At 41.1% G+C, this 72,089-nt stretch overlaps 5 protein-coding genes across 5 annotated transcripts in view; 1 reads left to right on the forward strand and 4 right to left on the reverse strand.

The window, feature by feature from the left end:
- Window positions 1–1,146: 1,146 nt before the first annotated feature.
- LOC139664324 (secretory carrier-associated membrane protein 2-like) lies at window positions 1,147–12,020 on the reverse strand (the record flags this gene model as incomplete). The annotated part of the gene is made up of 5 exons (XM_071543112.1): window positions 11,880–12,020; window positions 5,389–5,466; window positions 4,558–4,644; window positions 2,818–2,929; window positions 1,147–1,275 (listed from the first exon to the last, which is right to left on the reverse strand). Coding segments are annotated over exons 1-5 (463 nt in total), but the record flags the coding sequence as incomplete, so codon positions are not given.
- A 937-nt stretch (window positions 12,021–12,957) lies between these two features.
- mpi (mannose phosphate isomerase) lies at window positions 12,958–23,172 on the forward strand. The gene is made up of 8 exons (XM_071543114.1): window positions 12,958–12,982; window positions 13,479–13,606; window positions 16,841–17,041; window positions 17,789–17,930; window positions 18,647–18,826; window positions 19,860–20,033; window positions 21,212–21,420; window positions 22,727–23,172. Exons 1-8 carry the CDS (start codon window positions 12,967–12,969, stop codon window positions 22,943–22,945), a joined length of 1,269 nt encoding a protein of 422 aa, XP_071399215.1. The 5' UTR covers window positions 12,958–12,966; the 3' UTR covers window positions 22,946–23,172.
- A 3,133-nt stretch (window positions 23,173–26,305) lies between these two features.
- Window positions 26,306–29,276, reverse strand: plex9.2 (PML-like exon 9.2). Its single transcript, XM_071543115.1, has 2 exons — window positions 29,204–29,276; window positions 26,306–27,161 (listed from the first exon to the last, which is right to left on the reverse strand). The coding sequence occupies exons 1-2, from the start codon at window positions 29,274–29,276 to the stop codon at window positions 26,476–26,478; spliced, it is 759 nt and encodes a 252-aa protein (XP_071399216.1). The 3' UTR covers window positions 26,306–26,475.
- A 26,812-nt stretch (window positions 29,277–56,088) lies between these two features.
- Window positions 56,089–60,858, reverse strand: LOC139664328 (DNA polymerase III PolC-type-like). Its single transcript, XM_071543117.1, has 3 exons — window positions 60,792–60,858; window positions 60,442–60,493; window positions 56,089–57,835 (listed from the first exon to the last, which is right to left on the reverse strand). The coding sequence occupies exons 2-3, from the start codon at window positions 60,491–60,493 to the stop codon at window positions 57,297–57,299; spliced, it is 591 nt and encodes a 196-aa protein (XP_071399218.1). The 5' UTR covers window positions 60,792–60,858; the 3' UTR covers window positions 56,089–57,296.
- A 4,034-nt stretch (window positions 60,859–64,892) lies between these two features.
- Window positions 64,893–72,089, reverse strand: part of LOC139664327 (unconventional myosin-IXAa-like) — a gene marked incomplete at its 5' end in the record, with an annotated part of 78,501 nt that continues 71,304 nt past the window's right edge. The window contains 5 exons of the mRNA XM_071543116.1: window positions 64,893–68,148; window positions 68,713–68,855; window positions 69,910–70,175; window positions 70,515–70,535; window positions 71,812–71,865. Coding sequence (XP_071399217.1) covers window positions 67,766–68,148; window positions 68,713–68,855; window positions 69,910–70,175; window positions 70,515–70,535; window positions 71,812–71,865 — 867 coding nt within the window. The remainder of the gene's footprint in view (window positions 68,149–68,712; window positions 68,856–69,909; window positions 70,176–70,514; window positions 70,536–71,811; window positions 71,866–72,089) is intronic.

A 72,089-nucleotide genomic window follows, 5' to 3' on the forward strand; every position in this document is an offset into this window, starting at 1 on the left:
TCCACCTCAACATAATACAATACACTCACTGCCACCAAAACACTGCACCTAACATCAGACACTATTCAAAGAAACCATCATTAGCCGGCAAGAGTATGTTCTGCCCGCAGTGTCTGTAGGCCGCCACAAGGTGGCAAGTTTCCCTTTAGCAGCAGTATGCACCATGACACCAGTATATCAGTAATCACAAATTAAAATGTGCTCACAAACACCCACATGCACAACAGGACTGGTTAAGAAACAATATATGTCAGCACTAAACCATGTTTTGCTATATCAGAGCATCAAAAGACATCAAAAAGGTTGTAAATGTTGTATTCTGATAATGAGATCTCAGATTTTCTACAACATCGAGGCCATTTTTATTCAGGAAGTCAAATGAGCATGTTCTGATTCTATCTAGAAAAGTGAAAACAGTATGTACAAATGTTAGAGAAAAACACCCACTGCATAGAGAAATGTGTTTTCAAAGTATTTCAAATTTCAAACGGTATTCAGCCCTGGCACTAGGGCTGGGCAATATATCAATATTATATCGATATCGTGATATGAGACTAGATATCGTCTTAGATTTTGGATATTGTAATATCGTGATATGGCATAAGTTTTGTCTTTTCCTTGTTTTAAAGGCTGCATTACAGTAAAGTGATGTCATTTTCTGAACTTACCAGACTGTTCTAGCTGTTCTATTATTTGCCTTTACCCACTTAGTCATTATATCCACATTACTGATGATTATTTATCAAAAATCTCATTGTGTAAATATTTTGTGAAAGCACCAATAGTCATCCCTACAGTACTGTCGCAATATCGATATCGAGGTATTTGGTCAAAAATATTGTGATATTTGATTTTGTCCATATCGCCCAGCCCTACTTACAACTGAACATTTAGCCCACTTCTAGAAAATACCGAGATATATATCGTGTATCGCCATTCAGCCTAAAAATACCGAGATTTGATTTTTGGTCCATATCGCCCAGCCCTACCTGGCACATACATTCACACCCAACATCTGACTATAAACATCCACGGGCAGAACACCATCTAAGTGTGCTTACTTAAACATACACAGCCAAAGTTAGTGCTTATTCATCCACAGGCAGTGATTTCTTTGCAGCTAGTACATGATCTTAGTGCACTTACACATCCAGAGATAGTACATCATCTTGCAGACCCTCTGGTACTCCAGGGGGATTTCCTCAGAGAAGTCCTGGTAGAAACATGGCTTGATGGGGAAGCTCTTGGGAAGTGGAGGCCAGTTGTTCTCTTTGCCTGTCGAAACAGAGACAACAGAGACAACAGCAACCCCGTTAGCTGAAGAGCTCATTTCCAAAACGAGATATCCACCACTTCAGAAAAGCGACAACAATTCTGGCAAAATTATTGTGGATAATAGGAAAACTCGTGATTGAATGTTACTGAAGTTATCAGCTAGTTTAACTTTATCTTGTCTTTGAACAGTTTCTCAAGAGGGGATCAAAACTGCATTCATCAAGAGTGTGGGAGTCGACACAGCACTCCTACTCTGGCAGGCTTAATAATAACTGATCTGATTTCTCACACATTACCATTCAGAAATATTACATTGAGGGGAACATAGAGAAATATATAGTGTGCCCTTTTTCCTCAGCTGCACCTTATTTAATAAAAGATGTTAGAAGCAATTTAGTCTACAGACTATTCTTTCTTCATTCTTTCTTTTGAGAGGGAACCACTGCTACAAATCTTGAAATATATACTATGCAATATAAAAATACAAGTAGGCTTTCAGCTAGACATGAATGGTAGATTTTCCATGCTGCAGGTTAAATACTGTTCGCTTCAAAACAGCGCAAACTCAACTGTAGCCAATTTTAGATATGCTATCTTGTGTAAGAGATATATTCAAGGAGGTCAAGTACTATATATACTGACAATAATGGACTACCTATACAGCATTGCTTGCACAGTGCATGTGTCTTCCTAATATAATATGTTCTGATTATGAGAGCTTTCAAGTTTCACATGTGCCTACATATTGTCAGGTTTTCTCTACATATGGTTCCTCCATCCTCCAAAAGTTTTATTTATTTATTTTATTTAACCTTTATTTATCCAGGTTAGCCTCATTTGAGATTAAGAACCTCCTTTTCAAGAGGGACCTGGCCAAGAAAAGTATGCATCGTGTCTGCATACTTTTGTCCATGTTGTGTAAATGGAGGTGTGACATATAGTTTTTCCAGCGCATGTCTTCATGTCTACACACTACTGTACATACCCAGCAAACATTTTGATGTTGAACAGACACTGACACGGGCTGCACCAATGCTGAAAACTCGTATACATAAATACAGCAGCAAAATAGAAGTTGAGGTTTCTTGCTGATATTGGTTCAAAAAAGTTTCCAATGGTGTTTTAATATAATTTTTTACTGTGCCATAATATTATATTGTGAAAACATTTGGATTGACGTTGAACTTGGCCACCTCCTGCATGTCGCTGTCTGTAAAATGCTTGCTTGGTATACAGTATATGGCCCCCTGTAGACCGGTTAACATGAACACAAGCACTTTTTTGGCACAGTCTGTATATAGGCTGTAATATTTCCACATAGTGACTCTCTCATACTCTCATATTCCTGTCTTTCTCAGTATGTTGTGCTGCTACTGATACTACAGCAGCTATTTTGGATCCTGTGAATGCTGGAATCCATCATACTAGAGGAGAGGAGAGGAGAGGCTCTGTCACATGGACACAACAACAAATACTGTAGACAAATGTGAGCCAGCAGCAGCACAGATCAGTCATTGTAAAGAAGGGAGTGTTTCTACAGACCTCCGGGGCCTCTGCTGTGCAGCTCCTGCTCTCTGCGCTCCAGCTCAGCAGCTTTCCTCTCCAGCTCCTCCTGCTGCCTCAGCAGGTTGGCCTGGGCTGCAGCTGCTGTCGCCTGAACAGGGAGAGGCACAAACACTTTATTCACCAAGTGTAAAGAACGTACCGGAATTTGTCTTGGTGAAATTGGTGCAGAGAGATAGACAACTGTCAGACTTTCACAGTACTGACACATGGGCACAGGGACAACAGGACCTAACATTCAGTGCAAGGAGACAGCGAAAGATGTATGATAAATATACAAATCAGCTGACATATATGATCAATATCCACCAGTCACTATGACTGGGAATTACGTGAGAGGCTACATGTAGAGGAGTCAACAGCCATTCTGAGCGTGTTCAAAAATGCATATCTGCATGTTTCAAAGTCCATGATATGAAAGGACAAAAATGTATATTTATGATCTTCACATTTTGATTTGCTGTCAGACTTGACAGAAAAACGGAGCACATGGTTAAACTGTGGGCCATTCATGAATATTTATGAGGTTACCAGTGGACCGAGGAGGACTCATTATAATGTTGTGTAAACTGAGAAGACGTTGCTTGCGTAGCCACCTAGCATCCTCAAGTAACACATTTAACCCCTCGCTATCTGAGAAGAGACTACAGCGAGGCAGAACGCATGGCTCGCTCTACAGTCACGCCTAGCTTATATAGCACTGCTGATCTTTACCGCAAATAATTTGATAGATCATTATCAGGTTTGGGGATGGGTGCACTTTTTTTTCCAGATCATATCGACAAAGCTCTGGTTTCTGGTACCGGAGGTGAAATGAAGACTTCCTGTATACGTTAGATCTCACTGTATTCACTACTCTTATGTCTAAAAAAAACAAGTAAACATGTCATCCCCCACGAATGATGCAGGCACCCCTTGGGCCAATCAGAAACAAGATGAATCATCCCTTCAAGTTTAGTCAAAATTGGACCGGGTAACATTTGAGTTGAACATTTTGACCTCCACCTATAGCACCCCATAGACCTTTCTCAGCAGCATGGCTGACGTTCTTCCACAGGGAACAGATCGGTTCTCACCATTGCCAGCAATGTTAAAAAGCGAACTTTCTGTCTGTGATCACTGATTTTGTGTTTCAATATAGTGTATAACACAATACAGGTGTTGTTACTGACATGCCTTTCTGTTTCTGTTGTCAGACTGCAACACTATAAAAAAGTGATGTGATCAAGGGTCACAAAATGCTAACAGCACAGAAATTACCGTTAGCCTTTATTAGCCAGTTAGCATTTTGTGACCCCCCATCAAATCACTTTTTTATACTCGAGCAGTTGTCTGAAACTGAAAGATATGTCAGTGACAACACCTGTATTGTGTATACTATGTTGAAACACAGAATAAGTGATCACAGACTGAGTCGGAGGAAACAGAAAGTTTGCTTTTTAACATTGCTGGCAATGGTGAGAACCGATCTGGGGAAGAACCTCAGTCATGTTTGTAAAAAAGGGCTATTAGGAGCATTGTTTTCTATCTCAGGTGGAAGTGGGAGTAAATAGATATCTAGTTAAAAGTATAAATGACGTAATTAAAAGTGAAAGTGCTACTGTCACTCAATCTACTTAAACATGGTAACTTGAGTTGCTGTAACTAGTTACTTTCCCCCACAGCAGATAAGTTACAGACTGGCACAGCGAGAGGATCCAGCAGGCTGGCATCGCTCACCTGGGGACTGGGCTCTGTAGACGGCTGTAACACCGCAGGCTGGTAGGGAGTGGTGGAGGCTGGGGTGGTGTGAGCAGCTAGGCTGTCCTGAAAAATAATACAACATAAAACAGTGATAATAAAGGTGAGGAGAGGAGGAAGAGCAGGAGGAAGAGGAGGAGGAAGAGGGGGAGGAGGAGACCAAGAAAACAAGACGGGAAAAGAAGATGAAAGGAGGAGGGGAAGAAGAAGACCAAGACAAACAAGAAGAGAAGGAAGAAGACGACCAAGAAAACCAAGACACACAAGAAAAAGAGAAAGGAGGATGAGGAGAAGACCAAGGAAACAAGAAGAGGGGAAAAGAAGAAGAAAGAGGAGGAGGGGAAGAAGAGCAAGACAAGGAAAGGCATAGAAGAATAAGACAGATAGATAAATAAGAGAATAAGAGAAGGAGAGGAAGGAGGAGGGATCAAGACCAAGAACAGGGGAGAAGAAGATGAAAGACGAGGAGGGGAAAAAGCAGACCAAGACAAACAAGAACAAGCGGAAGAAGGAAGGAGGAAGGAAGAGGAGGAGGAGGAGGAGGAGAAGAAAAAGAGGGTATAGAAGAATAAGACGAAGGAGTAGGAGAGGAAAGAGGAAAAAAGGATCAAGAGCAAGACAAACAAGAAGAAGGAGGAGGATGAGAAGGAGAAGGAGAAGAAGGCGCAGAGGGACAAGAGGAAGAAAACCAAAACCAAGAAGAAGAAGGAGAAGACAAATCTTCATATCACACTTTTCAAAGGTTTGTTACAAATTGTTCACAAAAACAATAAAACAACAAAATAGTGACGCAGACTCCAGCTGTCTTACCGTGGGATGGGCAGGGAAGGGGTTGAACTGTTCGACCGGCTCTATGTTAGAGTTGGTCACCTGGATGACAGAAGAGTCCTGGAACACAACAAAACAAAACATCACTCAGTAAATCATCATACAGCCAGCTTATCTGTATATAGATAGGCTCCCAAGTGCTGAGGTTCCAACTTTGTTTCAACAATGGCATTTCAAGTCTATTTCATTGATTACCTTTACATGGACAACAATAATCTGACTACCGGCCTCATTCTAAATAAGACAATATTCCTGTTTACATGCTATGGAGCAAAGTCTGATTAATAGGACAAAAGAGAAGTCACTGGAGCACACGGACAGTTTAAGCTTTTACTGAAGGTGCAGTTAGACTTGCAAATACAATCCTGAGCATGGTGACAGTTTCAGCCTCTGGACTTGTTTTTTCTTGTGTCAGTCATCTTTTTTTGTAAACAGGTTTGCAACCGCTGGAAAGTGGAGCATGTGTTGTCAAGCAGTTGAATTGCCGCTTGTGTCTCAAAAAGCTGTGAATACTCCGATAGTCATAGTTCAATTAAGGTGTAGGTCTATAAAATGCTGACTATGACCTTATTCGAGTTGAGGTAATCAGAAAACGCTGTTGACATGGCAATTTCTTATTCAGACTATTGTATTAATCGAGTTCATATTAGATTAGTAGTCATTGTTCAATATTGGAGCTTGTCTTTTGTGGTTGAAAATGTCTCTTGTCACTTGGCTAGAACCAAGACTAGTAGAGATGCAGCGTTTTGTCTGAAGACTCTTGGGGTCACGGGAGATTGAACCTTGACCTTCCAGTTACAGGACGGTCTCTCTGACCACTCGGCCTGAGGAGGAGATTTGGTCCAAGGCTAGCAAGAGGTTCTAGCGGTCCAAACTCCTACACCACACCATCGAAGGGCATTCTACATTTTCGAATATTACTAACAATTTTTTTGTAATATTTCTAGAAGCAGAAGACAACTCTGCCTTACAAAGCTACAAAGCTAAAGGAGAGTGTCTACATAAGATTAAGACAGAGTGAAACTGAGAAAAATTACTTCATTATCTTCATCTTCATTATTTCCTGTTCTGATAAAAGTATTCGTGGTACAGAAGTGGATATTGTTTAGTAGCACCTATGGGTCTGTTTTTTGTTAAAATGAAATCTAAACTTTGAAAAACACATCTTTCTGCTGTTTACCTTTGTAGGGCAGAACTGTCCCTTGAGAACTTTAATTTCCTGAGCTGAAACATTGTGTATAAAAAAGGTAGTCTTAAAAACAACAGGCCAGACTCAGAAATTTGTGCTTTGTGCTTTGGCCGAGTCTCAGTGTAAAGTACAAAAACTTCCAGACGTTGTTGCAATAACCTCCAAGAAGGTCATGATGAATCATTACCTGAGAAGAACTCAGTTCTTAACAGGAGTTAAGGACTTAGGCAAAGAGCATTGGCAAATATTAATTGACTCTAGTGCTTTGACTCATTCAATGTGTGAAGACAAAGGAAAGGTCTGGATTGTTCTGGGAAATTCCTTCTTGGCCTGTTAATGCTGTTTTTCAGCTCGAAAAAGTTCTACAGAGGTTAATAGTGTAAAAACCATCATATAATGCAATGATTGTGTGAAATTATGTGAAATTGTGTTATAAAATACATTTTGGTCTATTCCTGTAAAGTGACTCATTTGTAAAATTCCCCGACTTTCACAGATAATTTATAAAATTCCCTGACTTTCCCTGTACTGGCAATACACAAGCACTTTAGTACTTTGCACTTTAATTCCTAAAGTTTCTTTTTAAGCCGTCGTGTTGTCAATGTCAAATGTATAGTCAGATGTCTTTTTTATGTCTTTAAGATGTCTTTATGTGAGGCAACTGTCTAGCATCGTGTCAAACACTCATGTGTTGTGATGTTTTTGTGATGTTTTAGTAGCACTGTGCCCAAGACAAATTTCCCCTCTGGGACAATAAAGTTTAGTCTAATCTACTGTCCGGAATACAAACATTTCATGATATTCCAGAAATGTCATGACCAGTGGGAAAATGTAGGCCTAATTATTTTACATATCTATATCTGAGTATTTTTTCAAGGCTAGGTTTAAGAGGTAAATATTTAAAGTTTTGTAAGACAGCATTACACTACAGTTTCCATATATCATTGCATCTACTCTGTTGTTTCCAATGGGAGGGCAGCAAAGGGAATCTTATGAGTTGAGAGACTTGACTCTGCTTAATAGAACCCGCCTTGATACCACAGAAACAGCAATGTTGACACAACTGAAACACAAGTCACCATATAGCCTATGAGTCATGCTTACAAAAGGCTGACCCTTCCAGTATTTAGGTCGATTTCTCCTTTAAAGGTGACGAGGCATGAGAAAAGGAGTTCACTACCAGAACGTCACATGATAGCACAATACGTCACTCACTCTTAACCTCTCCACTCTTCATGTGACTCAAAATGTGACCTCGCCGCCTATTACTCATCAGCTCTCGACACACCTGTAAGCATTCCCACCAGGAAAGAGACGGCTATGAAGAGTTTCACTTTAGGAGAAACAAAAACAGAGGTTCACTGCTCAGTAGCTCAAAAATACAATGGATCACATCCTCTAAAAAGTTTTGTAAGGATAGTCGTGAGATAGACAATACCTGGTAACACTTTACAATAAGGGTCACTAAGTTAAGGGTTAGTTAATGCTTAATAAGCATTAAATAACCCTTAATTAACAGTTAACTAATGTGTCTGGTAATCATTTACTAATGGTGTTCATGTTAACTAAGGTATTAATGTATACATTATTTAATAGTCATCTTTATTAAACTATTAAATAATATAAATTAATACCTTAGTTAACATGAACACCATTAGTAAATTACACATTAGTTAACTGTTATTTAAGGGTTAGTTAATGCTTATTAAGCATTAACTAACCCTTAACTTAGTGACCCTTATTGTAAATTGTTACCCAGTACCTTCCATAATATTCAATAGTGCCTTCTGACAGCAATCATCTTGCTAGAGCAGGTTTTAAATGGCAGATATCTCATTTTAGAAGGAAGTCTTTGTAGATCGTCACCAACTATGGAGATATTCAAATTAGCCTGAAATGCAAAATGTGTTTACGGCGCATTGTGAAAGCGGAAACAAAACATTCTGCTGAATTGCAACCGAAGCGCTGCTTGTATCTTTTGATGACACAGCAGCATAGACAGCAATGGATGAAGAATATGTCTATTCATAACAACAAGCAAAACGACAAGCCTCTCTGAAATAAGCACAGGGTGGAGACAAGCCAAGGTAAGACATCAACACCGAGGGAGTGTGGAGACACACAGCGTGTTAATCACACTGTCTACTCTCCAAACTGATGGTAAGGGCCTATATTACCGTAGTCAGGCTTCCTGCACTGACCTAGGATCACTTCTCCTGGCAATCCTAGTAATTATAACCTGAGTGTAAAATCAGACTCAGGATCAGCATAGCTTGATGTACCGACCCAGACAGTCAATTGTACCAGGAAACAGGACTTGCTGTGACAATCATTAATCGTCTAGATGTGGGTGGTGCACCTATTTCATAACTGCAGTTGGATATTGCTACTACATGGACTTAAGCCACTCTTCACCTTGCTTACACAGCTCTACAGTGCTACAATTTCAGAAGCACATGCTCCTGAAAATACATTCATGCTACCTGTCGGTAATTGGAAAAAAGGCTTCGAGAGTTTTCAGAGTCAGGATAGTATTTACAGTATTCAGTATTTACAATTATTTTTTAGATATTATCCTCCTGAATTTCTTGAAATTTTTTAGCAACACATTTGTTCCTTTGTATAAATGTCACCACAGAGCCGTGGCATGCAGTGAAGTGACCTGCACTGCAGTCCGGACGTCATATTCCAGCTGCTGGGAAGCTATTTATTCAGCCACTTCCACACCCAGCAGACAAACAGTGTTCTCCAGTGAGTGACGTCAGGGCCATTGTGCACCTGATATAATACAGCATGTTGCTGCACCACTGAGAAAATGGCAACATTATAAAACGGGCACTAAAATGACAAAAGAATCATTTTTACAGTCATAACTCGCTGCAGATGCTGAATGCTGATATGTAAAATGATATGAATACTTTACTACCATGTGTTTTGTACTGTATGTGAGGTCTGGTTGTCCTTGAACCATGAATGTCAGTGTAGCATGTTCTGTGATACCATGCAAGCTGCCAATATCTCAATGTCTCTGCACCAGTGCTGCCAAGACAAATTCCTGTGCATGTATTGTCACAAACAAATAAAGCAATCCTGATTTCAAAATGTTTCCAACAACAGGTGTGTTGTAGATAACAGGGAGGGATTTTTATGGTTTACCGGCCTAACTCAGTGCTGTAACCTAGATTAACCCTTATCTTGTACGGTCTTGAAAGGCACTATAACCTGTGTGTCCTAAATGCTCAGCAGGCTAAATCGCGTACCATGAACTTGCTATGTTGTGGTCTGTGGGTTAAAATCCAGTTTTAAATGGTTAAATGTTGAGTTGTGTCTATTCATCTCCATCTAGGCTACTTGTTTTCACACAAATTTCCTTATCTTTCTCCACTGCATCCTATCTAATAAATCAGAAATGACTGATAAAAAAACACACCGACTCACAGCTACTGCAGTCAGCTAGGCTAGCTTGTGGCATTACAGCAATAAGGAACAGACAAGGAGTCACATCCTTGAGAAAAAATGCACATGGAGCGTGGCAGGACTTCAACCAAACTCCACAGGGGTTCATGGGTTAGGGAGAAAAAAAAGTCAAAACAAGAAAGTTATACTTCTGATATATACAAGTTTAAAAATCAAGGTTTAGCCATGTCTGAGTTGTATATAAGAGAATGAAACATGATTAAAAAAACACCAGTGTTCAAGGAATTTTTATATACACAACTCAGCCATGCCTGGCATCAAATTTTTATACTTTTACATAGTTTAAGAACAATTTTCCGATTGTGTTTACTTCAGGAAAAGGGAGACTACTGGGGCCGTGGGATGCTAAAATCATGCCTGGGAACATGAAAATATTTAACCACAGTGAGAGACTAAAAAGGACGACTAAAAAAGGAGATAGTCCTCTTTTGTTTAAAAACCCATGTTGTGGCCTGTAGACTGCTACTTTTGTTGATCATTTCTCAAGCACCGAACATTTCCTCTAAGTTTGATGTTACAAAGAAATCTAAAAAGTAAGGGCTTTGCTCACGTGAGGTAAAAGAAGAAACGGTGGATCATGATATTCTGTGTGAAGGAGAGCTTGGCTTTAATGTATGGTTATGTTATGTAACAGGACATAATGCAGCCTGAGCCTAGTGGATGGGGTTAGCAGATGTGGTTTTGTTCAATGGAGAGAATCTGAGGAGTTTGGTCTTACACTCCTAAAATTGATGTATCCGTTTTCAACATGTCTGTGTGTCTAGTTTGAGATAAAACATAACTGTGTCACTTTAAAATAAACAAGAAAAGCAACGTTGTAACATTGTATGTGTGATCTTTCAAACTAGAAAAACGGATGTGAGGACCAGGATACGTCATTTTTGAGAACGCATTTCAAAGCAGAAAAGAGTACTACATTTTGGAAGTAGAGAGTCTTATCTTTCGTCAGTATTACATGTGGTTTTCTTTGACTTCGCCCATACCACAAGAGAGAGCCCAGAGCTGGTACATTTAACTTCAATCAGGCTTAAAAAAATATCTGTGAAACCACTTTTACGTCACTAAAGTATGATGGTATTTCCATGCGCATACAGAAACACTTGTTGCTTTAGATCAGACACTTAACAGTAAAGCAGCAATATGTGTCAGGTGGCCTGCTTCTGGACTTTTCAATATTGGCTGGCAGGTTAGTACACAGGGAGTGTGTATTTACTGGAAAGGCATGTCTCTAGGTTCAAGAAATAATCAGGCACGTAGATAATGAAGTTACACAGCTTATTATAGAGCGAATAGACTACCAGGCTGCATCCTGAGGGTTAGACATGGTCTTCATCAAGAGCAAACCAGCAGCAGCAATGGAGGTAGCTGAAAAATGGCAGTGCCTGTGGCTATAAGATAACCTATAGTCAAGTAGGCTAAGGTCATATCAAATTATGTCCAAAGTGTTAGGAGTCCACACAGTGATTTGGAGTCGTTTACAAAGAAAAATAAATTGTTTTAATGTGGCCGAAAAGGGTTTGACACAGATTCCTAGCTGGCAACATTTTAACTTCCTGCAACTGAGCTAGCTTGATAACCCCGCCCTCGTTTACCGACGAAGCACGCCGATTGGCTGAAAGTCCGTCAATCATGCCACGTTTACCAAATGGCCACCAAGACAGCAGAAGAAGATCCCTCCCCGACATCCACCCAACAAGTTTCCTGGCGTGCTAACTGCCTTTCAGCGAATGATAAGTCAGCAACGGCTTGACTGAAACTTACCCAACTAGGCTGCTGTTGTGAAGGAAGTCAAAAAAGACACACTTACATGGAAAGGGTTGTCGTTGGCTGGATCTGCGAAGGGGTTGCTATCAAATCCCGACATTTTGAAACCGCTGTAGGCTGATCTGTCTCCTCTAAACGGGGAATAAACAATACACTTCTCAGTCGCTTCTGTTGCCTCTCCTGTCCACTTCCTCGAATAAAGTTTACAGCGCAGGCGCACTTCGACAACGGTGTCTACGTCACTTGACACTTTGAAATGGTTCACGAGGTAAAGCGCGCCACCTGTGGATTTGTGCGAATATTACAAATTGCATGCTAATTGCTTGTGTAAAATGCTCCTGTAAAAAGCTTTTAAAGAACGTGAACGATCAATAAATCATAACTAATAATCATTATATTAAAATAATGAATGATAGTCTTCTGCCAGGTTGCTAAGTGACACATAAGTACCAGTGTGTGGTGATTTTCCATTCACATTAAAACAGTTATTTGGTTACAGGTGTGTGTTCATGTGTTATCGGTTACATAATGAGTTTCTCACCCAAAAATGCAATATATCTATCTCCTAAAATATGTTCCCACGTGAAATTCATCAGTCAATACTTCCAAAAACACAGATGATTATACCCCCAATAACACTGTCATTATGTGAGAAAAGATCTAAAGATGACCCATAGCTTTAATAAAAATCCTTTACTCTCATGCTGAGAATCATTCTGTGATCATTATCCAAATAGTGGATATAATTTTGGAATGGAAAACTCCTCAATTTATCTCTACTGTTTCCATCTTTCCATTATTTTATTGATTTTTACACGATCGATTAAAAAGCGGAATAATTTCGTAGCCTATTAGACTGAACTATTCCCGTGGGAGCGACTTAGATATGAATGAATATGAATATGAATATTATATGATATGAATAGTGTCTGAGTTTATAGTAACTTCGTACTTTACGTTTTTTTTTTTTTTTTTTTTTACATAGCTTATATATTTTTACCTATAGTGTGATTCCTATGGTTTTGCTGTGATAATTGATTCAAGTTATTTATTTTTTTTAGGATTTACTAGTTCTTTAATAGCTCTCGTGTCGTGACGTCATCGGCGCTCTGACAGCCGACGTCGCAGCCATGGAGGAAGTAAGAGGTGAGTGAGACTCTCTCCTTCATCCCGTTTCAAATCATTCATTCTGCGGATACGTTTCGAAAACCTATCGGTCCAGTAACAGTTTATTAACATGATACCGGATCGATTTATGAGACCGAATGGCTCGTTATCAGCGAGCATCTACATCATTAGAGCTGATCGATTGTTTGTTTCACGAGGGAGCGGTAGGCTTTTATACGCTTTGAAATGACAATGGTCATCGCTGTGTGTAAATGTGAAGTAATCATGTGTCTTATATGAAGCCTGTCCGCTTGTTTTAAACCGAACAGGCTCAGTCGCTGATGTTTTGCTTTCAATGAACGTCGCAGAGTCAGCTGGCCGGGGGAGTAAGGGATCGTCGCAAAAGTGCGTTGTTTTTACGACAGTGTGTGTAGAGATTGGAGGAGGCCGCGCGATGCAGTATTGTATATTCACTTCTTTTGGTTTTTTAAAAATCTACAAATTCAACTTTTATCGTCTCGTTTCCCGTCCTCAGTGTTTCCGCTGACCTGTGCCGTGCAGAACTACGCCTGGGGGAAGGTGGGGCTGGACAGCGAGGTGGCCAGACTGGTGGTCGGCGGAGACCCGCTGGCTGTCATAGAGGATGGCAAACCCTATGCAGAGGTAAGACAGCTGTCAGTATTGAGGAGAGGGACTGTGACGGGAAGGTTTGCTGAGTCGAATCCCTGGACTGACCCCCGGAGCAAGGCACTTAACCCCCAGTTGCTCCAGTGGAGCTGCTGGGACACTGTGGTTGTAGGCTCTCTCAGCAAATCTTTCCTGAATAAATAAAAAGGTTTTAAAAAGTATTTTTGACTGTAAATTCCAGGTTGTAATCGGATTACTTCATTGTAATGTCAAACAAGGGAAACATGTCTTCCATGAATGATGCAGACACCCGCTTGGACCAATCAGTAAAAATATGCATCATCCCCCTCATGTTTTCTCAAATTGAACCAGTGGATTAGCAGTTATATTATGGCCTTTCAGAGTTTGAAATTTTAACCTTCAGTTATGAGTGTAATGTTTTTAAATGGAAGAGCACAGTGCCAAAATGACCCATCCCTCCAAATTTCTTCAAAATCGCACCACTGGTGTCTGAGATATCAGGTTTGAGTTTAAAAATTGAGTTTAAAAACTTTAACCAACAATTATACCGCTACATTATCATTTTTTAAACACTGGAACACAGTGCGAAGATGCATTGTCCCTCAAAGTTTCATCAACATGGTGCCAGTGTGTCTGATGTAACACGCTTGAATTTAAAATCTTGACACTTAATTATGGGCCTTTAATTGCAGGGTTCTCATTAAGCCAATTAGTGTCAATTTTTTGGGCACTGGAACACAGTACAAAGATGCATCATCCCTCTAAGATTAGTCAAAATCCGCCTAGTGGTGTCTGAGATATCACCTGAAATCCAGTATGATTTTCAAAGGTTGACATGCAGTGTCTGTCCTCAGGATGTTGGCAGACCTCTGTCCCTCCATGCCTGTCATAAGTCCTTCTTTATTTAGCTACAGTGGCTCTGGAGGGTTTTGTCATGAAGGTCAGGAGATCAGTTTGTGGCACTGGTGACATTTTCACAGTAAAGTCACGTTAAAGTCACATGCTATGTTTGGTCATATTCGCTTTCACGCCAACATACAGAAGGTGGTACGGATGCTTGAGGCTATAATGTGACATAATGGCCAGCAAGTCTGTCTGTCAAATGTTCGGCTAACTGAGAAAGATTGTCATGTGAGTGAATGGAAATATGTGACGATCAGTCAGACTGATTTGATCCAGTCATTTTACATTCTTATCAATAATCGTTTTATTACTATAAATGTTAAGTGAGAAGGGGGATTAATCAACTGTGATCCTATCCTGTGTTATTTAGTCTCCAAATTCAATCTGTTATATTCCAGTGGTTTTATTAGATTCTATTTTATTTTATTGTTAGAAATTGACATAAAATAGCAGTGATAAAAAGTTCAAAAAGGTCAGTGTGTGCAGATGTAATTGAAACCTGAGCTTGAAACCTGCTTATTATACTTTAGGTCCTCACCAAAATTAAAATTAAAATCATTATACAACATGAATGACAGGATTTACTGCAGGCATATACAGCAGTGTGAAATTACAGTGGAACAGGATGGAAAGTGCACATGTAATCAGTGTTATTATAAAAAAATCAGTGAAAATATGAGTCTGTCTGTTATTGGAATAGTACCTGGGTGACCAACACAGTACACCGGTTAGAGAGACTGTCCCATACCCTAAAGGTCACAGGTTTGAGCCCCTGCAGCAGCCAATGTGTGTGTGTGAAGTGTCCTTGAGAGACAGTATCCTACATTTACATTGAAGGCATTACACTAACCCTCTTACCCAGATTGATTTACATTGAGTGAGAAGGTTGGGTTTCTCCCTTCTCTCTGAGTGTAAATCACATTGGATAAGAGCGTTAGATAAATGCTGTAAATGTAAATGTGGGATGCTTAGAGGCCTGGGAACAACTTGGACTGCATAGAATAAAGAATAAAGGAATTGCTCGCTCAACCCCAAACTCTTCTTGATGCCTTCAGGGTGCAGACTCTTGTGCATACAGATTCAAAAAAGGAGTCCGCTCTACCGAATGAATTACAAATGTTTATTATAACGCACAGAAGCAGACAAAGAAACAAACGTGTTTCATCGCTAAAGCCTTCATCAGCGTTTCCCTGGGACTGCTACTGCTCCCGCTACCTCCACAACCTTTTTAAAGTTTTATTTACTCAGGGAATAGTTGTACTTTTGCTTTTTTGGCGCCCTCCTGCTTCACACTGTGTATACAGTTACAAACATTCACACACATTCATACAGTCCATTGGGGCAACTGGGATTTAGGTGCCTTGCTCACTGCTACTCATTGCGGAAGGGGTTATAGTGTAGAGCTGCAACAATTAATCGATTAATCGATTAGTTGTCAACTACTAAATTAATCACCAACTGTTTTGATAATCAATTAATCGGTTTGAGTAATTTTTAAAGAAATATAAGTCAACATTCTGATTCCGGCTTCTTAAATGTGAATATTTTCTGGTTTCTTTACTCCTCTATGACAGTAAACTGAATATCTTTGGGTTGTGGACAAAACAAGACATTTGAGGACGTCATCTTGGGCTTTGGGAAAAACTGATCCACATTTTTCACCATTTTCTGACATTTTATAGACCAAACAACTAATCGATTAATCGAGAAAATAATCGACAGATTAATCGTTAGTTGCAGCCCTATTACAGTGTTATTCATTCACTTTCCCCAGTCACATTCCCATTCCCAGTGCAGTAGGAATTTAATCCAGCAACTTTCCAGTCACAAGTCCGCTTCTGTAACCTTTAGGCCACTCCACCCTCCACCCACTGTGACCTCTGTTTAGGGTTCAAAAGCTTTTTATCAGATCTGAATCCAGCATTGAATCTGCTTATTGAATCTGAATCCTTTCGAATCCTTTATCAACCCTTTTTACATACTTTGTTGGGAAAAAGTTAAGTTAAGGTCGTTAAGACGTTCCGCTGGGGGACAAATTCGGGTATTCTGTGTATTTAACTTGGAACCGGTTCCTAAACAGAACCGGGTGACAGAACCCAACCCTACCATGACCAGGAGGAGTGATATGAAAATGAATGATGGTCCTGGATGAATAATATTCCTCCACCTGAAGGTCATGCTGAAGTCATCTCTGCTCTCTCTCTCTCTCTCTCTCTCTCTCTCTCTCTCTCCTCTCTCTCTCTCTCTCTCTCTCTCTCTCTCTCTCTCTCTCTCTCTCTCTCTCTCTCTCTCTCTCTCTCTCTCTCTCTCTCTCTCTCTCTCTCTCTCTCTCTCTCTCTCTCCTAGCTGTGGATGGGTGCCCACCCTAAAGGCGACGCCCAGATCAAAGACAACAGGATCGCCCAGACCACCCTGGGCCAGTGGATCGCCCACTTCCCCGGCTGCCTGGGCTCCAAGGTCAAAGACACCTTCCAGGGTCAGTTGCCCTTCCTGTTCAAGGTGCTGTCCGTCAACACGGCGCTGTCCATACAGGCCCACCCCAACAGGGTGAGTACACACACACACGCGCACACACACACACACACACACACACACATACACGCATGCAGTGTTCAAATTCTGCATAGTACCTGCCGATCAGTAAGTTGACTCAGCATTCTCAATTAGGAAATTGTTTAGTAGGCAATTTTGTTCTCCATCGGTATACTGAAAATGGCAGCATGTTCTACTGTTTTCCAAGTTTGAGTAGATGCTAAAGTAGAGATCAGAAAGGTGTAGAGCAAAATCTACCCATAATACTGTGCAATTTGATTCATGATAAATAGAGCTGAAACATTGGGCTCCAGAAGTAAATTTCCCATTCATTTTTCCCATAGAGAATTTGATTATTACCCATAACATTTTAAAGGTGTCAGGTAGATTTACCATGAGCTGTCAGGTTGGGAAACAACTATATACTGTATGTTCCTGTAGAATCCATCAGTCAATCTGATTTCAAATTCATTATTAAGAAATTGTGTTTTATTCCAGAGTATATATTGTGATATACTGCACTTCAATCCATATGGTTTGAAATGATGAATTCAGTAACAATTGTTTTAGGATTACCATATAGGATGTTGGTATGTTTAACCTACTGTATTTCAGAGTATACAGCACACTTGGTTATGGGTAGTTTTAGCAGTAGGTTTGTGTATGAATTGAACAGAATTTGGTTAGAGCAGCAGCACTACATGCTCTCTGCCTGCCCTCCTCAGTAACCCTCTTCCTCTTCCATCACTGTGGTCCGGTCAGGAGTTGGCTGCTCGTCTCCACGCTCAGTTTCCGGAGCATTACCCCGACAACAACCACAAGCCGGAGATGGCCATCGCTCTCACCCGCTTCCAGGGCCTGTGTGGCTTCAGGCCGGTGGAGGAGATCCTGGGATTCCTTAAATGTGAGTCCCGTAATCCCACTGGGTCATTAGATGGTTTTGGGTTGTCGGGCAGTGATTTAAATGTATGTAATGATCTGTAATGATATATATAATTTTTGAAATGTTGAACAATGAACATCAGGCAGTAAGATGGATTTTCCATGATGGAGGCATTGTGCTTTGAATCAAACCCTTTAAATGTATATGCTATGTTTGATGAGGTAAAGTGTTTTGAATGCTAAAAGTTGGAAGGTCCGACATCCGGGACTTCCAAGTCGGCTGCTAAACAGCGTTGCATTCATGTGCTGTTTTGTTTGAAAATCAAATCTGGAAGACAAACAATAATCACAGATGTCCTGCAGCTAAACAAGCTAATTAGACGAACTTCATTCAGACAAATGTTAGGTTAGTCTGGCTAACTTCAACTAAAATAAACTAAAATTATAGAGAAAACGTCTTTAGTTTTCGTCTTTGTCAATTTATTTCATACATAAGCCTAGTATTTTTAATTTTTGAATCTCGCCCCTGACAAATACCCCATATTATAAAAAAAAAGACTGAAACTAATAAAAACTAAACTAAAACTAAGCATTTTCAAAAAATAAAAACCAAACTAAACTAGCAAACCTGCTTTAAAAACTAATTAAAACTAAACTGAAATTGAAAACAAAAAGTACTATAATAACCTTGGTTTTTGTGTGTGTGTGTGTGTGTGTGTGTGTGTGTGTGTCTCTCAGCTGTCCCAGAGTTCCGTGCTCTGGTGGGGAACGAGGCGGCGGACGAGCTGCGGTGCAGCGTGGGAGACGCGGTCCGTACGAGCCAGGCGCTGAAGAAGTGCTTCACCAGGATGATGAACTGTGAGAAGAAGGTGTTTGTAGACCAGCTCAACATGCTGGTGAAGAGAGTCACCGAAGAGGGTGAGGAGGCCGGGGAACTCTTGGGCTCTTACACAGTAAATTCTTACTTCAAAGAACAGTAAGACCTTAGAGTCAAAACATTGAATGCTGTACTGGCTTAAATGTTGGACTGACTGTAAGAATTGTTGTTTTCACTGACTGAGTGTAAGAGTTTACCATTTTCAGTCTGTGCTTTCCCACTAGTCTTATTGGGATTGTATCTTAGATTATACTGTAGGTTATCCTATCCTTTTCCTATTTTGGCTTTGAAGATTACTTCACATCTAAAGAAGACATCCCATCCATATGTACCTCTACCACACTTTCCTTACCCAGAGAAAGTAGTTAAGGTACTAGCTGGTAGGGGAGAAGGGGATTAGAAGAGACTGACATGCAGATCGGTCAGAAACTGGATTTGAAACCACAACATCTTTACCTTTATGTCACTGCTCCACTGAACAGCACAGATGTTGAATCTTTTGAGAATTTCTAATAAGGAATGTGGAATTTGCTTTCAATGTGTATCACATATTGACGTTCAACTATAAATAGATTGCTCGTGTGGCAATAACCTTTTATGTTGACATATAGTCAAGGATCTAGTGTGTAATGAAGGTTTTCTTAGAGACTGAGCTATCCAGAAGCATATTAAGTAACTTAAGTCCTTGGTTGACAAAATGAAAAATCTTTTACAGAGTGGGGACTCTATATTTTAGAAATATTGAATGATGAACCCCACATAAGGATTTTTTCCAAAATGAGTAGCAGTAGTAGTTAAGTCAGTATCATCATAGATTTACAAGACAGCTGTCAGTTGAAACACTGAAATACTGTGCTGTAACATTAAAAAGACAGTAAAACCAATACAATAAACATCCTCATCAAAACATGATATTCATTAGATTAAAACACATCCAGGTAGTGCATAAAAGCACAGAGCAGCCATCTTGTGGTGGCACTCTCTATTCAAGTTGAAGCGTTTTTAAAAGGAACTGTTTTGAACCTGCTGTACCGACATATTCACTTGTGATCTGTGGATTTATCTCCCATGCAGCCGCGGCAGGGAAGGACACGTTGAGCAGCAACGGCGATCTGTTGCTCCGCCTCCACTCCCAGTACCCCGGCGACATCGGCTGCTTCTCCATCTACTTCCTGAACCACATGGTCCTGGAGCCCGGCCAGGCCATGTTCCTGGGAGCCAACGAGCCCCACGCCTACCTCTGTGGAGGTCAGTGGGCGCTTTGCGTTTACACTGCTGAGATTTAGCTGACGCTCTTATCCAGAGTGACTTACAATGACTACAATAGTAGAATAAGCTTAAATTCCTAGACTGTCAACATTACAAACAGCCAGCCAGTAGTCCAAGGGTCAGAGCCACAGCACCCACACAGTAGATGTGACAAATAGTCCAGTGTATGATAGAGAAGTGGCAGGTAAACAAATAAGAGCCAAGCAGAAAAGGAAAATTTTTTGTTTTGAGTTGAATTCTTTTCCTCCTTTGGAAAAACAAACTGTTATATGATATTCATTAGTCATGGCTAGATATTTAAAAACAAATCAGATTAGCTTCTGTTTTGTAAGCAAACATGCTGAGATGAGTCATAACATCAGTGATGTTACATGATGTTTTACTTTCATGCCAGTGTTATATCATAGAAGATGTCACATTTTTCAAATAGCAGTTATTTCATGTCAGAACACATTTCTTCAGTTGAGTTCTGTCTGCTATGTAGCGATGGGAGTTTAGGGAGTTTAGTCTCTTTAGTCTAGTCCTGCCAGAACCTTCTCTTGTGTTTATCCTCTGCCCCGTCTTCCTTTCAGCCTTCCTAATGTCTAATCCATCCCATTGGTGATGTGCCTTGCATTCCTTGCATTTTGTTTTTGTGGTGTATTTTTCTTATTCCTGTGGATAACTGGCCAAACATAGACAATGTGAAGTCAGATTTTCAGCTACAATGGAGTTGGATAGCAGAAATGTTTACAGCGATCTAAAACCTCAACGGTAAACGTCAGATTTTGGTGTCAGTCCCTCAGAATCAAAGAGCGAGGACTTCTCTCTAGAGCCGCCATTTTGCACCAAGAGACATTCAACAATCATACAGGGAGAAATCCATCGAAAACAAAACATGTTGTGGTTTGCTCTCTCAACGTTCTCTGGAGGTTGTCACAGGGCATTCTGGGAAATGTAGGAAATCATTAACTGAAGTAGAAGTAGATGAGGCAGCTTGAGGGAAAGTGGGTACATCAAAAAATTATAACACTTCATCAGAAATAACTACTGGAATTCACTGGACATCACATTGAGCATCTGAGGGTGGATTTTTCCTTCAAAGAGATAAAAAATGAGAGTTGACCACTTCTCTCCTTTTCCCTCTCCATCCATCCATCCATCTCTCATCCACCTAGACTGTATCGAGTGCATGGCGTGCTCGGACAACACGGTGAGGGCCGGCCTGACACCCAAGTACATCGACGTGAACACGCTGTGTGAGATGCTGAGCTACAGCCCCGCCCCCGCCGGCTCCAAGATCTTCCCGCCCGTCCAGGACGCCTCTGACCCCTGCGTCTCCCTGTACGACCCCCCCGTGCCAGACTTCACTGTCATGAGGATACAGGTAAGAAACGTCAGCTCACTCAATGACAGCAGCAGTCTGACACTTTACGAGTGTCATTCCAAAAAAAACAAAAAACATGACATCTACCACTACAAAATGATTGCTGGTATAAAAGTATAAAACTGACTTTGGATTATTGTTGAAGTTATTAGCAACCTGAACACTGTTGCTTACAAAATAGTAACAGTTTAGATTAGATAATTAGAGACAATATTTTTTTTAGGGCTGAACAATTAATTGAAATTTTATCAAAATCGCAGTATGGCATACTGCAATTTTCGTAGGAGGCGCAATATTTGTTAAAGGCGAAATGTGTGTCAAAATACCATTTTAAATTAAATATTGTCGTGCTGCAGAGATGTCCTGGCCTACACATCATATTCTACAGACTTAAGAAAACATCTTTGTTTGGTACAGATCCCTGCAAAAATCACACCATAATCATTTTAATACATTTTTCAATGAAAATGAGAATAATGATGTAAAAATTATCATTCCCTCTAATATCACAAATCATATCGCAATTGCAATATCAGTCAAAATAATCACAATTAGATATTTTTTCAAAATCATTCAGCCCTAGTTTTTTTAATATATTTAAGCAATGACCATCATAGTGTTTTGTAATGAAATCCTTCATTTATTAATTTGATCAATTTACATTTAGGAAATGTCTGGAGATATGAACAAAAGGATCTGAGAAAGGATAAGGAAAACTGTACTTTTGAATTAATGATGTGCCTGTTTAAAGTTTGTTGTATGAAAGTACAGCTGCACAATCATGACTGAGATACAAAATACCAGCACCACCATTAGTTCTGAGATTTGAGCTCATGAAACAATATTAAGGTTCGAGAAGAGAACATCATTGAAAAGCCAGTTTCAATCAGGAAATTTAAGCATGTACGCAGATTCACATTTATTTATTCCTAATGCCCAAAAAGTTGCATATTGCAACTGTTAAAAGTGAATAAACTCTCACCACCTTGTCTCTCTCAGAGTTCCAGACTCTCCCCTCAGGTACCCGTTTCAAGTACCGAAGATTAAAATAAACAGACACAAGCACTCATTTGTTCCAACAGCTATTAACTTGTTAAATAGATAGGCACTTGCACTTTGCTCTAGTAATACGTTACTGTAATGCACTTTACTTTACCCTAGACTACAACCCACTGCGATGTGTGTTTGATTATGTCTTTTTTTTTTTCTTAACTTTTGCATTGTTCTTTGTGTTGTCTATTACTGCGAATCAATTGCCCTCTGGGATCATAATAAAGTTGAACTTGAACTCCTGCCTCCGTCCCAGGTGCCGCCCTCGGTCAAGCAGTACACCGTGGCTCCGGTCGACTGTGCCGGCATCCTCCTGGTCATCGAAGGCGACGCCGCGGCGACTTCGGCCGCCGCCCTCTCCGACATCACCCTGAGGCGGGGCACCGTCCTCTTCGTCTCGGCCAACGAGAGCGTCTCCCTGCACATCACCTCCCAGTCGGGAATGACCATGTTTCGAGCCTGCTGCCTGCTGTAGCTGTGAGTGTGTGGCTGTGTGTGAAAGCTCATGCTACTCTACCTATAATTAAAGAGGGTTGTTGAGTACACCGGCTTGAATGAATGAGGTGTACGCTGCATTATGGGTTGAGGCTGATTGTTGTGCACTTTTTAGTAGGTAGTATGCAAAAGGAGCTTTCAGACACAGCATGCGAACGCCCGTCTGTGCCCGCTGCCCCGCCCCTCCGACCCAACCCACCCTACGGACTGCAGCTGGATTTGTAACTGGTTTTAACCTTGTTTTTAACCTGTAGTGGTGTAGGTGCAACTTATACCTCCACATTCTTCTTTTCCAGTCTATGATGAAGGTAACACACGCTCACACAAACACACACAATCTATATTTAATCTATTTTTTTAACAGTAATGAAGCAGAAGGGGGGAGGGGGGGGTGGTATGTGTTTACACTGGTGCAGTACACCGCGACTCACTGCGCTGTACATCTAACACCTACTGCTGTTGAGGACTGAGCATGTCTATTACTTTTCCCCCGATGAGCCAGTAGTTGTCTTCCTCCAGGATCACTGGTGGAGCCACCTGATGAATCATTTACTTTATTTGTATATTAGCGGTTGAGAATATATGGTGTAATACTGAGATGCCTGTGCATGTTTGACTTATAGCAGTAATACCAGAAAGGGCCTTCTTGACTGTGATAATGAGCCACAAACAGAGTACCAATCACAATAAAGTCTACCCTCCAGGGTATTATTGCTTTTATACAACGGTTACCAATGCATGTGTACGGTCTGGAAACATATCCTCAAAGTAGTGTACATCAAAGGACTTAACATTAAGGACTGAAAAAATAAATAAATAGGAGCAAGCAAGAAGGATCGCTAACTAGCTCCGTCCCATGAAGCTCGGCTGGCTAGTCACACTCTATAGGAATTATCAGTTGGAATGCATATTGACCAGTCTGACTGCTGGACTGAAACTACCTGTTCGTTAAGATTGAAAATGCACTACTGCTGCTTGTCGCATACTCATATAATTCAATACACACACACACAGGTGTTGTACAGTGTACAACAAAATGCTGCATTCAGTTTAGGGTTTTACAGTGTTGTAGGAACAAATCATACACAGTTATTTCTGTATTTCTGAGTATTTGCAGCCAAATGTTTCAGACTTTGTATGTTATGTTGTTTGTAGGCTATTGACCATCAACACTTGACATTAACTGCTCTGTATAAAATAAATTATCCCGGAAATAGCATTGTATTATAGCGTTTTATATCGCTAATTCTCAGTGATATCATGTGGTGAGTGGTTTGCCTTCACAAAATGGTGACCACTTTGACCAAGTAATTATTACATTTGGTTACAAGATGTTCGTACAATATTGTTACTAGATTATTTCAGTATGGTGCAAACTACTGTGTAAAATGACAGTACATACCAGGGTCGATCTGAACTCATTCAATTCAGGAAGTGGATTTTCTCCATTTTTTTCCTAAAATGGTTTATATAGCTTATCTTGAATCAAATATTTGAGAATGAATGCTCTATCAATCTGTCAACCTACCAATGAATAACTGTTTCACTTTACATTTTGAAGTGGATGAATGACTGATGAATGACCCAACCTTGGTCCAAGCTGTACCTGCTACATAACCATAAGAGCAGGTTGTTGTGGAGTTTTCTGGTGTTTAGCTGTGATTTAGCTTGAATCTCTAACCTTGTCCCTAATTTTGATGCACTAAATGTTGTTGCTAAAAAGTTGAACAATGGAAGAAACTTTACAGATAGAAGGATTTGAAGTTCATTATTAATCTGTAGCTTAAGTTCTTCCTTCATTATCTCTAAAATATAGAGCCTCCAGTTTCCTTTAAAAAGTCATACTTTTTTTTTATTTTGTGATGTCATTTTGTAGGAGGTCACCATTTCAAATGGTATCTCATTTTGAAATGAAACTCTTCATTTAACCATTTCACTTCACTCGTGTTACTGATCTTGTTTTAAGCCACCTTAGTAGTTTAAAGAGGTCCCTTTTCCTCCAGAGGGACTGTTTGCACTAAAGTGTTGTTGATATTTTTATTTTCAGAGTTTGAAATACTTTTGTCTGTTAATTTGTGTGTTTCAAATGCACACAAATCTGAAGGCTGCAACGGTTTTACCTCACTGGTTTTACTTAAACTGTCGTGAGAACGTTTCCTGGAATATTATTCTGCAACGAGGGCATGGATTAGCATTTTTGAATATGATGCTGTAGCATGGATCTGCAGAGAGCATCTGTATGTCAAACTGATTTAATAAAGCCCTGTTCTGTTACTATACTGCCTGCATTCTTTATTTTGTTCTGTCATTAGCCTTCATTGGATAAAACTTCCAATACAAGCAGCCGAAGACACACAGTAGAAATACAATAAATTTATTAGCAGATTTATTTAAAACTCTTGTGTATATAGAGCTTGTCAAAAGATGAGGTGAATTCAGTATAAAATTGTATATAAAGTTCTACAGTTGCCACACAACTTCAAAGCCCTGAGTGGTGAGACTGATTTTAAACAGAGTGTCAAAAGCAGAGATGCGTCTGCACATCCAGTGTAGCTGCTGGAGAGTGGAGCACCAGAAAATTGTTAAAACCCGCCCACTAATAACTGTCTTTTCACCATTTATTACACCAAAAAAAGGCATTTCAGTCTAAGCTTTTTGTGACAAAGAACCATTTTGGCCCGTCAGTGTTTATCGCAATAAATGGTGAAAAGGCAGCAAATGGCGTGTGCTTTTTAACAACCATCTGCCTATCAGAAAGAGCCAAGAAGATTCCTGCACACACATACTGAGAGGATTAAAGATATGAAACCTCAGCACCAACAGATCCTTTAGGGACGGTCTTCAATCTAATCACCATTGTAAAATAATTGAGGGAATTATGCATTCTTATATTGATTTCAGAATCCATATTACGCTTCTTCTGTAAGCTTCTGAAATCAATGTAAGGGTGTGACCAAAGCTTACAGATATGAGTCTGCAGATTGGCTTACAAAATCTTGGTAAATCTAGGTAGCATAAGTGAACTAAAGGCCGTTTCCGCTCCCTTAATGACTACCACTGAAGTGCCCATGAGCAAAGTAATTAACTTAACTGCTACACTGCAACTGCTCAGTGACCATAAGTACAAGACTGTAGTAGTAATGGGCTACTCCCAGATGTGCATGCATTGTTTGTAACCCTCCTTCCCCTTGCAACAACTTCCTCAGGCTGCTGTTGTAACACTCCATGTTTTCTGTTTCACTTTACTGAAGAAACTTTACTGAGGATAAACATGTTGGAAGTGTGTTTTCCCCCACTTTCTACCAACATCCATTGCCAGAATCTCTGAAAGCTTTAGCTCCTTTTGTGCTGGGAAAAACAACAGCCCTCTTCCTCTTTTGTGCCGTGAAGTAATCTGTTTGTGCCGTTCCTCATTCCGGCAGATTTTTAGAAAATCCAAAGATGCGGTGGCTCACAATATAAAATGTTACATGTACACCTTTAATGACACTAAATATTGGCAACAATGTTTCATCTGGCATCAAGTTCTGCGGCACGCTCCCCTTCGGTGCTTTCTGTGACCCTCACTGCCTGTCTGAAGTGCTCCCACAGCGGCCGCTGTCCTGGCAGCTTGCAGGCCGCTGTAGCTTTGGCAGCCGCGGACTTCATGAGCGGCTTGTTTTCCATGGTGTCCAGAGTGAAGCTATGCCTACAGATCAGCTCTGAGGCGGGCTGAAGCACAGTATAGAGCGTCTGCAATGCCCGCACGTCCTCCAAAGCATCGTGGGCCTTGTAGGTCAGACCCAAAACCTCCCTGACCAGGTTCTCCTGTCGGAAACTCTGCAGGCCGTGGTCCTTCAGCATCTCGCGGGATAGCGGCAGAGTGTCTAAGCAGCCCGAGACCGACGACCGAAACTCGGCTCTGAGGTCCAGTTCGTCGAGCGCTCGAGCCAAGAGCGGACAGTCGAAGCGGCGGATGTTGTGGCCGATGAGGAGGGGGCGTCCCAGCATGCGGAGGAAGGCTATGAAGGACACCAGGACCTCTCGGAGGGAGTTGGTGAGGACGAGCCGGCGATGCAGGTACAGTCTCTGTCTGCGGACCCTGAAGCCGGTCACCTTGGCTGCTCCACACTGCATTCTGCACCGAGGGACGGTGTACAGGTTGAGCGAGTGGCCTCCGCTCACCGCAGCCAGCTGGACGATCTCACAAGTCTGACCTGATGGGACGACACAACTGAAGAGATCATCATTCAGAATCTCTTAAATATAGAGCATACCGTGTGTAAACATGTCTGTCATTTTGCCAGCGGAAACGTAAAACTCATCACTTCCCCGGGAAAGACCTACCAGACACCAGGTGTTTAGAGCAGGAAATGTAACGTATGTAAAAGCGTTCATGAACTGGCTAGAGGTTGAATCACTGTTGTGGTAGCCTATATAAATTGGCGTTATAGTAGCCAAATGGGAATGTATTTACCTTCAAAAATTACCTGACTGTTTTTTTATTGTGTGTGCCATCAATAATATTGTAAGAGTGGATGGCACTTTTTTTCAAATGGTGGATGTCAGATTTTGGAAGTAAACTCCTCAGATGTTAACAAAATGACAGCAATGATTCATTTACTGGGACTCACATCAATAAATTTACACCCATATTGCTTTTTCTGTGCTAAACTTTAAATATTGGCCAATAATTGGATTATCCCACACATAGCCAGTGGTCACCCCTTTTAAATTGTGCATCTGCCCAGTTAAGTACCCATTAGATACTGTAGGTTAGATAGTTTAACAACAAACAACACTAAAATTGCTCTGTGTACAACTAGTTAAGATATCCAAGATAGTATGTAACTCTGGCTGAGAGTGAAAACTTACAATTAAACTACAAATGTATCTACACACGAGCCGAGAGCTTTCAGGGCACTTAGTTGTCCGGGGCTTCAGGTCCTCTGTTGGTTTGGTAATCCAGACATGGATCCAATCCATTATGTTTCAAGATCAATATAAGAGCATTAGTGTCTGTTCAGTGGATAAGTAAATTTAATATATAATCTATTGTTCTCAACTAAGTATCTGCCGATACCAACTAGCAATCCACTCCATCCTGTCCCTGATGTCTTTTGTGTTTTAACAGAGATCCCCATTTACCACCAGAGGACTCATTACGTCTTTCCATTCCTTCCTCCCATTCTGGCTTCCATCCACAACCACTCCAGACTAAAGATCTTAATCACTTTAAGGCAGGCATTTCCAAACCGTTTCATGTCAAGGATTCCCAGACTGGTATGGTACAGACCACAGACCCCATTTGATAGAGCGTTTTGTCCCAGGGAACCCATCTGAGTAGTATTTTGCTATCCGTCTCTACTCTTAAGTGGGGAAAGCGAAACCTCTGATCAGAATATCCATTCTTCTACATTCTCTTATCGTGCCAACTCCTAGTGAATGAAGTAACGGTGAAATTGAACTAACCCATATTTTGCTGGGGTTCCCCCGGTACCCTCTCAAGAAACCCATGGGGGGCCCATGATCCCAGTTTGGGAACCGCTGCTTTAATGTACAGGGATTTGTCATGGGGACACTGGTGCAGGAACATACACGACTCTCATGATGGTGCACATAGTACAGGGATAACAAGAACTCATATATTCTACGTCAAGCATCAAATGCAGAACAAAAATAAATGAACGCACCATTATCTGGGACAAACTGGAACAAGCAGGAGTAACATTTGGCTAGGCTTTTTTCTGTGCAGACTAAAACTAAATTGTCCTACCCTAGACAAAGTCTGAACAGGGTGAACATATAGTGTCACATATAGCCGGTTAGCACTATCAAGGTAGTGCCCAAAATGCCAAATCTCAGTTACGGGTGTGTTCGATGATTGATCAGTAAATGAATGTGTGGAGGTGTGTTGAGTTGTGGATGGGTAGACAGAGACGCTTGTCATAGATGGAGTAAAGTTGGTGTGGGGATGACAGGAAAGTGAAGGGGGCCCGGAGCCTCCTCCTGTGCACACTCCTGTCAATAATTCCTAGCTACGCCCCTGTATAGATCACTCTACATACATGTATGCGTTCAGCATTATATGAGATGTGCATTCATGCAGTATGGCCTGCAATTGGTTCCGCGGCATTACAATGGGACACAGTACCACGAGACAGTAGCACTCACAAAACATGCAAACGTTTTCTTGCAACATTACTACACTGCTTGATGTGTCATACATCCTGTTACAGCATGGGACAAATTATCTTACCGAGTCCAGTTGTCTCCAAGTCAAAGAAAACCAATGACTGGTGAGGGTTTGCAACTCCCGACGCTGTTTGCATCACGCCCAGGATCAGGACTAAAAACCTGTTTTAGACTGGGTTTGTTACAGTGAAACAAACTGTCTGGCCGAGTCGCTGGCAGTTCGTATAATTTCTGTCCTGCCGATGATATTATAGGGCATCTATATAATGTAACGCCTCATAGGGCCGATAAACGAGTCTGTTTTCCGCCTGTGTTCCGCGCCAGAAGATATAAAAATAAGACGTCCGGTCCGGTTTTTTCAGAATAAAAGCGCAATTTCTACCAATCCACAACGCTCAAATATTGACTAAAATAAAATAATTTTTGCATAAAAAAATAATAATTAAGCAACAAAATGCTACTACACAATCTGTAGCCTACAATGTTTTTCCATGATAAGAATTGTTGTAATCATTTAGTTGAAAGTTCCCTTCTACATTTAAACAGAGATTTGGCATTTTTGTACTAGGCTATATATAGGCTACACAGATGAAACACTACACAGGTCACCTGTCATTGTAACTACACAAGTTATATATGCCAAAACACTCCTGCAGACCTGTAACATTTAGACCCAAGCTGTTTAAGAAAAATCATGGCAGTCAATTGGCTTTTGCCCTTATTTGTTCAAAGTTGTCTTTAAATGGGGATTTACTCTCGACTACATCAGCTGAGGCAAAAATGTCAGTGTCATGCATAGCAAATTGTTGTACATCCACTTCATCATCCAGTTCTACCTTTGATAGCGTCTGTGTTTTGGACTTCAGTCTGGCAAGTACAGCTTCCATTAGTATTACTTTTGTTACCAAGTACAATGCATGTACACACACACTATTCCCTCGGTTTCTTCCAGTTGTGTGGAATTCAGCAGAATACTGAAGCTGTACATTAGGCTTCATATGCTCATGCTGTCTCTATTGAAGATACGCATACCAGCTTTCAACAACGCTATAGACCTGTCACTGCTGATCTGAATTGGTGTTCTGTTAAAGCCAAATAACTCCCTCCCTTTATTTCTCAGTACCTTGAGGAGTTCTTATTTTTAGCTTCAAACTGCTCTTTTAGCAACCATAGTGCTGTTATCTCATCTTCATTACCTGCACACGTTACATATTATAGACACACTGTCAAAAGTAAGCAATACATTTACACAAACATTTACAAAATTAAAGCATATTAATTTCTTGAGTCATAGTGAATTAACTGCACGGAATCTCTTGGAATGAGCTTTTACACCACACTCGTCTCTCCTCTCCACTTATTCCCTATAGGCAATAACCAGCATGACTAAGATTAACTACAGGTTAAATAATGTTGTGATAATGTTGGTAATGCGTAAGGAACGTCTCCTCTCTCATCTTATTCCTGTGAATTTTAAGCAACGTGAACGTGGGGGCCTCCATTAGACTCCATGGGCTCAGGATTTAGGAGCCACGGTTTTTTCTACTTACCTCTCAGAGCTGGACCCCCTCAACAGACTGTGGTTCTGCCATGCGGCCAATCACATGTGTGAAAATACTTTCAGTAGTTTGATCGAAGTCAAAATGCGACAACATCGGCACTAGCTATCATAGTCGGGCCTAATAGGCTGTTTATATAATTAATATTAAATTAATATTATTATATAGTTATGGATTCTTGCACACTCACCGTATAACCTGCAAAAAATAACATTACACTGCAAAAAAAAAATCCATCTTAATATATTCATTTAATCTATTAAATTAAACAAATTTAAAATATCTGCCAGTAGTTCGGACCGTTTCCAATGCAAAGCGGCTTTCGGGTTGGCCAGCTTTATCTGCCTTTTTCTTGTCTCAAGAAACTTGTCTCTTGTTTCTAGTAAAATTCATGAAGCTATAAGATAAAATGCTATTTTTACTGTGAAGCTGGCTGCCTGCCTGGGCCGCGTCTCCCAGGTCGTCAAAGCGCTCTGACGTCATAATGGGGTCAATATGACGTACCGCTGTGTGTAGACTATTTAAACCCCAGAACTGACAGGAATGGCTCTGTATCACTTTGGACATTGAGAAGACAAGCCTAGTGACCTAAGGAGTCAGTTACACAGGAGCCTACAGTACTATTCAACAGTTGTCTATGATTGCAGTGGAGGAGTCAACGGAGGTGGTGAGTAGCCTATTTCGTCCGTTTTTCTATTACTTTTCATTAACTAGACCTACATAGTACTTTTTATGTACAGTAGCGTATATATATATATACAGTATATTATTGATTTTTGCGAAGGAAAAGCACAAAGTTCACATGGGTCTGTAGATAAATGAGCAGTCAACAGCAGTCAGTACAGTTTAGCAGCCTACTGTTACATTAATACTGAGTCCCAACATTTTTTTAGTTCTGAACAAGGCCAGAGCATATGTAAAATCAAGCCTTTTGTTTCTTGCATCTCCGACATAAGACATCTTTGGGTGCATTTGTGTAGTCTTGCTGGTGTAAAGTAGCCTAAACTCTGTGTAAAATTTTAAATTGTCATGTTTTATATCTCAAATTAGAACTGAAAGAATCAGCTGTATCCCAGAGTATTTCTTAGTATCAGATTAATTACTGAGGGCTTTGGTTCATCAAAACCCTGTTGCTTAGTTTGGATCAAATGCCTTACTTGTAAGTGAAATCATAGTGAGAGATATTATACTTTGTCTGCAATTTATTAAATGAAAGTAACAGACCTTTATTAAAAATGTATTGGACTTCGATAATACCTTTGGGCAAAGACGTGTACCTTCAAATATGAACAAAAGGTGATAGTGGGGAAGCCCCTTTCACAAATTGATGTGATACTTCCCATATTTTCAGGGAGTTAAGAATAATAGGATTGTTTGTAATATTTTTTTAACTCCAAAATAGAGAATATGATTTAATTGGTGTGGGGTCACCTCTTGATTTTTCCAATTTTACCCAAGCATTCTGAGATTGTACTAACCACTGTCCAATTGCTCTTGGCTGGGTTGCCCAGTAATATAGTAATATTTGGCAATCCCAAACCTCCTACTTTTTAAATAAATAGGTCTGGATAGGATATTCATTTCAATTATATCCTGCCTAAAAAAAATTGGGAGGATCTTCCATGTTAAAATGTCACTTTGTATCTGTGATAATAGGGGGAGATAGATATTTATATTTTTTTAAGATGGATTATGCACATTTTCAGTGCAAAAAAGCAGTGGTCTGTGTGTGTGCGTGCATGTGCACTTGTCTGTGCATGCTTGTGTGTGTACATGTGCACACACTCTCCCTGCAGTACTAGTAGCTAATTTGTTTTTTACCAGTAACTAGAGTTACTAGTCATCAATTTTTTGCTGGCAGACTTTAGATTTAACTGTGGGTGGGGCTCCCCAGGTAGACAGTAATATTCTGTTAATTGGTATATTTATGACAGCAGGGATACCCAGTCACAGAGTATCAAAGGTTCATGTAAACAGCTTAACCTGAATAAGACCCTAACCAGAGTATTTCAAACATAGTCAGTGACATTTACATGCAGAGTAACCTAGCTATTGGCAATACTCCAATTAACCTCTCCTTTCTTCTTTGCATCTTTCCTGTTTCCATGATCCAGGAGTGGCAGCAGAAAGACATCATCGCTGCCCCATCCACCTCCTCGCCGTCCAATCGGCAGCCACGCCGCATTGTCGTGGAAACTGCATACCCGGAATCAGGAAGCCCTGTCTATGATGACATTTTCTTTGCCTTCCCTCCTGATCTTAAAGAGGATGATTTTGCCCCATCCATCTCCTCGCCATCCAAACAGCAGTCACACTACATTGTCATGGAATCCACATCCCCTGAATCAGGAAGTATTGGCAATGATGACATTCTCTTTGCCTTCCCTCCTTATCTTGAAGAGGATGATTTTGCCCCATCCACCTCCTCGCCGTCCAATCGGCAGGAATCCGCATCCCCTGAATCAGGAAGCCCTGGCAATGATGACATTTTCTTTGCCTCCCCTCCTGATCTTGAAGGGGATGATTTTGCTGACAGCGCCTCAAATCACACATCATCTTGTTCATCTCTGAGTGACAATACTAGTGTATTTCTGAGTAACAAGGCAGAGATGAATGATGCTGAATTTGAGGCACGCGAGTCAATGAAGGAGATGTCCAACCCGAGCTGCATCTATAATGTGGTGACGGACCTCGTCATGGAGTTATTCAAGGACATCGAAACGGAGTTGGGCAACACACCTGAGAACAGCGGCTCGTGGGAGCCGTTTTCTCTCATTGATGCTGCAATAGTGTCGGTGTGCGTAATGGAAGATGTCTCTGGAGAGTCTGACACAGAAGCAGCCATGGACCGCACAAGGGAGCTCTGTGTGTTCTTCACCAAGACCACCAAGAGGCGGATCCTCAGCTCAGTGTACAAGGAACTCAGGGTTAACCTGCCCCTTGGCAAGAAAGAGATCACCTCTGCCATCAGGGCTGCCGTGTCCATGGAGGTGGAGAGGCTCCTGGCTGAGTGTCCAGCTCCCTCTGTGGACTCCCTCTCTTCCTCTTCATCTGTCTCCGACTTCAGAAGAGCGGAGATATTGTCGGCTTTGTCGGCTGAGTCCTCCACCATTCGGGGGAGGCCAGTGATAATTCATAAGGACACGTTTTGGGAGATTTTTTATAGGGTGCTGTTTCAGTTGCCCCGTTCAGATGCCATCCTGGATTTAGAGGAAATGGTGGATGACGTCACCAAGAGACTGTCTAATGTACAGTGGGCAGACATCACCACAGACTGGAGCCAAGTCAACGCTTGCTTGGAAGAAAAGGATATCGTCAGTCTGCTGCGGTATGTCGGGGTCTCACTGCGTCAGAAATACCCCGTGGACAAGATGAAGAACCTCACGCAGGAGAAGGTGCCAAAGTTCCGCAGCAGGCTGATTAAATATGTGCTGAGAGGCATCAGCCTCCAGACAGCCAACAGACCAAGCTCAGCAGAAACCAGAGGGATCAAGATGAGCAGGATAAGTGTGGGCTGTGAGAACTGTAAGTATTACAGATGTGCTAATTAATATTCATATTAACTTGTGTTGTAATGAAGCATTTTAAAGTGACAACAGTGTGAATGACATCATACTGTGAATGGACTCTTAGTGTTGCTGTCGCGTGAAAACCTTGTACCTCCAAAATGTGAACTTTTCAGGTACAAAGAAAAACAACCTTGTGTTTAGCTTGAGGCTATGCATTTTAAAGGTTATCCAATGAGGGTTTCAAAAGCCCAAGGGTTGTAGAATCTTCTCAATCCATAGAGGACCATGTTGAACTTGATACATGAAAATATCCAAAATTAGAGTTACAGGGTTTTCTCGTGACAACAGCCATAGATAATTAGATAAATGTATGGATGATAAAATACTGATCTGTCTCTATGTATTCATCAGGGAGCGAAGAGAAACCACTGAACAAGAAGAAGAAGAAGAAGACGGGAATAAGAGGTTTCTGCAGCCGAGCGCTGAAAGCCGTAAGGCGTTGCTTCTCCTGCCGCACCAAACCACAGGACGTGGAGGACGACATGGAGAAGACTAGTCCTAGCGATTTTTCCTCGCCAAGGAAGGCACAACAGCGGCTGCTGTTCTCAGTTGGACGTTTAGAGTTCTACACTTTAAAAAGAAAAGGCTGAGACATCTGTCTGTGTGCAATTGACCTTTAAATGATTAATAAACAAATAAATCAGGATGATTTTGCCTCATCCACCTCCTCGCCGTCCAATCGGCAGGAATCTGCATCCCCTGAATCAGGAAGCCCTGGCAATGATGACATTGTCTTTGCCTCCCCTCCTGATCTTGAAGGGGATGATTTTGCTGACGGCGCCTCAAATCACACATCATCTTGTTCATCTCAGAGTGACAATACTAGTGTATTTCTAAGTAACAAGGCAGAGATGAATGATGCTGAATTTGAGGCACGCGAGTCAATGAAGGAGATGTCCAACCCGAGCTGCATCTATAATGTGGTGACGGACCTCGTCATGGAGTTATTCAAGGACATCGAAACGGAGTTGGGCAACACGCCTGAGAACGGCGGCTCGTGGGAGCCGTTTTCTCTCATTGATGCTGCAATAGTGTCGGTGTGCGTAATGGAAGATGTCTCTGGAGAGTCTGACACAGAAGCAGCCATGGACCGCACAAGGGAGCTCTGTGTGTTCTTCACCAAGACCACCAAGAGGCGGATCCTCAGCTCAGTGTACAAGGAACTCAGGGTTAACCTGCCCCTTGGCAAGAAAGAGATCACCTCTGCCATCAGGGCTGCCGTGTCCATGGAGGTGGAGAGGCTCCTGGCTGAGTGTCCAGCTCCCTCTGTGGACTCCTCTTCCTCTTCATCTGTCTCCGACTTCAGAAGAGCGGAGATATTGTCGGCTGAGTCCTCCACCATTCGGGGGAGGCCAGTGACAGAGTTCTACACTTTAAAAAGAAAAGGCTGAGACATCTGTCTGTGTGCAATTGACCTTTAAATGATTAATAAACAAATAAATCAGGATGATTTTGCCCCATCCACCTCCTCGCCGTCCAATCGGCAGGAATCCGCATCCCCTGAATCAGGAAGCCCTGGCAATGATGACATTTTCTTTGCCTCCCCTCCTGATCTTGAAGGGGATGATTTTGCTGACAGCGCCTCAAATCACACATCATCTTGTTCATCTCAGAGTGACAATACTAGTGTATTTCTGAGTAACAAGGCAGAGATGAATGATGCTGAATTTGAGGCACGCGAGTCAATGAAGAGCTGCATCTATAATGTGGTGACGGACCTCGTCATGGAGTTATTCAAGGACATCGAAACGGAGTTGGGCAACACGCCTGAGAACGGCGGCTCGTGGGAGCCGTTTTCTCTCATTGATGCTGCAATAGTGTCGGTGTGCGTAATGGAAGATGTCTCTGGAGAGTCTGACACAGAAGCAGCCATGGACCGCACAAGGGAGCTCCGTGTGTTCTTCACCAAGACCACCAAGAGGTGGATCCTCAGCTCAGTGTACAAGGAACTCAGGGTTAACCTGCCCCTTGGCAAGAAAGAGATCACCTCTGCCATCAGGGCTGCCGTGTCCATGGAGGTGGAGAGGCTCCTGGCTGAGTGTCCAGCTCCCTCTGTGGACTCCTCTTCCTCTTCATCTGTCTCCGACTTCAGAAGAGCGGAGATATTGTCGGCTTTGTCGGCTGAGTCCTCCACCATTCGGGGGAGGCCAGTGACAATTCATAAGGACACGTTTTGGGAGAGTTTTTATAGGGTGCTGTTTCAGTTGCCCTGTTCAGATGCCATCCTGGATTTAGACGAAATGGCGGATGACGTCACCAAGAGACTGTCTAATGTACAGTGGGCAAACATCACCACAAACTGGAGCCAAGTCAACGCTTGCTTGGAAGAAAAGGATATCATCAGTCTGCTGCGGTATGTCGGGGTCTCACTGCGTCAGAAATACCCCGTGGACAAGATGAAGAACCTCACGCAGGAGAAGGTGCCAAAGTTCCGCAGCAGGCTGATTAAATATGTGCTGAGAGGCATCAGCCTCCAGACAGCCAACAGACCAAGCTCAGCAGAAACCAGAGGGATCAAGATGAGCAGGATAAGTGTGGGCTGTGAGAACTGTAAGTATTACAGATGTGCTAATGAATGAACGAATGAATGGACTCTTAGTGTTGCTGTCGCGTGAAAACCTTGTACCTCCAAAATGTGAACTTTTCAGGTACAAAGAAAAACAACCTTGTGTTTAGCTTGAGGCTATGCATTTTAAAGGTTATCCAATGAGGGTTTCAAAAGCCCAAGGGTTGTAGAATCTTCTCAATCCATAGAGGACCATGTTGAACTTGACACATGAAAGTACCCAAAATTAGAGTTACAGGGTTTTCTCGTGACAACAGCCATAGATAATTAGATAAATGTATGGATGATAAAATACTGATCTGTCTCTATGTATTCATCAGGGAGCGAAGAGAAACCACTGAAGAAGAAGAAGAAGAAGAAGAAGAAGAAGAAGAAGAAGAAGAAGAAGAAGAAGAAGACGGGAATAAGAGGTTTCTGCAGCCAAGCGCTGAAAGCCGTAAGGCATTGCTTCTCCTGCCGCACCAAACCACAGGACGTGGAGGACGACATGGAGAAGACTAGTCCTAGCGATTTTTCCTCGCCAAGGAAGGCACAACAGCTGCTGTTCTCAGTTGGACGTTTAGAGTTCTACACTTTAAAAAGAAAAGGCGTGAGATATCTGTGTGTGTGCAATTGACATTTAAATGATTAATAAACAAATAAATCATTTGAATTGGCCATTTGACTGTCTGGTCATCTTTAAGGCTAAAGATAGGCCCAGGGTGGTAGGGTTACTACAGTGGTACAGTATCTTATTTAATTTGAGTTCAAGTTAAATGTATACACAAGCTAAATTTAAAAGAACAGTAAAACATATAGCTCATATCACAAATAATATGATATAATATTGTAACATAGTATAAAACAAGGGGAGAAAAAGAAATTTAGAAAAAACAGTAAAAACAGCTCATATCACATCAAATATGATATAATGTGCTTCATCTGCTTTAAATACTGTTGCTCCACTAAAGGTTAAAAAGAGGTCGACTGACAGAATCTCCCCATGGTTAAACATTAACAGTGTTAATAAGATTAAGAGAATCTGTCGAGCAGCCGAAAGAAAATGGAGGAAAACCCGGCTCACAGTTCACTGTAATATATACAAAGAAGCCATGACTGTCTATAACAAAGCAATACGTCTAGCAAGAAAAGATTACTTTTCCAAGATTATTACAGAGAATGCTGGAAACTCTAGAAAATTATTCTCCACTATTGACCAGCTACTCAACACTGCCCCCACTCGTCTGCAGTTCTCTGCATCAAATTGTGAAGAACTTGCATTGTTCTTCAATAACAAAATAACTTCAATTAGAACCAGCATTGCTGCTGATGTAAACACAGATGACCTCAGCAAACCCTGTAAAAAAGATGTAACCATGGGAAAATTCACTTGTATTACATTAACTGAGCTTTGCAAGACTGTCACCGAGTGTAACTCCTCCACCTCATGTATTGATCCTGTACCTACAGCATTTTTTAAGCGGGTGTTCGACAGTGTTTCAAGTCATGTCCTGAAGATCATAAATACATCCCTTCAAACAGGCATCTTCCCAGATGCCTTCAAAACAGCTGTTGTAAAACCCTTACTAAAGAAACCCAACCTAGATGGTCATGCACTGACCAACTACAGGCCGATATCCAACCTTCCATTCATTAGTAAGATACTTGAAAAGGTAGTTTCAGTGCAAATAAACTCCTTTCTTAAAGAAAATAATATCCTGGAGGAATTTCAATCAGGCTTTAGAACACACCACAGCACTGAGACTGCTCTTACTAAAATAATCAGCGACCTCAGACTAAACTCTAATGAAAATAAGGTCTCAATTCTTGTCCTCTTAGACCTAAGTGCAGCATTTGATACGATTGACCATGATATCTTAATCAATCGTCTTGAAAAGTTGGTTGGTCTTTCTGACTGTGTGTTAAACTGGTTCAAAACTTACATCAAAGGGAGAAAGTTTTACGTCAGTCTTGGAGATCATGTGTCTGAGAAACATGACATCTGCTTTGGGGTTGCACAAGGGAGCTGCCTTGGTCCATTATTATTCTCACTATACATACTGCCACTTGGTGACATCATTAGAGAGCACAATGTATGTTTCCATAGTTATGCGGATGACACGCAACTGTACATCTCTGCTGAACCAAATGATGCTGCAGCTATAAACTCCATTACTACATGTCTTTTGGCAATAAATAAATGGATGAGCAAAATTTTTTTAAAGTTAAATGAGGACAAAACTGAAATCCTACTAGTCGGCCCCAAAACAAAAAGGGAAATGCTGTTTAATAATCTGGGAACACTGACTCTGAGGTTACAAGTCTTGGTGTTATCCTAGATTCAGATCTAAGCTTCAAGTCCTACATTAACAAGGTGACAAAAACATCATTTTTCCACCTTAGAAACATAACTAAAGTACAACCATTTATAAATCAAAAAGATGCTGAAAAATTGATTCATGCCTTTATTTCAAGCCGACTCGATTACTGTAACGCACTTTTTACTGGTCTCCCGAAAAAAACCACTGAGAGACTTCAGCTTATTCAAAACTCTGCAGCTCAGCTATTAACCAGAACCAAGAGGAGAGAGCACATCAGTCCAGTTTTAGCTGCTCTACACTGGCTTCCTGTAACATTTAGAATTGATTTTAAGGTCCTCCTCCTTACATACAAAGCCCTTAATGGGCTAGGACCAAGCTACATTTCTAACTCCCTTGTTCACTACTTGCCTTCAAGAACACTGCGATCATCTGCTGCTGGTTTATTGGAGGTTCCCAGCAACAGCCAAAAGAAAATCGGGGATGCAGCCTTTGTCAATTACGCCCCAAAGCTCTGGAACACACTGCCTATAGATATCAGGGAAGCCAGCTCACTAAGTATTTTTAAAAGCTAAAAACTTATCTCTTCCCTTTAGCCTTTAACTAGCTACGACTTTCCTGATACAGGCCTTAAACTTTTTTTTATATTTATTTATTTTTTACACTTTGCTTTGCACTTATGCACTGCTGCACTTCTTTTAAAATGTTGTGTTTTACTTGATTTTAATTATTCTATGTACTCTATTTCTTAACTTTATTTTTATTATTATTCAGTGGGTTTTATTTTCCATATTATGCTCATTCTATGTCTATTTTCATGTATGTAATTTCTTTGTTGTAAAGCACTTTGAGCTGCATTTCTTGTATGAAAGGTGCTATACAAATAAAGTTTATTATTATTATTATTATTATTAATGTCACAGAAGATAGTATAAAACAAGGATAAAACGATACAAAAGAAATAAAACAGTACATAAGGAAGAAGAATGTTACATGATATATTGGATATTGGACCAGCTAGACTATATAGCAGCATTTCTAAGTTTGCTGCTACCCTATGATTTGAGCCAGTGGAGGGCAGATTGATTTACCCTAAAATAAAAAAAAATCCTTCATCCAGATTTTAACATAATCAACTCCATAACATGTATTTTCATTGGACGAGCTTAGTTCTCAAATAAAATTAAAACCTAATCCAGTGAGACTTCTCACCACAGCCAATATTTACAAAAATAGAAGGTAGTCTTATTCAAACTCAAACTGAAAAGTGACAAAGAAAAAAACTAAATCAACTAACTCAAGCCTATACTCTGCTTGCACACCACCTCGAACTCCACTCATCACCGATGGACCATAACACTGGCTAACTATGTTGTCAGCAGTGTTGGGCAAGTTACTGAAAATTAGTAATTAGTTACAGTTACTAGTTACTTCTCTCAAAAAGTAATTGAATTACTTTACCAATTACTGCATAATAAAAGTAATTAGTTACTAGGGAAAGTCACTTTTGCGTTACTATAAATGTCTGCTTCAATTATCTTATTAATGCACACAGCTATATCATTTTAATGTTGCTGTGGCACAGTGTGGGACAAGACAACTGTCAAATTTTATCTATCATTGTACCCATTATCACTATGATGAAAAGTAAGTAGTGGAACAATAAAACACAAAAGGTATGTTTTGATAGGCACATTTATTGTAGCCTCGACAGGCCTTCAAATCAAGCATTAGTACACTCTTTTGGCAGTGTAAAATTAAATAATTGTTTCTCAGACATTTGTCGTGTTGTTTTGCTAGGTGCTTCAGAAGATTAGAATCGCTAGTCTTTGATGTGGATAAAGTTTTCACACCTGCACATAGACTACAGCTCACCACTATATTTTTGTCCTTTATCTCAAGGAGGGACCGTATTTCCAGGACAGTAAGCTCGCGCCTGAACTGTCGGCCATTGTGTGGGCTAAGTTACCGGACCGGTAGTCTTTTGATTCACTTGCGCCACCGTAAGGTCGGATGATCATAAACGGATAATCCTCTGAAGTTGTACGCTATTTTCACGTAAAGTAAGGAGTAACAAGCCCATTTAAATTTCAGTAATTGTAAGTGCGTTATTTAATTTGAAAAAGTAATTAGTTACATTACTAGTTACCAACAAAAGTAATGGAGTTACTTTGTAACGCGTTATTCCCAACACTGGTTGTCAGCACTGTGGCCAGCATCAGAAAGATGTCTCAATATTTCAGTGGACATGTACTCAGCATCAAGTTGATGCAAGTCAATGAATCCAATCAGATGCTCCTCTGGCATGGAATTACATACAAACCGAATCATTATGGACAAATTCTCAACATTACACCTGTCCCTAGTCCCATCATTTTTCATGCAAAACCCTGCAGAGTCAGCGTTTGCATACCTTTTCCTGACCTCTCCAAGAACCATGTTTGCCAGTGTTTCAATTATCTCATTTTGAATATCCTTAGAGGTGTACTTGACATTTTTAGGTATACCCTTAGCAATATCAGCTAGCTTGTCGTCCTTCTCTAAGGTATATTCAAACAATTTCAAAAAAAGACCCGCAGCAATGTCATCAGCATCGGTGTCCCAGTGGTCACGCTTTAAGGTTTCTGTTGTTCCACGGATCCATAACTCGTTCACACACAGAAACTTAACTACACCACCAATGCTCTTGACATAATATTGGTTCTTTTCAAGCTCTGTTTTACCAGTCGATGGTTTCCCCTGTTGCCTCTCTGCATTTGTGCTCAGACCAGGTGGCTGCAGCCTATACATGACTGTGGCTGGATGCATGCTTCTGTAACCCCCTGTCTCGCTCGAGTGCTGCTTTCCAGTTGTTAAAACCACACGAGGTAAAAACAACATCCCTCTCACTGGCAGTGACATATTTCCAGAGTAGGGGTTTCTGGCACGACTTCACCTACTTCTAAGGTGCATGGAGAAGGGAAAAAGGTCTAAAAAGGTCAAAACTCCAGCAACACTTGTAATATATAGAACAACTTTATTGTTAGACCAACGCGTTTCGGCTTGTGGCCTTCATCAGGATCATCATGAAACACATTACAAACAACATATAAATAGGGCCAGTGACATATTTCCGACAGGGAAAACAGAAGCATGCATCCTGCAGAACAGAGTACTCCAGCCATGGTCGTGTGCGATACCAGGCAGGATTGAATGATCGTAATATAGCACCGAATGCACGCTTTGGGTAGCTGGCTAATATTGGCTGGGATGGTCGCTATTCAAGTCGCTAACCACGTGAGGTGGGGCTGAGGCAGCCAAGAGAGGGAACTGCTTTGGGGCAGTGCTTGTGGAGGGTACAGTACCTCTGATGTGCTAGCAGCAGTATCGCTAGAGGCAGAAGCAGCACTAGGCTTGCTTACAGGCTTAAAAAAACAATACATGCACACACACTATCACACGGTAAAGAAAAACCAAGAAAAAGCAACAGAAGATGCAGAATATATATATTACTTCACAACTTCAACAATATACTTTAATTTCCAACTTGAGAGAGAGATCACTGGCCACGGTCAGAGCTCAAATGAGCTGCAGCTGTGCTTCTCCTTTTATAGTGTCCTGCTTTAGGCTCCTCCCAACCTACATGACATGTCTCTAGGACTTAATTTTATAACTCCTGAACGGTAAGTGATACAGACTTGACCTTAATGTACAGTGTCTCATAATATTCAGGCAATATTCAGAGCAATAGTGACAGTACTGATGCAAAGAATGATGTGGCCCATGCTGCTGGTGGAAATGACTGTCAACCTTTTTCTCAGATGACCAGTGACTCTACATGCGTCATCACCTAGGTTGAGGCAAAGTGGCCTGGGTCTGTCCATGATGCACGCATCTTCAGGGAGTCCAGCTTGTGCTCCAAGTTTGAGCAAGGTAGCCAAAAGCTAAGCCCTGTATTGGAAAACATTAGCCCTTATTTGCTAATTCCTACTTTGCCCTCATGATCTAACAGTATATAATTCCCAATCCTGGCTTAGCAGGGGTACATGTAGTTCCATATAGGAGGTCTTGACCACTATACCATCCTGGGACACTTTAGTAGCATTAATTAAAAACTTAAAAACTTTTTTGACATTGGTCTAACTCACACTGAACTCTTGGATTTTGACAGCATCCACCTCCCTCTGCTCCTTCAGTTTGTGCTTCATCTCTGTAAAGGTCTCTTTCTCCTTCTGCCACTCTGCCTTGTCACTGAGCAAAGACACAAGAGTGCTTAGTGACTGTGTTCAGATGTTCTGGCTATTGTTTCGAGTTTTGCACTTAACTAGGTTATACACTTGGCATAACCTGTGTGAAAACTTCTGGCAGGCCCTGGTTGGTGGCTGGTGTTCTTTATAGAGGACTCCCTGTTGGTGGCAAATGACAGCAATCTTCCCTTTGTATTCCTCCAGCGCTGCAACCTGTTGCTTGCTTGTTTAATTTACATATAAGACATTTAGCTGACTCTTTTATCCAATCATGACTTACAATGTTTGGCCCCAAAAAGAAAAAGACAAAAGACAAAAATGAAAGAAGAGCTATCAATTGCACTGCTTCAGGTATGACAAAAGGTGTAATCGTGATAGACTGAGAAATGGGATCACTACATTTTTTTCAATAATCTGACCCAATAATCTGACCTAGCCTTTCTCGGAAATACTTGTTTTCATCCAGGAGGTCATTGATCCTCATCTCTAGCTGGTTGATCTCTTTGGTCATGACCTCTGCCTCAAGATCTCTCACTATTTGACTTTTACACTCCTTGATCTCAGCGATGGCTGCTTTCAGGTCATCCTTGCCCTGCTGCACAGCAACAGAGCTACGGTTACTAGTCCATCGCAAAGTGACTCTTTCTTCATATTGTAAATTTTCTTGTGAGTCAACTAAAAGCCTTTTTGGGGACATCAAGATGTGATTAGACATGGCATGAAAACAACTGCTTGGTTTGTAGACCCAGAAAGCACATTGATCACACCACAGTCGCATAGTCATTTCACTGTCTCTTTTTAAAGTCAAGATGGACAGGAAAAAAACACAACCGCAAAAGGGAAATTAGGTCTTAATTCGATTTGGCTAAAAAAACAAAACAACTTTGATGTAAGCCAAAAGTAAATAACAAATGGGGAAAGAGATAAACTATGGATGAGGCATTCAAAGATGGCGGCCCATTCATTCCAATGAAAGTTGCTCACCCAGCGCACACGCCGAAAAAGTTTCTAGGACTCTTACTTCCATGGCCAACAGCACCTGCGCAGTAGCGTTTTCATTTATTCAATCACAGAACATTTGCTTTATTTGTATAAATCTTACATCCAATATGAAGCAATTCAGTCTGGATAAAGTTGAGCTAAGCTAACGTTGGTAATAACGGTTAGCATAACAAGACAGAGTCAGCTAACACATCCATGGGTAACGTCAGACAAGTTACCTCAGTTAAAGATAGAAATGTTTGTTAGATCATAGACTAAACTTTGCATTTGTGATTTATGCTCCACTCGTGTTGCTCCACTTGTGTTGAACATTGTCTTGTGTTTCTCACAGGGAGCCAAGTTGCCACACATCGCTAGCCAGGTCCATGTCAAGGGTTTACTCACGCTTAACCAGGTGAGATTTATTTAATTTTGAACTTAATTTAGAGCGTTTTCGATGTGAGATGGTTCACATCGGTCACAGATAGTAATGTTAATGACTTGGTAGCACCTTTTTCACCTCCAGTGGAACCAGTGCTTCACAAATTAAGTACTTTTCACCCTATACTGTCATCATCATCATGATGTATGCTAACTGTTTTCTGTAAGACACTGAGCCGCAGTTACTTACTGCAGTTTCTTCTGTTACAGAAACTCCTGCTCTTCAAGAACCACTGACACTTCTCTGGAAAATGCTCCCAAAGAAATTTACTAATTTATGATGTGTTCTGGCCTTTTCACTAGTGTTTTTCTTAGATCAGATTTCTTAACCCCTTGCTTTTACTGAATCTTACCTTGTACTGACATATTACAGCTGCCCTCTGTGGACCGGGGCTGTCTAAATATCCACCTGTTATAAACTAGTGTTCCAGTTCAAATATGATTCTGTTTTGTTTTTTTTCTCTTGTAATGCTTGATACTCCTGAGAATGTTTCACCCATATAAAATGGAACATGTAGAATGGAACGTATTTTGAAATAAATGTTCACTTTACATATAACAGCTTGTAACACTTTTCTCCATCTTACCTTGGTTATTACATTTTACCAGCATTATGTTTTTCTAGTCACAAATATCAATATTATGTTACTAACAGTGTTTTTATTTATACAAGTCTTACAGAATATACACTGATATATTTTTTGAATGTCTCTTCCTTGTGAGTAATTTCTGACAATATTGACTAAAGTCAGACATCTAGACCACATAGTCCAAGTTAACCAACACGCTGTTGCCTCAATGTAGAGATAGTATTACTTGTAGCCATTATTATTCTGCTGCATGTATTGATTTAATCCATGGGACTGAACTACACCAAAGGTGGGTCACCTCACAACATTTAGTCATGACATAAATATTAGTACTCTGATCAAACACAGTCCTATATAAACAGTGTATGAAGATAGGTTTGCATTACCCAACTTAGATCCAAGGTTTGCTAGTGAAAAAAAAATCTGTTTATCATTGGGAATATTCTAGGTTTGTTTGGTGTCACACCAAGGTTTACTTGAGTTTACAAATGTTATGCTATCTAGACGCAAAATTTCTATAAGCTTGATCTCCCTATGCAGTGCCCAGAAACAAACCTGGTTGGAAGAAGACTCAATTCCATTTACATAATAGACATTATCAGTAACTCAAGCAGGTTAACTCAGATTGGACATCTAAATATAAATTTACAGACAGTAAAAGAAATTAGAATTAGAAAAGAAATTAGAACCATCAAAGCCCAAATATATTAATAATTTTAATTGGAAAAAGAAAAGTACATAGGCATAGTCTGTAAACGCAGAATTTTGAGATGTAAATAAATATACAGTAGTAAGCAGGTGCATAGAACGGCATATGCTACAAGTAGCTGGTTAACGCAATGTTAAAACATTTGCTAGCTTATAAGCGACCTATTTCATTGAGAGAAACAAAAACAAAATAGAAACCATCCGTTATTGTTCTGAAGTCTTGCCTGTTAAACCTAAGTGTCGGCGGACTTGTAGGTTGAGTTTAATGTGATCTAGTTTGATCACATGCAGCTAAAAGCCTCCGCTAACAACCAGCTAACTGTATAGCTTGTCAACAGTGGAAGTAGAAGCGGTGAATGCGCACGGAGCGTTCCCGTGGCCTAGAGGCGCGTTCACGGAGCTCCAGAAAATACAGCTTTATACGGCTCTTGGTGGAGTCATTGGGTGGAGTCAAAAAGACTCCATTTTGACTTTGTGCGATACCCAGAAAAATTTTCCCGGAGTTTTACGTTTCTTTTCCCATGTATCTCTATGGGAAAAAGTATTTTTGGGCCCCATGGCGTCATGTGACTTGCAATACCGAGCTTGGCCACTATGCCAAAATCGGCGCACAGCCCAGAGCTGTTCCTGGGGGCTTGGTTGTGCGGGGATGTGGGCGTGTTTATTTGTGCTTTAGAACGTAACCGCTGTGAAACAATCAGAAAATAACGTTTTATTTCTCTGATTCACCGGCTTTCTCACTACCACTGCTCCCTCTCTTCATTCACTCTCTAGCTCGCTCAACCACTGCTGCTCTCTCTCTCTCAATTCAATTCAATAGGCTTTATTGGCATGACATTTGACATGTGTTGCCAAAGCACAATTACGATTATGAAAGACAATGTTAAGGAATGAAATTAACAAAGAATAATGTGAATAGCAATATTAGTTAATAGAGTAAAATAGATAATGAAATGAAAAAAAATCAGTATATAAGTAATATGGGGGATATAAGGGATAATAATAATATAAGGGATAATAATACGAACGATTTTTCCCTTGACACTTAGTGAAATTTTAAAAATTCTAAATCTACCAGGGTTACGGATACGTAACTTTTAACGGAGACACTTTCTCATAACTCCCAAACCGTGAGTGGTACAGCCACCAAATTTGGTGTGTGTGATCGTCTCTTCCAACTGCCTATGTGTGCCAAGTTTGGCGCCACTAGTGTCTTCCTTTGATATAGCTGCCATGGACTCCCATTCAAAAAAGTTTCGAAAATTTCATAAAGTGTCAACATTTTTATATCTCCGGAACGGAAGGTCAAGGGCATCATGCAAGCCAAAATTCTGGGGGGGCACAATTAGAGCGGGGGGCAAATAATTACACAATTTTCTGCAATTTGACATATTCAAAGACTTTTGGGGGATTATTTTAAAACTTCACTAAATCAGTTTTTGTAGCTCAGTAATCTCCCACTTTATATTAGGGTAAATACTGTATATTTATTTAGAGATTTTCATGTCAATTGTTTGTGCTGTTATGGTTATTGAAAATGACACTCCTTCACTCACTTCTACACTAGCTTCTACACTGCTGCCCCTTTTCTTGAAAAAGAGCTAAATCTTGTCTGCTTCACCCAAAAATTTTAAATTCACATAAAAAGACTATATCCACAATGCAAATTAATATAAAGAACATAAATGATAAAGCCACAGATGAAAGGAACCTGCCAACATGGCAATAGCTGTATTTGCAAACACAAAATAGCCTATCACTATAAATCTCACCTAAGATAACCTACCTCTTGCATCAACCTCCTGACTGAGGACAGGGCTGGGGCTTTCTGTCATTTTTTTTTTAAAGATTTTACTCTGCATCTTGACCTGGAGATATCAAGTGGAATTCAGTGTTTTGCTAACTATAACCTGTGATAGTGGTGGTAAAAACTATCAGCTCACTGCCATAAGATTCACACAGCTCTCCTTTACCAATATTAACTAGGATGCTATGCTATCACAAGTCACGACTAGCTAGCGAGCCAGAAGGCTAAACAACCGGATTGAGGGTTGGCTACTAGTATAGCCAACTATCTTGCTATGCAAACTATGCCTATATTTCTCAAATGCAATTAAGTGTGTATAACTAATTGCATTTCATTTTCACACGTTTGAAAAAGGGATTGATGCTCTACTAACCACTTCAGCAACACACCGTTAAGCTGTAGCCTACGGGCGTTTTTTAAAAATCGGACTCTGGTTCGTTTTCCCCATTGGTGCGATTCGTTTGGGCAGGTGTGAACACAGTAATCGCATAAACAACTGCACCGAGAACCTTTAGAGGAGGTGGTCTCGGTCCGGTCCCAAACGAACTCTGGAGCAGTTTGTTTGTGGTGGGAACGTGATCCGACCTCGATCCGACCCAACTACCAGGTGAACTCAATTTACTCTGCAAGTTTGAGCTAAACGGCTCCTGTAGCCAGGTAGAGCAGGTATAGCCAGTATAGCATTTTCAAGACGTTTCCTCGAAGTGCATTCGGCATTCTGCTGGTACAGTTTTGCCTGGTATGTTGCCAAGATAATTACAACAGTTATGAGCAAATGCCAACTCTGCCGTTGCTGCATGTTGCATAGCAATGTGCACTAGTCCAGAACACGGGATCTTCTTCCTGTATTTACTTTCTTGCTCCCGCCCCGACACATCTGACCAATAAGTGGAGTGAACGTTCCCACAAGGTTTGTACTGATGCATTTTGGTTTGCTTGGATTTTTCTCCGTGTGAAAAGAAACCGAACCAAGGGGAAATAGCTCCAATTCGGACCAGAGCAAATGAACTATAGGTGTGAAAACGCCCTACATCTCCTCCATTGATGAGCAACAGAGTGCTGTGTGCGTGCGTACCTGCTGTTGCGAACCGATTTCATCCTGCAACTTTTGGAAGAAACCAATACCATAGGGAATGGGGGTGTGTTACATGTTTCACTCATAATATAAAATTATCATAATGACATTATAAAAAATAATAGTAATGAAATAAAATAAAAATATAAAAAATCCAGATATCAAAAATCTGGTGGGGCACGTGCCTGGGCATGACACGTCCAGGAGTTGGTTTCAAGTTGCTATCACTTACTGTTTCAGAGTTATGAATTTTAACCTATTTTTGGAACGGATCGTAATTTTCGTAATATCGTAATATATATATATATGTATATGTGTGTGTGTGTGTGTATATATGTGTATAGATATATATATAGATATATATATATATGTATATATGTATATACATATATATATATATCTATCTATATATATATATATCGATACATTGAAGTTTGAGTATAGGGTATAGAGTATAAGACTACCTTCTAGTTTTGTAAATCTTGGCTGTGGTGAGAATGAAATGAAAATAAATTATGGAGTTGATAATGTTAAAACATATGGATGAAGGTATTTTTTTATTTTAGGGTAAGTCAATCCTCCACTGACTCAAATCATAGGGTAGCAGCAAACTTAGAAATGCTGCTAAATAGTCTAGCTGGTCCACTATCCAATATATCATGTAACATTCTTCTTCCTTATAGGGTTGTCACGATACCAATATTTTACCCTGCGATACTATACCAGCCAAAGTATCACGATACTGGGTAGTATCGCAATACCGCGGAGAAATCTATTTTTTGTACAATCACAGGTATTAGGGAATTAGTGGGAGCTTACAGGAGCTTATCCTTTTACTTTGTTATTGTCATCTATAGTGGTTATTTGCATAAAAACACACATTTCAAATGATTAGGAAATAAATTATTGTATTTTTATTTAAATATTTGCTTTGATTAAAAAAAATTCTTGGCATTAGTAGTTTTATATTATAAGCTGCTTAGAACTAGTGTTAGGAAGTTAAACAGGTCATAATTCCCTCTTTAATATCTATTATTTTATATTGCTGTGAAAACATCAACAAATTTCTCCTTCAAACAACTGTATTTATTCAAGTTTCTCGCCAAAAACTAAATTTTACAAGATTACATTTGAACACATCCTGATAACGTTATAATTTACCTTCGCCCAATACTCATTTTTACTGAATAGAGCTTGAACACATCATAATGTAACTCAATGCAACCTAACGATAACAAGGAGCCGACAGCAGCTCAGTGAGGGTCAGCGACTAACGTTACGGTAACCCGACATACAACATTAACGCTAGCAAGCATTTCCTTACAGCTGATGACAGGCACTCTGTTAGCTAGCTAACATTAGCTAGCAACAGCACACGCTTTAAGAAGTTTATTCATTCATTTTTAATGGCAAAAAAACTGCTAGCTAACCTCATTAGCTCTTTGCAATGCCCACATTAGCTCTTTGCAATGTGTTTTGGCACAGTTGGCACTGGTATAGTGTGCAACCCTACTTCCTTATGTACTGTTTTATTTCTTTTATATCGTTTCATCCTTGTTTTATACTATCTTATGTGACATTATATCATATTCGATGTGATATGAGCTGTTTTTACTGTTTTTTCTAAATTTATTTTTCTCCCCTTGTTTTATACTATCTGTTATAATAGCCTTAAAGATGACCAGACAGTCAAATGGCCAATTCAAATGATTTATTTGTTTATTAATCGTTTAAATGTCAATTGCACACAGACAGATGTCTCAGTCTTTTCTTTTTAAAGTGTAGAACTCTAAACGTCCAACTGAGAACAGCAGCCGCTGTTGTGCCTTCCTTGGCGAGGAAAAATCGCTAGGACTAGTCTTCTCCATGTCGTCCTCCACATCCTGTGGTTTGGTGCGGCAGGAGAAGCAACGCCTTACGGCTTTCAGCGCTCGGCTGCAGAAACCTCTTATTCCCGTCTTCTTCTTCTTCTTCTTGTTCAGTGGTTTCTCTTCTCTCCCTGATGAATACATAGAGACAGATCAGTATTTTATCATCCATACATTTATCTAATTATCAATGGCTGTTGTCACAAGAAAACCCTGTAACTCTAATTTTGGGTATTTTCATGTATCAAGTTCAACATGGTCCTCTATGGATTGAGAAGATTCTACAACCCTTGGGCTTTTGAAACCCTCATTGGATAACCTTTAAAATGCATAGCCTCAAGCTAAACACAAGGTTGTTTTTCTTTGTACCTGAAAAGTTCACATTTTGGAGGTACAAGGTTTTCACGCGACAGCAACACTAAGAGTCCATTCACAGTATGATGTCATTCACACTGTTGTCACTTTAAAATGCTTCATTACAACACAAGTTAATATGAATATGAATTAGCACATCTGTAATACTTACAGTTCTCACAGCCCACACTTATCCTGCTCATCTTGATCCCTCTGGTTTCTGCTGAGCTTGGTCTGTTGGCTGTCTGGAGGCTGATGCCTCTCAGCACATATTTAATCAGCCTGCTGCGGAACTTTGGCACCTTCTCCTGCGTGAGGTTCTTCATCTTGTCCACGGGGTATTTCTGACGCAGTGAGACCCCGACATACCGCAGCAGACTGACGATATCCTTTTCTTCCAAGCAAGCGTTGACTTGGCTCCAGTCTGTGGTGATGTCTGCCCACTGTACATTAGACAGTCTCTTGGTGACGTCATCCACCATTTCCTCTAAATCCAGGATGGCATCTGAACGGGGCAACTGAAACAGCACCCTATAAAAAATCTCCCAAAACGTGTCCTTATGAATTATCACTGGCCTCCCCCGAATGGTGGAGGACTCAGCCGACAAAGCATACAATATCTCCGCTCTTCTGAAGTCGGAGACAGATGAAGAGGAAGAGAGGGAGTCCACAGAGGAAGCTGGACACTCAGCCAGGAGCCTCTCCACCTCCATGGACACGGCAGCCCTGATGGCAGAGGTGATCTCTTTCTTGCCAAGGGGCAGGTTAACTCTGAGTTCCTTGTACACTGAGCTGAGGATCCGCCTCTTGGTGGTCTTGGTGAAGAACACACAGAGCTCCCTTGTGCGGTCCATGGCTGCTTCTGTGTCAGACTCTCCAGAGACATCTTCCATTACGCACACCGACACTATTGCAGCATCAATGAGAGAAAACGGCTCCCACGAGCCGCTGTTCTCAGGTGTGTTGCCCAACTCCGTTTCGATGTCCTTGAATAACTCCATGACGAGGTCCGTCACCACATTATAGATGCAGCTCGGGTTGGACATCTCCTTCATTGACTCGCGTGCCTCAAATTCAGCATCATTCATCTCTGCCTTGTTACTCAGAAATACACTAGTATTGTCACTCTGAGATGAACAAGATGATGTGTGATTTGAGGCGCTGTCAGCAAAATCATCCCCTTCAAGATCAGGAGGGGAGGCAAAGAAAATGTCATCATTGCCAGGGCTTCCTGATTCAGGGGATGCGGATTCCTGCCGATTGGACGGCGAGGAGGTGGATGGGGCAAAATCATCCTCTTCAAGATAAGGAGGGAAGGCAAAGAGAATGTCATCATTGCCAATACTTCCTGATTCAGGGGATGTGGATTCCACGACAATGTAGTGTGACTGCTGTTTGGATGGCGAGGAGATGGATGGGGCAAAATCATCCTCTTTAAGATCAGGAGGGAAGGCAAAGAAAATGTCATCATAGACAGGGCTTCCTGATTCCGGGTATGCAGTTTCCACGACAATGCGGCGTGGCTGCCGATTGGACGGCGAGGAGGTGGATGGGGCAGCGATGATGTCTTTCTGCTGCCACTCCTGGATCATGGAAACAGGAAAGATGCAAAGAAGAAAGGAGAGGTTAATTGGAGTATTGCCAATAGCTAGGTTACTCTGCATATAAATGTCACTGACTATGTTTGAAATACTCTGGTTAGGGTCTTATTCAGGTTAAGCTGTTTACATGAACCTTTGATACTCTGTGACTGGGTATCCCTGCTGTCATAAATATACCAATTAACAGAATATTACTGTCTACCTGGGGAGCCCCACCCACAGTTAAATCTAAAGTCTGCCAGCAAAAAATTGATGACTAGTAACTCTAGTTACTGGTAAAAAACAAATTAGCTACTAGTACTGCAGGGAGAGTGTGTGCACATGTACACACACAAGCATGCACAGACAAGTGCACATGCACGCACACACACACAGAGCACTGCTTTTTTGCACTGAAAATGTGCATAATCCATCTTAAAAAAATATAAATATCTATCTCCCCCTATTATCACAGATACATGACATTTTAACATGGAAGATCCTCCCAATTTTTTTTAGGCAGGATATAATTGAAATGAATATCCTATCCAGACCTATTTATTTAAAAAGCAGGAGGTTTGGGATTGCCAAATATTACTATATTACTGGGCAACCCAGCCAAGAGCAATTGGACAGTGGTTAGTACAATCTCAGAATGCTTGGGTAAAATTGGAAAAATCAAGAGGTGACCCCACACCAATTAAATCATATTCTCTATTTTGGAGTTAAAAAAATATTACAAACAATCCTATTATTCTTAACTCCCTGGAAATATGGGAAGTATCACATCAATTTGTGAAAGGGGCTTCCCCACTATCACCTTTTGTTCATATTTGAAGGTACACATCTTTGCCCAAAGGTATTATCGAAGTCCAATACATTTTTAATAAAGGTCTGTTACTTTCATTTAATAAATTGCAGACAAAGTATAATATCTCTCACTATGATTCCACTTACAAGTAAGGCATTTGATCCAAACTAAGCAACAGGGTTTTGATAAACCAAAGCCCTCAGTAATTAATCTGATACTAAGAAATACTCTGGGATACAGCTGATTCTTTCAGTTCTAATTTGAGATATAAAACATGACAATTTAAAATTTTACACAGAGTTTAGGCTACTTTACACCAGCAAGACTACACAAATGCACCCAAAGATGTCTTATGTCGGAGATGCAAGAAACAAAAGGCTTGATTTTACATATGCTCTGGCCTTGTTCAGAACTAAAAAAATGTTGGGACTCAGTATTAATGTAACAGTAGGCTACTAAACTTTACTGACTGCTGTTGACTGCTCATTTATCTACAGACCCATGTGAACTTTGTGCTTTTCCTTTGCAAAAATCAATAATATACTGTATATATATATATACGCTACTGTACATAAAAAGTACTATGTAGGTCTAGTTAATGAAAAGTAATAGAAAAACGGACGAAATAGGCTACTCACCACCTCCGTTGACTCCTCCACTGCAATCATAGACAACTGTTGAATAGTACTGTATGCTCCTGTGTAACTGGCTCCTTAGGTCACTAGGCTTGTCTTCTCAATGTCCAAAGTGACACAGAGCCATTCCTGTCAGTTCTGGGGTTTAAATAGTCTACACACAGCGGTACGTCATATTGACCCCATTATGACGTCAGAGCGCTTTGACGACCTGGGAGACGCGGCCCAGGCAGGCAGCCAGCTTCACAGTAAAAATAGCATTTTATCTTATAGCTTCATGAATTTTACTAGAAACAAGAGACAAGTTTCTTGAGACAAGAAAAAGGCAGATAAAGCTGGCCAACCCGAAAGCCGCTTTGCATTGGAAACGGTCCGAACTACTGGCAGATATTTTAAATTTGTTTTAACTTAATAGATTAAATGAATATATTAAGATGGATTTTTTTTTTTGCAGTGTAATGTTATTTTTTGCAGGTTATACGGTGAGTGTGCAAGAATCCATAACTATATAATAATATTAATTTAATATTAATTATATAAATAGCCTATTAGGCCCGACTATGATAGCTAGTGCCGATGTTGTCGCATTTTGACTTCGATCAAACTATTGAAAGTATTTTCACACGTGATTGGCCGCATGGCAGAACCACAGTCTGTTGAGGGGGTCCAGCTCTGAGAGGTAAGTAGAAAAAAACCGTGGCTCCTAAATCCTGAGCCCATGGAGTCTAATGGAGGCCCCCACGTTCACGTTGCTTAAAATTCACAGGAATAAGATGAGAGAGGAGACGTTCCTTACGCATTACCAACATTATCACAACATTATTTAACCTGTAGTTAATCTTAGTCATGCTGGTTATTGCCTATAGGGAATAAGTGGAGAGGAGAGACGAGTGTGGTGTAAAAGCTCATTCCAAGAAATTCCGTGCAGTTAATTCACTATGACTGAAGAAATTAATATGCTTTAATTTTGTAAATGTTTGTGTAAATGTATTGCTTACTTTTGACAGTGTGTCTATAATATGTAACGTGTGCAGGTAATGAAGATAACAGCACTATGGTTGCTAAAAGAGCAATTTGAAGCTAAAAAATAAGAACTCCTCAAGGTACTGAGAAATAAAGGGAGGGAGTTATTTGGCTTTAACAGAACACCAATTCAGATCAGCAGTGACAGGTCTATAGTGTTGTTGAAAGCTGGTATGCGTATCTTCAATAGAGACAGCATGAGCATATGAAGCCTATTGGCAATGTACAGCTTCAGTATTCTGCTGAATTCCACACAACTGGAAGAAACCGAGGGAGTAGTGTGTGTGTACATGCATTGTACTTGGTAACAAAAGTAATACTAATGGAAGCTGTACTTGCCAGACTGAAGTCCAAAACACAGACGCTATCAAAGGTAGAACTGGATGATGAAGTGGATGTACAACAATTTGCTATGCATGACATTGACATTTTTGCCTCAGCTGATGTAGTCGAGAGTAAATCCCCATTTAAAGACAACTTTGAACAAATAAGGGCAAAAGCCAATTGACTGCCATGATTTTTCTTAAACAGCTTGGGTCTAAATGTTACAGGTCTGCAGGAGTGTTTTGGCATATATAACTTGTGCAGTTACAATGAAAGGTGACCTGTGTAGTGTTTCATCTGTGTAGCCTATATATCGCCTAGTACAAAAATGCCAAATCTCTGTTTAAATGTAGAAGGGAACTTTCAACTAAATGATTACAACAATTCTTATCATGGGAAAACATTGTAGGCTACAGATTGTATAGTAGTGTAGCCGAGCGTTATTGCGCCTGTCCTTCTGCAGGTTATAAAATAAAAACACGGAGGCTCCGTCATCTGAACAAGACACCTGTCAACACTTTATTCCTTCCCAGAGTCAATTACAGTCCACACACACACTCACCACTTCCGTTCTTACCCTACGATATGGACCAAAAATCATATCTCTGTATTTTTAGGCTGAATGGCGATACACGATATATATCTTGGTATTTTCTACAAAGTGGGCTAAATGTTCAGTTGTAAGTCAAAGCCACAGGTGAGATGTCACAAGCACTTTTATTAAAACAAGACTGTGATCAAAATAAATATATGATATGGACAAAATCAAATATCACAATATTTTTGACCAAATATCTTGAAATCGATATTGCGACAATATTGTAGGGATGACTATTGGTGCTTTCACAAAATATTTACATAATGAGATTTTTGATAAATAATCATCAGTAATGTGGATATAATGACTAAGTGGGTAAAGGCAAATAATAGAACAGCTAGAACAGTCTGGTAAGTTCAGAAAATGACATCACTTTACTGTAATGCAGCCTTTAAAACCAGGAAAAGACAACACTTATGCCATATCACGATATTACGATATCCAAAATCTTAGACGATATCTAGTCTCATATCACGATATTGATATCATATCGATATATTGCAGCCCTAATTATTATGATTATTATTATTACTATTGTTATTATTATAATATTAATATTATTTACAAAGTCAATTACTCCATCATCCTACAGGAAAAAAATGTGTCTACTCAGTCAGTGTCACTTTTAATTATTTAGAAGAAAAAAATCGACCCATTATTTGAGTGTGTTTTGTGTAATTTCCCCCTACACATCAGTGTGCCATTCAAAGATGTGTATGTGTATTCACAGTATGCCATCGTGAAGATATTTAGAGGTTAAAGTACCATGTTATGTTCCTTGTTCATTGTGTATTAATGACATCTAGTGGACATTTGAAGACCCTACACAGACTAGTTAGTGTGTGTGCAATAAGTTAACATTATCCGGTGAAAATCTAAAGATTTCTGGGCTGGGCTAAGCCACCAGTGTTTCAAGATCCTAACAATGCCTCTGGCCAACCATCTGAACATACATTAATTGAACAAAAGTGCAATAAAAAGGTTCATTTCTTTGTGTACATGTTTAACTGTTGGTTTTACATGTTTATAAATATTGAACTCAATAAAAAACTAAAGTGAAAAAAAAAAAAAGGTTCATTTCTATATGCATTTTGGTCAGATTTTTTCTCTCTCTTTGAAAATCTGTCATTCGCCCTTTTAAAGAGCTAGACACGGGGCAGCTGGAAGGTGCACCTGAACAGTTCCCATCTTTCAGGATCCCACTTCTTGTACAGCTCCTGCAGGGTTTTAGCGTCCTCCAAAGCATTATGGGCATCGTAGGATTTTTTCAGGAAGTACCGGACCAGATACTCCTGAGAATACCTGGCCAGGCCGGGAGCGTAGAGCTGCTTGCTGAGCAGGAAGGTGTCCAGAAATGTAGACACCACCTCCTGGAAATCCTGCGTGAGGGAACACTCTTGTAGCACTCTGGCGAGTATGGGCCCGTCGAAACGCTTGGCATTGTGGGCCGCCAGCAGCAGGGGGCGGCGGAAGGAGCGAAGGAAGGAGATGAAGGAGGAGAGAGCCTGGCGGAGGGGGACGGTGTCCACAGGCCGGCCGTGGAGCAGCAGGGCGTCGCCGCGGACGGTGAAGCCTGTGACACGGGTGGCATCGTCGGTGATGGGGCAGCGAGGGAAGGCGTAGGCGTTAAAGGACCGCTCTCCACTGATGGCCGACAGCTGGACGATGTCACACACCGCGGTGTCTGAGAGGGCAGAGGAGAGAGAAAAATACAATATTAAAAACCAAAGCGGTCAAAACATCTTTGGCACTAAGCGCTCAATGCTTAGTGCACTGCCCAGAGATCACCTGTCAATCAAACAGTGTGGGCGGGACTGTGACGTCTTTTCCCTTGGGTTTTCTGTTGATGCAGTTTGAGTTTCTCTTTTCTTTGTCTGTTCAGCCATGGTGGCTATCGCTGCTCATGCTAACTACCCAGTTCTTCTTCTGTTTAATCCAAACAAACCAGAAAAATAAAAAGCATCATCATTTTTTGAATGACCCATACCTGTGTTTAGAGCGGCAAATGTTAATGCTTTTCAAAGGTTTAACCGCTATTGTTATATCAATCAGCAATAGTAAAACAGACTAGACATAGATTCATTTCTATGAAAATGTTGCAGATTGTTTAACAAATAGTGCCCAAATAAAATATATTCCAGGTGAATTATTGGATATAACGTCCCTGTTCTGCCACCAGGGGGCAGTATTACCTATAGGTTAAGGTAGAAGACGGCCTTAGGTCCAAAAAGCGATTGTCCACCAAAAAGTGATTGCCGTCCGCGGGAGCGCGCGCAGCCTGTTAAAGCTGTATCGCCCAGTTTATATAGGCCTACGTCTACAGCTGCTTTTATCTGGATCAAACAGTCATAACGTGCAAATACACATAAAGTTTATGTCCGTGGTAATAGCATTATTTTACCTGCTCTGTGCCCTAGATTATAACCAGTTCAGTCCTTTTTACCAGTTTAAATATCTTTAAAGTGGAAATAGGCCAATACAACCAGTAACATGCCGTTTTCCACTTGCCAAAAAGTGATTGCAGCCCCTACCTTGTGACTGAAAGGTTGGTTCTGCCTCAAAATGACTTGGTTTCAGTCACGAGGATTATATTGTAAGGATTATGGCCCCCCACAGTCCCTTTTACCTGTTGAAATACCTTTAAAAGGGCCAATACAACCAGTAACATGCTGTTTTCCATTTGCCAAAAAGTGATTGCAGCCCCTACCTTGTGACCTTGAAAGGTTGGTTCTGCCTCAAAATGACTTGGTTTCAGTCATGAGGGTTATAATGTAAAGATTAAGAGGAGGCAAGAGGCCCCGCACATGCAGAAAGAAAGAATTTATCTGCCAAGCATGCACCACCCCACTACTACTGTGTAAATGCAGATATACTGGTATATTGTATATAGTTGTATATAGTTTTTATGATCGTGTTGACAAAAATATCCAGAAATTGTGGCTACAAAGTGAAGCAGAAATGCAGTTTAAAATGGAAGCAATAGAAGAATATTATAAAACCTGCAAAATATAACCAAAAAAAAAAAAGGTTATTTCAAAGCGATTGGCGGCAAGACAGTACCAGCGTAAGGCTGAACTTTTTTTTTCAAGTCATTTTGAGGCAGAAATTTAGATACACTTGTATATTGTATATAGTTTTTATGATCGTGTTGTTCTGACTGTTCTGACTCTGTGTTTATTAAAATATCCTATGTTGAACGTATGAAAAATATGTCTGCAGGATACATGACGCAAGACAACAATACTTCAAAATATGTAGGCTACCTGTAGGAGATATACTGTGCATATGTCCACTGAAACAAGGCAGAGGACACATAGCGTGTTATTATCTTTATGGTTATGAGGTAAGGAAGTTGGTTTGATGGCTGAAAATATTCATTAACAAGGTATTTTTGATCAAGTCATTTTAAGGCAGAACCAACCTTTCAGTCACAAGGTAGGGGCTGCAATCACTTTTTGGCAAGTGGAAAACGGCATGTTACTGGTTGTATTGGCCTATTTCCACTTTAAAGATATTTAAACTGGTAAAAAGGACTGAACTGGTTATAATCTAGGGCACAGAGCAGGTAAAATAATGCAGAGTCATAAGGATAATTGCAAAAGAGATCATTTCTTTATTTTATATATAACCCATCCATAAATCATGTTTATTATAGTCTAGTTCCCAAATATAGGCCTAACAAGGATATTAGACATACCAAACACATATAAACATCGGAAACAATAGGCTACTATAGTATTGCCTATAATCATGTAAATGTCATGCCCGATTACGCTATAAACTGCAAACACTTCTTTGGCCACAATTGTGACTATTCGGTTACAAGAGACGTAAAAGTTTTACAAAGACATACCTTTGCTATTACCACGGACATAAACTTTTGTGTATTTGCACGTTATGACTGTTTGATCCAGATAAAAGCAGCTGTAGACGTATATAAACTGGGCGATACAGCTTTAACAGGCTGCGCGCGCTCCCGCGGACGGCAATCACTTTTTGGCGGACAATCGCTTTTTGGCACGACAGTTGTGTTTTGTTTGGAAGCTTTGGCAAAGTAAAAAAGGATCTTCTTGTGCCAATACAGCTTCTTGAATTGAAATGAAGACAAATGTAATGATTTTCCATTCACACAAGTCCTGCCAAATGTGTCATGGGAATCAATACAGTCAGCAAATAAACGAAACAAACACAACACAGGCCTCAGATACTTGGCTGTTTAAACTAACTCTACTAATGACTAACCATGTTCCTGACAGACAGACAGACAGACAGACAGATATATTACATTACCTAATCCAGTCGTCTCCAGGTCAAAGAAAACAATGGTGTGTTGATCAGACATCTGTAGGATTTAAGGACAGAGACATTTGTGTCCAGTCTTGTCAGAGGAATTTGACTTGATCCACCTATTATCATGTCTAACATGTCTTTGCAAATCTACATGAGAGAATCCATATTCATCATGATCATTAAAACAACAGGCAACATTGATCATTTCTGAAACCATGTATTGCGTTATTCTAGAGGAAAACTAAAAAAAACTTTAAAAAAAAATACAGTTATTTTGTATGATGGAAATTGTAGTTCTCAGCTTTATCTGAGAAAATACAAAAGTCTCTGTGAAAGATAGATAAGCTTACCGTGGACTGTGTGATGGCGGCGTCACTTGGGTGGTGTGAGAGGTTTCATGTGAAGTCAAAAGGTCTATATGAGCCGCTGAGTCTAAAGAGATTAATGACAGGATCAGTTTGTGGCATCAGGGCGGGCCGGGCCGGGCTGCAGGTGAATCACAGCCACGCCTCAAAACTTCTACACACTTTGCTTTCACTTCAGAGGAACAGAAACTAGCGTGACAGACGAATGGCGGGTTTTTTTTTTTTTTCGTTTTTTTTTTAAATGATTCACCACGCTTCCCTGTTATGTTCGGCTGGCTGTCCGTCAACCTGGCAACCGGTAAACAAAAGATATTTTCAGTGAAAGGTGGAATATTCCCCGCGGTTCGTTCAGTTTCCTTTTCCCCTCCGGTGACTGATGGGAAGGGAGGGCTTTAGTTTTGTTTACGCTGCTGTAGCATGGGAAGCTCGTATCCTATTCTGCATAGGGCATCACCACAAAGTTAAATTCATTCCAAAGAAATAAGTAGCCTACCTTTTTAAGTTAATCAAAAACTATAAACTATAGTACTATAGCCTATATAATATCATATAGGAATATTATTGTGATACCATAGGAGATTAAAAAATATATATAAACATAAGTGACACAGACACACTCCAAGGAATATTATAGTGATACCATAGGAGATAAAAAATAAATATATATATGTATAACACCATAAAGTGCCCTACCCAGATAGCATGCAGATGGGCTTTGAGTGGCCCACATATTAAAATGTGAATATGGCCCAAATGTCCCAAAACAGATCTGGGCCACATATATAATACCTTAAAAGAGCCAGACTACATTTGGGCCACCTCTGGCTGATATTCAGTATGTGTTTCTCTTTGTACTTGATTATATTCAAGTGTACCTGATGTGAATGATGATTTGATTGATCTGATTTTAGTCATCAATAAAAATGGCAAAACGAGAATTTTTATTTTGTCTTAAATTTTACGCTAGATGTAGTTGACTATTCTTGTTTAGGCCTACTACAACCATTATTATTAGCCTATTATACCCTAATTATTATATTAGGGTAATGGGTTATGGTAATAGTTCCTATAAACTCACTATAGAGACACATTATAAATCCCTATAGGAATTATTTTTCTAAGGGCTTGAGTCTAGTCTAAATTTGTATTCACGTCAAATACACTGTGTGGCATTTACCACCAGCACTTTTTTGATAGGAGCAAATGAAAATATTCTCCGTACCTGTGCTTGATAATCAATCAATTTACAAATTAGTTATTAGGAAAAAGGGGTAAAATGTTAACTGTTTTTTAGGGCAGCCACAAAAAGTTGCTTTGCATTCCAAAAACACATGTAACTTACTTTTCTTTAAAACTTTTCCGGACATTGAACTGTTAGCCGTGGGACTCCGGCCATATTATTTGCCCAGGGAAATGTCACATGTCATTGTGGTGGCTGTTTACACCCCCCCCCCCCCCCCGCCAACCCGACGTCAGCGTGTAACGTCATTCATACCGCCATAGCTCGAGTCCAGACTCAACACCCGAGTGCCCTCATAACAATCTCGGGTGACTTCAACCATGTCACCATGGCAACAACCCTGCCCAACTTCACCCAGTATGTGAGCTGTCCAACCAGAGAGGAGAGGACGCTGGACTTTTGTTGCTAACGTGAAGGATGCATACAGCTCTCTCACTTTTTTTTATTTAAGTTAACACAATTAGAGGATGTAGAAGAATGACTACTGTGATCATAGTTTCTCTGTTATCTCTTTACCTACAGTACAGATAGTCATGGAATTCTGAACTAAATCATATCTAATAATAAAAATATTCTCAGATTTGGGACAAAATCTCATCAAATGGGGGTCCGTGGCTCTAGTGTGAACTAAATCAGGGTCTTTGATATGAAAAAGGTTGAGAATCACTGCTCTACCGTGTGCTTCACAGCTGACCATGTAAGAAGACAGCTGATGAGACTCCACTCAAGCAAGGCTGCAGGCCCTGATGGTGTCAGCCCCAGGGTGCTCAAAGCCTGTGCCCCCCAGCTATGTGGAGTGCTTCACCATGTCTTCAACATGAGCCTGAGTCTTCAAAGGGTCCCTGTGCTGTGGAAGACGTCCTGCCTCGTTCCTGTGCCAAAGACGCAGCGTCCCACTGGCTCCAAGCACTACAGACCGGTGGCATTGACCTCCCACATCATGAAGACCCTGGAGAGACTTGTCCTGGAGCAGCTCCGACCCATGGTCAAGCCACTCTTGGACCCCCTCCAGTTCGCCTACCAGCCCCGACTTGGAGTTGAGGACACCATCATTTACCTGCTAAACCTGGACAAACTGTGAGGGTCATGTTTTTTTACTTCTCCAGTGCTTTCAACACCATCCAGCCGGCTCTACTGGGTGAGAAGCTGACAGCGATGCAGGTGGATGCCCCCCTCGTGTCCTGGATTGTCTCCTACCTGACTGGCAGACCACAGTATGTGCACTTGCAGCACTGTGTGTCGGACAGAGTGGTCAGCAACACTGGGGCCCCGCAGGGGACAGTCCTGTCTCCCTTCCTCTTCACCCTCTACTCTATGACTCTGCTATAGTATCAGCAAGGGTGAGGAGGCTGAGTATAGGGCTGTGGTGGGAAACTTTGTCACATGGTGTGAGCAGAACCATCTGCAGCTCAATGTGGCAAAGACAAAGGAGCTGGTTGTGGATCTGAGGAGGGCCAAGGCACCGGTGACCCCTGTTTCCATCGAGGGGGTCAGTGTGGACATTGTGGAGGACTACAAGTATCTGGGAGTGTACATTGATAATAAACTGAACTGGGCTAAGAACACTGAAGCTCTCTACAAGAAGGGCCAGAGCCGTCTCTACTTTTTGAGGAGGCTGAGGTCCTTCAACATCTGCCGGACAATGCTAAGGATGTTTTATGAGTCTGTGGTGGCCAGTGCTCTCCTGTTTGCTGTTGTGTGCTGCTGGGGCAGCAGGTCGAGGGCAGCAGACGCCAACAGACTCAACAAACTGATCCGCAAGGCCAGTGACATTGTGGGGGTGGAGCTGGACTCTCTGGTGGCAGTGTCACAGAGGAGGATGCTGTCCAAGTTACATGGCATCTTGGACAATGTCTCCCACCCGCTCCATGACATGCTGGTCAAGCACAGGAGTACATTCAGTGCAAGACTCATTCCAGTGAGATGCACCACAGAGCGCCACAGGAACTCATTCCTGCCTGTGGCCATCAAACTTTTCAACTCCTCCCTCAGAGTGTCAGACACTCTGAGTCAATAGACTCTTGAACTTATTTCACCCCGGTCAGCAGTTTATAACCCATAACTTATAACTTATATTTAACTGTGCAAAACTGATTTTTTGTGCAATAATTCAACTGTGCAATAATTATTTAATTATTTACACTGGTGTATATATTGGAGTAGGATGCACATATTGTACATAATTCTTTTTTCCCATATTTCTATATTATTATTATTCTCATTGTTATATATTGTAGTATAATGCACATATTTTACATATTTCTTACTTTCTTATTTCTATTTTTCTTATAATTTCTTATAATTTCTCTATGCTTATATATATTGTCTTCTACTATGTGAGCAACTACAATGTAACCCAATTTCCCCTCGGGGATCAATAAAGTATTTCTGATTCTGATTCTGATTTAGTTCACCAGCTATGCCAACTCTTGTTTACACCTGAATTATTTTCTATACAGTACACTTGACTCTAGTAGGCCTAATGGTTCTATATTTAAAGTAAGGTTTATACATAAAAAGCAACACAAAGCAACAGTACCATTACACAGTGCTCTCTTAAAAAGAATGTTATTTCAACATAGCATGTTCATACTGTATTTGCTATTTGTATTACTTTTCCAGCCCAACATACTCTATGTTCATGATACCACCTAATGACCTAGCTTGTTAATATGTGTGATATTGAAAAGTAACACAAATGTGTGTTGTTGTCCCAAATAAGACTCACAATGTTTTGAAAAGGACACATCCTTTAAAAAGTGCATTTCGGTATCTGCACTGTTCACTTGGCCAAAGATCACACAACTCATTTGGGTTTGGCTGCAGTTTTGCTTTTTTAATAAGCAGATGATTTTTTTCCCCCATAAAGTCTTCTTTCTTACAACCATAGACATGTTTGTATCGTTAAAAAAGAAATATTACCCAAATTGCACCTAACTGTGTCCAGAGTGGCGCAGACAAAGAGATACGATGCTCAAGTTGGATTTTTTTTGCCTTGTAGCACAAACATAACAGGCCAGTAGAGCCTGTTAAAACACTGCCATGATTAATAGTAGATAATGAACCGTACACAGGATAATATATCCTTTAATAACACCTTTTATGACAGATTTTTTTTTTTAACCAATGTACACCCCGAAGCATGATCATAAATAGTACATATACTGTGTATAAAAGAGGAACAAAAACAACCAGAGAAAGCAGAGCATGCCTTCCAGTGATAGGTACATTCACTTTTTTTTTTTTTTCTTTTGCAGAATGCCATATGGACAGCATAGACATGTACAAACACCGTCTTCTTAAATATTAGCTTGTGGATATTTGACCAGGAATGAGTCTTTTCCTCCCGTGGTATCAAACACCCTTCAGCTCCCCTCCGAAGCTGCAAACAGGTCTACAGTACGAGTCGTTTTTTTTTTTTACCTCCAACCTTAGACAACACGCTGCAAGTCTCCACCTGCGTCAAAACTGAGATTGGCACAATCCTTAACCATCGGCACCGGTGAGACTGACACTCCCAGTTTCCAGGAGAGTTGACTAACACTGATTGTTCTGGTGACAGATCGGCGGTGTAAGGTAGACCCAAGTATACAGCAAGCGAGAAGAAATATTGCAGCTATAGAAACGGAGACGTCATCGCTGTGAAGCTACTGAGAAGGTCCATAAAACGGAGACGGACTGAATATTACACTGTATAGACACTGTATGGAGAGACAGACGAGAACCAGAAACAGCTGATAGCATGTAGACGGTCTGAGTTGATTGCTACTGTTGGCTGCCTGCGTGCACAGACAGATTCAATGCTACTTTTCACAGCCAGAGCCGGGAGGGAAGTGGATGGAAGAGCTATTATTCAACATGGAAACACCTAGAGGAGAGAAAGACGGGAGCAATCTGGATGGCTCAGAGGACATCATGAATACATGGACGGTGTGTGTGTGTGTGTGTGTGTGTGTGTGTGTGTGTGTGTCAGTCTCCCCCCCCCCAAACTGAATAGGAGCAGTGGGTCACCCTGCCTTAAGGAGCTGCGAACCCACCTAAAATAAATTCAGTGGAGAGTTTTAGTGTCCCATGATGGTCTAAATGCTGATTCAGAGGCTTTTACACCCTGACAAGAACAATATTCTGGAGGGAAACACTGGTGTGTGTGTGTGTGTGTGTGTGTGTGTGTGTGTGTGTGTATTCTCCTACGATCAGAGCAGACTACACACGCACAAAGTGGGAGTTGAAACAGTGGCAGGAATCAAGTCACTCACACTCACACAAACACACACACACTTGCACATGCGCACACATGGAAAAAATGGCTTTCATTTCAACAAAAACAAACCACTACCATGGAGGTAATGACAATATTGACAACAAAAACATGACATCTTTGATATCAATAACGACAGCGACACCTATAATACAGCAATAATATAAAAAAAATTCAAGTCCTGACTCGGTAACACTGATGTTTGTGAATAAAATAAAACAGAAGAAAAAGAAACGCTTGCTGGGAAGGGGGACGCAGGCTGGGAAAGGCATATACAATACACTTATGGCTGATAGACGTTTGACACCTCATGTCGAGTATGCGTGACAACGGACAAAGCACTGTGAGCGCGGATCAACAACTTCTCCTTCGTAATCACTATTATTTTTCACGAGTATATCCTGGCGCCGGCTGACGGCGCCCATGTGGCTCTGGTCATTTGTAAAAAGAAAACAAAATAATAACATAAAACAGGCAAAAAACCAGCACACAAACAAAAGCAGAACCTGAATTCCATACACTTCACTTAGCAAAATACTCCTGACGAAAAAGACAGAACAGGAGAGAGAGAGAGAGAGAGAGACTAATATCAACATTGGACGACCCAGGAGCAGCACTGGAGTTTCTTCCTATGTACACTTTTTTCCTCTGTAACATAATAATAACAATAATAATAATAATAATAATAACAATAATAATAATAATAATAATAATAGCATGTTACATATATTCATAACATATTCCTGTACAGTCTCTTTAAACAGACATGGGGAAAAAGTGTGATGGAGAAGCATGCAGCCTCTTGGCTGGTCTGCCCTGTGTAAACGTGAAAAGCAGAGTTAGCTTGGCGCTGCTTGCAGACAAAATGTCCGCCAGTCCAGTCAGTATGGCTACATTTCTTCTGGGTGGCTTTAACCACCTGCCCGCATGCTAAAAAACAAAAAGGGGGCACTATAGATTTGGCTTTGCAGGTCCGGACGTTATCCCTCTCTGACGACCCTTCCTTCCCTTCTTCTCCCCCCCCAGCCGACCCCTGGTGCTCCAGCAGGGGTCAAACAGCGTCGAGTTCAGAGGGCAAGGGTCAACAAGATGGCCGACCGTGTCTTTTTCCTACCTAGTTCACTTTGTTACTCCGCTCCAGCCTTCTGCTGTTCACATTAGTACTCAGTCTTCCTCTTTTTAATCACCTGTCGTTCTGTGCCTCCATTTATTTCTGTGTTACTTCCATTCATCTCTTCTCTTCTCTTTTCTTCTCTTCTCCCCACAGCTGTTAGCAGTCCTGTGACTGGCGGGGGGAGGAGGGGGGGGGGTCAGTGAGGAGGGGCAGCAGGCGGCGCTGGGCACTAACCTCGCCCCGCGACCAGCCTCGTTCGACACCCGGACTCTCCCTCCTCCCCTTCGCGCGCGCCCTCCCTCGCCGGGACGGGCGGCGGCTGGCGTTCACCCCGTCCCTCCTCCGCTTCACACCATGAACTCGTTGCTGCCGTACAGAACCAGCTGCTGTGGCGCCGAGCTGAAGTCCGGCTCCCTCCGGTCCGAGGGCTCGCGGGGCGAGCTGCGGCTCAGCCGGAGCCTGTGGCGGCTTTTACCGGCTTTGTGGCCCCCCTCCGCCTCCGCCAGCGGGGCTCCCAGGCCGCAGGAGGTGAGCAGGGGCCCCGAGGAGGAGGAGCGGAATCGGTAGTGGGGGGACGGAGAGCCGGAGGCGTTGGAGGAGAGAGAGGAGGAGGGGTGGTAGGAGGAGGAGACGGTGGAGGTGGAGTCGGCCGAGTCCTGCGAGTCGGGCTGACGGCGCAGCGCTCGCCGACCCTTGGCCTCCGACTTTCTGGAGCGGTAGGTTCCTCGCTCTGCGGAGAGGAAGAGCGGCAGATAGGGTCAGAAAGAAACAACCATGCTGAAAAACACAGTATACAACTTCTGTTATTTGTTTTCACCCTCCTGGTTTCTTTCTTTGTCTTTTTTTATTGATCCTGCTGTTGATTTTATGTGTTTTTCATCCTATCCTTTGTAAAGCGCTTTGTAACTGTGTTTTGAAAAGTGCTATATGAATAAAGATTTTTATAATTATTACTATTATTATGTTGGTTACTTTGCCATCTGTTACTGTAAGCAATAAGAGCTCCAGCAGCCAGGGTGCTAGTTACAGATCTTTCTTTCTTGCACCTGATAACTGTGAGCCATGATGCACTTGACGATGTTGTTTACTGTGATTCTGGGTACTTTAGTGCTCCTTCTTTCCTACTGCATAATCACAGCAAAGAGCGACACTCTCATGTAATATTGCTTCGTACATAACTGACATGAAAGGCAGTTATTCGACTTGTTCACACACACACACACACACACACACACACACACACACACACACACACAGACACACACAGACACACTCAATCTCTCACAGCACTTACCAGCGGGGTCGGAGGTGGCTCCTTCCGTCTCCATGGTGATGTTCTCTGAGCTGTCTGCTGTGCCGATGGAGGCTTCAGACTCAGGAGTCTCATCGTCTGACGCCCGCGGCTCCAAGATCAGCATCTCATACGTCAGCTCCTCCCTGCCGACACACACACACACACACACACCAGTTAGGAAAATCGAAAGGTCACAAGCCTGGTGTGAGGCGTTTTGTTTATCATTTACAATTTAAATTTTAGGCATTTACCTGATGCTTTTATCATAAGCAACTTACAATGAGTGCAACAGTAGGCTAAGCTTCAATTCCTAGAGCACCGACATTACAAGCAGTCACTAGTAAAGGAGTGCTAAGGTCAAAGCGATGGCACCCTGACAATAGATGTTACAAATATTCCTGTGTCCCTAGTGTGATCATGTATGACAGACAGATGCTCGGTAAAGCAATAAAAGCCAAGGAGAAAAGACAGATAGGTATTCGATCCTACAAAGGGATGATGGGTGACGTCAGAAAAAATATTGTTTTATTTGTGGCCTGACTGAGTAAAGCGTGTGCACAAGTTACTACACCATGGCCACGATTAAAAAAAAACATCTGATGGTGGAGATTGAGAGATTACAATTCATTCATTTTCATTTTTACCTTGGACATTTAGGCTACTCCTACATGAAATTGTTCCAGAGGGTTTGATAATGAAAAAATATCTAATTATTATCAGTCAATTATTTTGACTGATATTGCAATTGCGATATGATTTGCGATATTAGAGGGAATGATAATTTTTACATCATTATTCTCATTTTCATTGAAAAACGAATTAAAATGATTATGGTGTGATTTTTGCAGGGATCGACGGGGAAGATGTTTTCTTAAGTCTGTAGAATATGATGTGTAGGCCAGGACATCTCTGCAGCACGACAATATTTAATGTAAAATTTTGATTTTGACACACATTTCGCCTTTAACAAATATTGCGCCTCCTGCGATTTTAAAATTGCAGAAGGCCATATTGCGATTTCGATAAAATTTCAATTAATTGTTCAGCCCTATAATGTACTGTTGCCTGTTGTGCTGAGAACGTGCTCTACTAAAACCTGCACACTAGCCTGTGCATGGCCGTGCTTTACATATATTGTGTACGCGCTCGTGCACACACTTCACTCAGTTGTGGCGTTCAACCAGAAAGACGTCATACTTCTCTTTCTGCAGACTCTCGATCTGCTCGGTGAGGACCCGCTCCTCCTGCTGCATGGCCAGCTGTTGCTGCTCGCTAAGCCCCGCCTCCGCTGCATCCTCTCCTCCTCCTCCTCCTCCTCCTCCTACACTCCCTCCACCTCCTCCTCCACTTCCTCCACTTCCTCCTCCTCCTCCCGCACTCTCTCCATCCACCACTGGGGGCGTCCTGGGGCTGAGAGGCGGCGAGGGGGTGTGGGTGCTGCTTCGCCGAACGCGGCCTTTGCTCTGTGAGATCACATACACACAAACACACACACACAAACACACACACACACACACCAGAGAAGGTAATGTTAGTAAGGCAGAGGCTGAACCAGAAGCCATCACTCAGTTTATTGTTGACAGTAACAGTGATGGAGCACAGACAGGAGACTTGCCATAGATATGGTTGGATGTTTTGACCACATACTGACCATACATGGATGTTTTGACCACATGACTTCATGACACCACCGCTAAGAAACTAGGAAGTGCGCAGAGTAGCACCACACAGAAACACACACACACACCTTTAAATGCACAGACACTATTTTTCACACAAACTCACACATAGGTATGCATTACCTTAAGTTTAGCTGTGTTAGGCTGCATGTTAATATTGTGTAAAGCGGAAACAGAAAGCAGAGCGGTCAGTGGTGTCAGTGGAACGAGAGTCGGGCTGTTGCTTTTTCTCAGCGCACGCCACACAAACATAAACAACAACGAAAGACAAACAAAAATGCTGCTCTTCTGCCAGTAGAAGGTTCTGTCTTGACCCTGTAGAAAGGCTATGTTCCTTCCTCCCTTGTTGAAGTTGGGCACATTGGATTCTTAATTTTAGTCAGTTATAATACAGGGAAAATGTTACTACATTTGCCCCATGGTTACCCTAAAAATTGTTTGGTAGTGTTGTTAGCATTTCTCATGTAAACCTGTGGGTATTGCTAGCCACAACCTTGGTGAAGGAGTAATTGCAGTCACAAAACTCTAAGCAACCACAGCTGGTGCCGTTACAGAGCTAGCTTTGTGCAAACAACAGGGCTAGAACAAGAGAGCTATAAAGAGCATCAAAGTGTGGGTGTACGTCCATTCACTGTTACAAGTAAACCTAATGGTCTGATGAGGTAGATTTGTTTCCATATTTAGGTTGACACAGTAAACTGTTTTGTATTTAGAATGAAGTTGTACCTTGAGAAGAATCAACCTAAATTTGTTTGGCTGTTTTTTGGCTATATTAGCTAGCTACCTAGCCACCAAACTAATTTAACAAAGCAACTAATGTTAATGGTAAAATTTATTATTAGTCATGTGCAAATCAGATGTGTTAACAAGACAGTTGGCAGACCAGATGCTGTACTTAGTGAACTAACAAGTTGACATTATCTAAACACAAAATTAATCAGATGTATCAGTGACAAAACGATCAGTTCCAGTCTAACAGTAGAGAAATTAACCAAGTCTATTTCACACTCTTGAGATGGTCGAGTTGTAAGTTGAGAAATTAAATCAGCTATTCTCAGCTGTTGCTGCCAAGAGCAGAAGACCTCCAACATGGCCGCAACCTCCTTTATTTCCATAGGCTGCATTACATCAGCTGTGAGAAACGCTAGCAGCACCATGAAGCTGCTTTTGGAGCAACTGGAGATGAAAAACTACAAACATGATGCAGCAGTCACAAAGAGTAAGACACAAACAGAACGTCGGACACCTAGAAGAGAGTTAGCTTACAGACTGACAGACGCACTGTGATTGGACGCAGACTTTACAGACAGTATGGGTGGGCGGAGCAGGTAGACGTGCTGACTGACAGCGCTATAGACAAATGGGCTGAAGGACAGGACTGGTGGTGGGCGGGCACATGGAGTGGGAGGGGCATACATACCGGGGTGGCAGTGCGGGTTATGCTCATAAACCTAACAGCAATTAGTACGGGTTTCTGGAAGGGAAGGGTGGGGGGAAGGAAGGAAGGAAGGACAGATTAGGGTTAGGGGGGGGATGACAGAAAATTTAGATACAACTGATCGCTAGAGGAATTCAGGAGCACTTGGGAATCACAAACAAGTTAGGAGCAAGTTTCTGTGTTTATGTTCCTTAGAGGCTGTAGTATTTTCATTAGGTCCTTGTTGAAGTGCCTGGGGTAGTGGCCTAACCGTTATTGAA

Source organism: Centroberyx affinis, unplaced genomic scaffold (genome assembly GCF_046629955.1).
Source record: "Centroberyx affinis isolate AG114_WGS23_722 - 3 ecotype Tasmania unplaced genomic scaffold, CSIRO-AGI_Caff_v1 ptg004226l_1, whole genome shotgun sequence".
In the NCBI taxonomy this organism is placed as follows: Eukaryota; Metazoa; Chordata; class Actinopteri; order Beryciformes; family Berycidae; genus Centroberyx; species Centroberyx affinis.

Coding starts and splice junctions, on each gene's coding strand:
- mpi (XM_071543114.1), top strand. Junction 13,607..16,840: donor ATGGCAAACCCTATGCAGAG/GTAAGACAGCTG, acceptor TCTCTCTCCTAG/CTGTGGATGGGTGCCCACCC. Junction 17,042..17,788: donor TACAGGCCCACCCCAACAGG/GTGAGTACACAC, acceptor TGGTCCGGTCAG/GAGTTGGCTGCTCGTCTCCA.
- LOC139664328 (XM_071543117.1), bottom strand. CDS start 60,493: ATGTCTGATCAACACACCATTGTTTTCTTTGACCTGGAGACGACTGGA. Junction 57,836..60,441: donor CCTGGAGACGACTGGATTAG/GTAATGTAATAT, acceptor CTGCCCTCTCAG/ACACCGCGGTGTGTGACATC.
- plex9.2 (XM_071543115.1), bottom strand. CDS start 29,276: ATGCAAACAGCGTCGGGAGTTGCAAACCCTCACCAGTCATTGGTTTTC. Junction 27,162..29,203: donor CTTGGAGACAACTGGACTCG/GTAAGATAATTT, acceptor TCGTCCCATCAG/GTCAGACTTGTGAGATCGTC.